This window comes from Sander vitreus, chromosome 1 (assembly GCF_031162955.1).
Source record: "Sander vitreus isolate 19-12246 chromosome 1, sanVit1, whole genome shotgun sequence".
In the NCBI taxonomy this organism is placed as follows: domain Eukaryota; kingdom Metazoa; phylum Chordata; class Actinopteri; order Perciformes; family Percidae; genus Sander; species Sander vitreus.
Window position 1 is genome coordinate 34,839,342 of NC_135855.1, and position 67,900 is coordinate 34,907,241.

At 40.6% G+C, this 67,900-nt stretch overlaps 1 protein-coding gene across 1 annotated transcript; it reads right to left on the bottom strand.

Moving 5' to 3' along the window:
• Positions 1-18,664: 18,664 nt before the first annotated feature.
• Positions 18,665-59,202, bottom strand: LOC144519991 (collagen and calcium-binding EGF domain-containing protein 1-like). Its single transcript, XM_078253557.1, has 12 exons — positions 58,809-59,202; positions 55,253-55,333; positions 28,806-28,858; positions 26,570-26,704; positions 26,172-26,309; positions 25,754-25,887; positions 25,491-25,605; positions 24,251-24,390; positions 23,454-23,489; positions 21,829-21,864; positions 21,041-21,218; positions 18,665-20,946 (listed from the first exon to the last, which is right to left on the bottom strand). The coding sequence occupies exons 1-12, from the start codon at positions 58,919-58,921 to the stop codon at positions 20,921-20,923; spliced, it is 1,185 nt and encodes a 394-aa protein (XP_078109683.1). The 5' UTR covers positions 58,922-59,202; the 3' UTR covers positions 18,665-20,920.
• Between the last annotated feature and the right edge of the window lie 8,698 nt (positions 59,203-67,900).

The window sequence follows — 67,900 nt, forward strand, 5'->3', positions numbered from 1 at the left end:
CGGGGTCAACCAGCCTATCATCTACGGGTTAATCCACAGAGAATGATTTCAGGGAGGAGGTCTCACTCTGACTCATTTTCTCGGGACCATAAGGAATGAGCCATAGTATGGTAGCCAGTAGATTGGAATCAATGGGAAATTTAGCATACTCAGTTGTTGTAGATAACTTATTTTAGAATCATGTTAGGTTTGATTGAATTAGCTCTTTCTTGTGGATGTAAGACTTTAGACTTTAGACATTGGTGAGTTCAACAGTCGGCGTAGGCTATAGGTAACCAATGAGAAACTTGATTTCATTAATTCATTTGATTTATTATTATTATTTTGCCTCAAAGCTGGTTTAATGAACTTGGTGGTTAAAGTAGCTGTATAATAACTTGTGCATTACTCGCACTTTACCTGTGTAACTGTGACCCGAAGCTTTTTGCTTCAAGTCAATTTTATTTTTGTCAAAACAAAACGTTTTCCATTTTCCACATTTCCATGTTGAGAGAACTTTAAAAGGGTGCTTCCTGCTAGGAAAGTATTTTCCTTTTCCTTTATAGAGACGACAACAACGGGGCCAGTTTTTTTTTTGCCTACAGAGTGATGTCGTCCTCAATAGACGATCTACGGGTTAATCATTGTGCATTGCGTGCAGACTGTGTTTGCTTGGGCAGAGCCAAGGGTCGGGAGGTTGTGTACAGAAAGAGCTGAGGGAGGTATCGGTCACCCTTTTCTATCAAAACACTCATCGGCCGTTTTTTTTAGATAGCACGCTAAGTTGTGTAAAAATTATGAATGTGCAGGCCAAGTGCGCATTCGTACTATATCAGCTGTAAAGTTGGTTGTGTCTCCTGCATGTTTCTAAAGATGAGTACCCTCACTTATATAAGCTTTCTTTTTTTTGGGGGGGGAGGGGGATAATTCTAAGGAATACATGAAAACCTCTAACTCTACATATCTAGATCAGCTCATCATATGGTAATGATCTCCAGATCTCATCAAGTTTAGGCAACAAAACCACTTGGTGGAGGAGGTTAAGGATCAATTGTGGACACAGGTAAACAAGCTAACATTGAGGCCAAAACTGGAGAACACAGCCAGGGACAAAGAAAAACAGAACCTCTTTGGTGTGAACTCATGAGTGTCGGTGCTCTTCCATACATGTTAATATCCCAGTTATAAAGCTCTTTTAATGGTGTTGCTGATGTGACCAGCTGATGAGAACAGCTGATAATATGATTGACAGCCCCAGACAGGACTGCAAGGAATAACGAGTGTGCATGCGTGAGAAGACTGAATGTAGATATGCATGAGAAATTAAAATAGGCTACAGGCCTAGACAAGCAAAAGTATCTTGATGACTGAACTTATGCTATAGCTTCATTTAGTAGGAAAAACAAAACAAAAGATGTAATCAGGCGAAGCCAAATCTAACGGTAGAGGTATGGTAGAGCAGTATCATCTTCAATTAAGAAACTCTGGCCTGTTGATATTGGGCTAAGTTGCAAAATAAATAAATGTTTTCTTCTTTGAAAATAACAAGGAAAAGAAGATACCAAAATGTACAGTGACTGGAAAGAAAACCATTGGAGGAAGTTAGTGAATAACATCCTCCCGGTTTCTGAATATCTCAGAAGAGGACATCCACTAGTGTTGGAGAAGTTATAGTCTATATATTGCTCCTGTGCCGCAGGAAATTCCGCCGGATGCATATATTTTCCGTTTCCTTCCGCTTTCTTTGTATTGGAATTTTAAATGCGGTGAATTAATGAGGACTATTTTTGACTGCTCCTCAGATCTCTGCAGGGTAAATTGAGACAGCCAGCTAGAGTTTTCTCTCGCACGACTATTTTGCAGCGGCTCCGTGCGGAGCTTAGCGCCGCCAATGACGATTGTGATTGGTTAAAGAAATGCCATTAAACCAGAGCACGTTTTCCTCCCATCCCCGAATGCTATGTGGAGCCAGACCCTCCTTCAGCGTGCTTTGGAGGAGGGTCTGGCAAAGCGAGACTAGAGAAGTTATAACTGATTCCTTCACTCTGGTGAATGAGAACAAAACTGACAGTGGAGGCAAAGGTCCTCCTTGTCCTTGCACCTTTTCATGCGTATAGCAACACTAACACCATAGCTTCAGGGACAAAAGAAGAACTAGAGAAATATGATGCTTTTAAGCCTTATCTGCCTCCAATTTCTGATTCAGTGGTTGAACTGAGAGATGAAACTCCACACTTAACCCCTGGTTACCTATAGCAAGCCGCAGGGGATTTACCAGGGGCAACAACCCTAAGATTTCCCATACAATGTGCAGCTTTGTGCAGGTGATGATTCACTGTCCAGATGGTCTGGATCAACTGAAGTACATTTCTAGGATAAAGCCCGACACCCGTCCCTCAACTTCCACTCTCCCTTCGCTTCAGGAAACAACAACATACTTTGAGCTAGCAAGCTACACGCTGAAAATGGCAAATTTTGAAGATTTGGATCGTGCAATAAGGCAGGCCTGCTTGGTTCTTTCAGTAAATGATTGTAAAGACTTACAAATAATGTTATACATACACTGGTAAGACCAAATTAAGTTTAACCATGTATCCAGCTAATTCAAATAGCTCACGTTACTGTATTGTGTGAACAGTTAACTTCATTTGATATTGTATGTGGCGTTTTCTTTTGTGGGGGGCAAATGTTCCACCAAAACAAGTTCCTTCCCGAGACCATTTTACAGAGCCACAGTCTCTGCGTCCGGAGCTTAGCGCCGCCCAAGACGATGTTGATTGGTTTAAATAAATGCAGCAACCCAGAGCGTTTTTTTCTCCTATCCTAGAATGTATCTGTAGCCAGACCTTACTCCACAGCGTTTTTTTGGTATTCAGGTACCATGTCTCGCTGGGTGCCAAAATGATACCAGTGCCGGTACCAGCCATGTATGGCCGTTTACATGTATGAAGGCTTTCCATTTTACTTTATTGATTTCTTCATTTACGTAGTGCAATTATGCACTCCAGATCCACTGGTTACCTTGATTACATCTTGCTCAACCATCACCGAGCTCTATTTTATTTTATTTTTTATTTACCTTTACCTTTATTTAACCAGGAAAAGTCCCATTGAGTTACAGTAACTCTTCTCCCAGGGAGTCCTGGCCAAGACAGGCGGCAAAAAGTTTACATACATAAAAGACAGAACAAAGGTTACATACTACACCACAAATCTCTAGACATACTAGAACACAAACAAGACATTACACTTAACTTAAGCTAATACAGACATAAAGGGCACCTAGTTAAAAACAATTACACTGTTCAGTCAGAGTTGACTTTAAAAGGTTTTTAAAAGAGTGATTCTAGATTTAAGGTGTTTTGGAGTTCATTCCAGACATTTGGTGCATATGATGAGAAAGCTGTTTTACCAAGTTCTGTTCTTGTTGATGGAATAATCACTAATAATAGTATTGTTTTTTTTATGACCTCCTGTAAAAACTATTATGGTAAGTAAGGAAATGTAAATACGGTAATACGGTAAAACTGTAATGAAAGAATATGATTTCCTCTGAGGAGAAGCTGGTCTGAACTTTCTTCTCTGTTACCAAACTGTCACCATGCCATGGTGGGGAGAACGCTGGCTTTTTAAGTGGATGAGAGGACACCAAGTGATTGTCAATGATTATTACCAGCCGCTAACAGAATGTATGATAATGAATTCTTTCTAAGCCCACCCCGCTTCCATGTGGCTGCAGGTGTCCCATCCATCTCCAAAACAAAAAACTACCAAAAGTGTGCTGTACTGCACTGTGTTGCTTTTCCCCTTGATTTAACAAAATACATTTCTATTGGTACTCCCTGGTTAGGTCCATAATACTAGTGTACATATTGTGTATAATAGCGCAATGTTATTATTGCTTTAACTACTTTATTGGCAAATAATTTAACACAACTTACTGCACCTCTCCGTGATTTTTCATACCGTCATTGAATTCTAAGGTATCAAACAATCCCACAGAAACACTCAAAAATGTAAATTCATAACAGATCAATACACCTTGTCTGTCTTCTGCATTCCAGAATCTTGGAGTAGAGGGTGTTAGAATCCAAACAGAATGATTGGCAGACATGAATAATTCCCTTGCGTGAGGAAGCTCCAGTTATGCATGTACACGTGTAGCACTGAGGCTATTATGTGCCAAGCTTTATCTCCTTAATCAGTTATCTTTGCCACCAGTTAATCATTTGTGCATGCCAGGGCTCAGACACATTGGATTCATTACACGCAGTGGGAGAACAGGGGCAGGATGATGACACCCCGGCCGATAGTGCTGACTTAGCCATTGGACAGCGGTGTAAATTACACAGCCACCGGCCCTCCTTTTGTACCAGCGAGAATAGATTTAATCCTGCGCATTGTGTAGCACTCCAAATCTCATCCCTCTGTGTCTCGACATGCTTTTTTATGCAACACAGTGAGTGACAAGGAGGCGGATAAGAAATGTACGACGGTTAAATACATCTGGCCACTGGTCTTTTGCATGTATGTGTGTGTGTATGTTATGTGCATATGCATGTGGGTAATTGTGGGTGACAGAGCCGATAGTGACGTGTATTTGTGCAATTTCACATCTTATTTTAAAGTTAAATGCAGCGATGATGTATGTATAAATGCATGTACATATTATGCAATCCAGGCAGATAAAAAGTGGGATAAGAGGTGAGTCAGCAGCGCTGGCTGCTGTGTGCTGTGCTGGCAAGTGTGATAAGTAAAGGCAGTAATCCAACAGCTTGTTGGCTCGCAAGCACTCACACAGCAGGAGATTAAAGATGGTGATCATGACACGGAAATGTTAAAGAGACACGACAGCAAAGCTAAAGGAGCCGCCACACCTGGCATACGTATATGTCGCAATACCTGTGTGCATGTTCACTGCTGTAAGTATGTGTAACAGCTGTAGACAACAGTGTGTGGGAATGACAGAGAGAGGAGTCGAGTTGTTTTTTGCCAATGGGTGTAACCTGGCTTAAATAAATTTCGATCCCTACAGGGTAGCACTGCTTGTCATCCACCCATCTCTGGGATGTGAGCATCTCGTAAACACTACAACAACAATGTGGCTCTCCTCCCGTTCCCATCTCCTTTTCCACGCCTTCACTTCTTCACAGAAACAAAACTCTGCTCCTCTTTTCTGTCCACACTCTGCAGGCCTTCTGCATTCAAACAAGCATGTTTAATAAAAACTGATGAGTGATATGGAAATCACTTTTGATAATGTAGTTTGGATTGTAAAAGAAAAAGACTATCTCACCAGGGGATGCTACTGATCTCAGACACAGGGTTCACACAGTCTGCCCTCCATTGCCACATCAAGTTAAGTTACAAATAGATCTGCCAACAGCCCATTACCCTGCCTGTCAAGTGAAACCTTTTTCTAATTTGATCTCAAGCCAGTTCTCCGCTTCCAAATGTAATTTATGAGCAATCATTATTGTAGCAGATAAAAAAAACAACCTAATGCGTTACTGCTTGGCCACGGGTGGTTGTACTGTAGCTTTTTATTGTCACACTGAGTATCTTTGATGTTTATGAGTTATGCACAGTCCTCCAAGATCATTCTCGATACTTGTAGCATGTTAAGTGGCCTTAAAATTGTATGGTATCTAAACTTGTACATATAGTATTTAGGTTTGTTTAAAGATCATTGGCTGTCAGTTCAATCAGCAAATGATCAAATATTTTATTAGTAAAAAGGATTTATCTTTTTTTTATGTGTCAAACACTAGCCTAAGCAGCTGACCCATTGATGTCAGGAGAGAAGGTGGATACTATAGCTGCTATAATAACTTTTTATTTATATAGCGCCTTTCACGAAACCCAAGAACACTTGACAGAATTACTGGGGCTAAGCTAAGCTAAAGGAGGTTGTAGGCTGTGGTGAAAAGGTGGTGTTTGAGGAGTTTTTGAAACATGTCCAGGTATGTAGCATTGCGGATATCTGCAGGGAGGGGGTTCCAGAGGGATGGGGCTGCAACACTAAAGGCTCTGTCTCCGAGCCTTTAGTGTTCAGAGTCTGGTGTGGAGAATGGAGAGCAATGGGGAATGGAGAGCAGGCCAGCGTCTGAAGACCGCAGGTTTCGGGGTGGGATGTATGGATGGAGGAGGTCGCAGAGTAGGGTTGGGTACCTTTTGGTTCACCATCCATCATGACCCAATACCAGAACTTGAACCATTGTGTAAGAGGTCAACCAATGGGACACTAGATCCCGCTATACAAGGCATTATGCAACAATGTGTGAGTTAAGGTACATGTGTGATACATTGCAATATTCATAGGGCTGCCTGCCATTCAGTGTTTATTTGGCAAAGTTTCACTCAACATTTTGGGAAATACGTTTAATTCCTTTCTTGCCAAGGGTTAGAGGGGAAGATCGATACCACTCTCAGGCATAAGAGCAGTATCAATCTTCTACTCTATCTCAAGAAAGCAAATAAGTGTATTTCCTAAAATGTCGATCTATTCCTTCAAAGAATAATTGTGGTTCTGCCATATTCCCAAATCGTAGCATTTATATTTGGTGAAAACAGTGTAATAAATGATGGCCAAATGATTGCCATAACTAGAAAAATAATAACCCAAGTTGTAATAAACTGGAATATTTGTATCTTGATTACAAATTACAATGTCATAAATGCTTGGGAGATATCCTTAATAGGGTTAGACATCTGTGAAATTAACTTCAAATAAAATATTTGTGATTGCAATACAAACAATAAATGTTGCTTGCAAATTCATGCAGTGTATAAAGCGGGCAGTACATAAAGATGTTGATGCATGGGTGGGGCCCCAACAGTGTCTTCGCTAAGTATACGCCTCAGTTTTTTTGTATGTGCACAAAGGCAAGTAAATGTGCAGGTATGCCACTTTGCATTCCAGTTCCCACAGCTACACTTTCCAGCAGTCAGCATAAATGCCCCAGACTTGCAAATAGTGCTGTAATGTAACAGATACACACTTTTTGTGAAGAAATGTGGAAGTGGCTGCAACAATTTAAAAAAAATCTGTTGAATACAGTATTCATCTTGCTGCTTGCTTGCTACTCCCTCACTCATCTCTGTGTGTCATCTGATAGGTGTCACCATGCATTCTCTGCTCTATGTTCTTAGTCAATGTGTGCATTTTATGTTTGCACCATAGCAGTAGCACTTTTGATTTTGTTGTATGTACTTATAATGACAATGAAGTCAATTCTGATTTTCACTATGATGCATAATAAAGAACACACTGAACAGAAGGATCCACATGTTAACCCAGCTTTGCAGATATCCTTGTTTTTCTATTTGCAAATCAGAGTCATTAAGCTTCGGGCTCAACAGTGAGCACATAAACAATCTTGGAGACACTCCCAGGCACAGATGAATGAAAACTTTTTGTGAATGACAGCAGCTGCTTGACAAAGTGTTCTCTCCTGTCTGTCATTCAAGACCTTTCATACTGAGGACAAGCTGTTTTCTTAGCAACGTGCAAGTTGTAGGGCAGGTACAGGCATGGTATCTGTTTACAATTAGTTTATATTTTAGTTTGCTCAAATATGATGACAATACCTATGAGGTGTTTATATCGGTAATCACTATGTGTCTTCCCGTAAAAAGTCTTCTGGTACTCAGGAAGTGATGTATTGTACATGTCATTGTGCTGTACATGTGACATTACTATTTCATGTGGTACAACCCTTATCACAACCTTCTATGGCTGTAATGAAGGGGTGAGCAGCTGAGATAGCAGGCATTTTACATAAGTAACCATTACACTCTCGGTTATGTTTATTTGGTGTGAATATCAGAAGGCAAAAATATAACGTGCAAAGTAAGGCTATGTTATGCCAGATCAATTTTCACTTCGGGGTTCAGATCTGGAAAACACTGCTGGAAAGCTGACTGAGCCTGACAGAACACAAAGTTTAAAAATCAGAGGCAAATACCCGTGACAGCCCAAAGAATGGTGTAAAGGAGAGAAGTGAATGTTTTGTACAGCCGTATTAAAATCTGTCTGTCCCAAGCAAGCAACTATTGGGCCTTGTCAGACCACAGTCAGCAAAGCCAAAATTGCAGATTGGTGTTGCGCAAAAGGACTCCAATGAGCTACTTTTAATGATAATGGGAGATGTGGCACCCTTGTCAACATGCCCGACTACCCTTGTGAATTTAAATATAGCTCTCTAACTTCCAGCGACCCCTGCATAATCCAGTAAATACTTGTGTGTTTTCCCGAATTACAAAATACGTGTACACCAGATTAGGATATTCACATGACCCGTCAGTTATCTGGTACAAAGCTGGTCCACTGTTGTGCACTAGGGATAATTGCTCCTCCTTAATGTAAGGTTTAACAACCAGTAGTCTGGACTCTCTTACATTTTGGAACAAGATTGCAGCAATTAAAGCTACCTAACAGAATTTCGGGATCAGGGTCACACCTCAACCACGCCTTAACTAACCATCTGCTCTAATTCGCTCTCGCATTCTGCACCCCTCCCTTTCACCCTGTTTCTTTCTTTCTACAATGGATTCCCTCCTGAAGCATCCTTACAACACTGTCTGTCTGTCGGATGACCACAAGCGACTTCAGGCCTTGCACACCAATCATATTTCATTAATAAATAGTTCAAATGCATCTGGTTGATGGTGTGGTCCTTGCTCGTGAATTGGCTGCTTCTTTCCGAAAAAAAAATAAAAATAAAATATCAGCATAACTATTACCCTTCAATAAGCTGTAATAGTCAGCGGCGAGGGTATAAGTGTGTATGAGTCACAGTTATGCAACAGAAGAAAACTCACTGATAGATACATGCTCACACAATATTTAATGTAACCCAAATTACAGTTAGTGAGGGTTGAGTAATTGATTGAGTACAAAACATCATTCCCATTGAGCAATTGAACATTGAGAACAGTGCCAGGGTTAATTACATGCTCTTGTTTTATTAACGACCTTTCATGACACAGCAGACTGCTCTGTTATTACCTTAAGTATTATCAACAGGGCCATGCTGTCTCAAAGAAAGAAAGAAAGAAAGAAAGAAAGAAAGAAAGAAAGAAAGAAAGAAAGAAAGAAAAAAAAACATCAGTCTTGAAACAACCTCTTTGGTGTTGCTGTAACCATCTAACAGGCTGGCAGTACTGATGTCCTTACATTTGCTCCATTTAGTTTCCCAAGTCAAGAATTTTGTAGATCTAAGTGCTGCAGAAATGCCACTGTGCCCTCAGGCTGAATCCATCAAAGAGACACGATGAAACGCCACCACAGCCTGTTGATGTTCTCTGATTTCTATGATGGACTGTAAATCAAATTTCCTTTTTGAACTGTCTGTCAAACATTTTTATAAGTGGGACGTTTCCTGTCTTACTCCTCTACACACCTTGTGATGCACTCACACAGTAGCACCCATGCACCTATACCAGCACATATACTGTACACGTTATGCATTTGCATAAAGAATATTTTTTACCACTACACCTGACAGCTGATCATGGGTTTTTTTGAACATGAAAACACTCAGGCTTTCATCTTGCCGGGTTAAGTGTAGTTGCCCCAGTTGTGTGATGTAGTAAGTAAGTAAGTGTTGTTTCTCTTTTCTTCAGATCAAAAAGTGTTTTTAAAGCCATTTTGGTCCTTTAATCAGTGGAACAGTTGCTTTTACTGCTACCTGGGGAGGCTTTTCTTACTGTAGATGATACATGTTTGATATGTATATATGTCAATTGACAGAAAATCAAGTATTGTTACGAAAAAGCCGTACTTTTCCTGTCTTTTAAGTTTCACCAGCAGAGATCTAATGGTGTTGAACATTTTTAGGTTGACTCCTTATGCCTTAAAAAAACTCAAGTGTGCGCTGTGCGCTGATCTTTTTCTTTTCATGAAAAAAAAAAAACATAAAAAATGTACAGGTGCAAATGCTCATCCTGCACCTGTAAATTCCTATCAAAGCCACATGGGTAAAGTTGAGTTGACTCTGACATGTTTGGTTTTCTTCCCAGTCAACAGATTGTGAAATGATAGGAATACAAAACTTCCCAGTGCTTACAGATATGAAGAGTAAGTACTAGTGTTGATAACAATCTATCTACTCTGGATACCATTTGGGATCTTGATAGGTTAGTGGGTGCTTATAGATTGGGTTGTTTCTTTTACTGTGTTTTAATAATTGTGTCAGTGTGAAAATTTAAACAAGATTAATTCACTAAAGGAGTGCCTGGATCAAGCAGGTATCAAGTCTCTGCAAGTTGGTTTTCACAGGGAAAACCATTGCTTGGAAGGTAAAAAAAACAAAGACATCAAGTAGTCTATTATAACAGTAACCCTTTCTTTATTTTATATGAGAACGGTTCAGCAGTATTCAGCACATGTAAAGGGGAGAAATACAATAATAGAAAGAGCAAATGGCAGAAAAATACAAGCTCCTGTTGTCCAGGCCAAGTCTGTGAATGTCTGCAGCTGTGTATAAATAACAATTGTAAAAAGGGCACTATCTCCATGTCAGTTCCAGGCCGCTGCTGTCTAAGCAAGACTTTTGTTATGTTGGGAGTAATTTTGTAACGCTGCTGGTGTCTGCACAATAATAATTGAATTATCAGCATGTTTAACAAAGAAGGCCATTATCACAGATACTACTATACTGCCAGAACCTTAGTCTACCGGGGCCAAAAACAACAGTTTGTGATGCTGAGCTGAGTGTTTCTGGAACATGTGTATGTTCAAAGGTTGTTTTAATCGTGCAACAGAAAACTCAGATTGGACAGATAGTCTAGCTCGCTGTCTGGATTTACCCTGCAGAGATCTGAGGAGCAGTTAACCATAGTCCTCATAAATCAACCAGAGTTTAAAATTCCAACACAAAGAAAGCCCAAGGTAACGGACATCCGGCCTAAATGAGGAACATCCGGAGGAATTTCCGGTGTCACCGGAACAATCCAGGAAGTGGAACGTCGTGTATATAGACTAGTATGTGTGTGTCTATTTCACCAGTGTCAGCAGGATAAGTGGCTGTGCATGTATCTGTCTTGAAAATCAAAGTGATTTGTACTGGGATAATGAATGCTCTGGGTGTCTTAAACAGATCGTTTGCCAACATGAGTGTTGTTGGTTGATTTAGTGGTTTGTCGGCATACCATCACAGTTAACCAGCTGTGGTTTGAATCAGAATCAGAATCAGAATCAGAAAGGGTTTTATTGATATGTACGTTTTTTAACACATACAAGGAATTTGTTTTGGTGTTGTTGGTGCACGTCACACATTCTCTGGATGGAATATTAAACAATATAAGTATAGGTATAAACAATATAAGTATAAGTATATGTACACAGTATGTATTAAATTAAATTAAAAATAAAGATAGAAATAAAAAAAATTAAATAAATAAAGAGCAAAGAGCATTACAGCAGAGAGAGAACAGTGGCATGAAGAGCCAGGGGTGGAATGTCAGGGTGGTTTCCGGGCCTTGTTAATAAGGCTAGTTGCGGAGGGGAAAAAGCTGTTCATGTGACGTGAGGTTTTGGTCCTGATGGACCTCAGCCTCCTGCCAGAGGGGAGTGAGGGATGGGACGGATCGGCCACAATCTTACCAGCACGCTTCAGAGTCCTGGTGGCGTATAGGTCCTGGAGCGGCGGCAGATTGCAGCCAATCACCTTCTCAGCAGACCGAATGACACGCTGCAGTCTGCCCTTGTCCTTGGCAGTGGCAGCAGCATACCAGATGGTGATGGAGGATGTGAGGATGGACTCAATGATGACTGTGTAGAAGTGCACCATCATTGTCTTTGGCAGGTTGAATTTCTTCAGCTGCCGCAGGAAGTACATCCTCTGTTGTGCTTTCTTGACGAGGGAGCTGATGTTCAGCTCCCACTTGAGGTCCTGGGAGATGATAGTTCCCAGGAAGCGGAAAGACTCCACAATGTCAATTGTGGAGCCACAGAGGGTGATGGGGGCAGGTGGGGCTGGGTTCTTCCTGAAGTCCACAACCATCGCCACTGTCTTTAGAGCGTTGAGCTCTAGATTGTTTTGGTTGCACCACTTCACCAGGTGGTCAGCCTCCCACCTGTAGGCAGACTCGTCTCCATCAGAGATGAGTCTGATGAGGGAGGTGTAGTCCGCAAACTTCAGAAGCTTGACGGACTGGTGACTGGAGGTGCCGCTGTTGGTGTACAGGGAGAAGAGCAAAGGAGAAAGAACGCAGCCCTGAGGGCATCCGGTGCTGATGGTCTGTGAGTCGGAGACATGTTTCCCCAGCTTAGTCAGCTTAGTCAGCCTTAACCTTCTGAGTTTGGCTGTGAACCAGGGTTTGTCATTGTTGTAACTCACCCTGGTGCTTGATGGAACACAGCAGTCCTCACAGAAGCTGATGTATGACGTCACAGCCTCTGTGTACTCATCCAGACTGTTGGTAGCAGTCCTGAACACATCCAAGTCAGTAGAATCCAAACACGACTGGAGATCCTCCACAGCCTCACTGGTCCACTTCCTTGATTGGCCCCAGAATATCAACAGGTAAGTGGGAAGCAGACGTAGGCGATCAACTGCCATTGCAAAACCAAACACTGTTGTCATATGTTACAACTTGCATTTGTTTTGTAGAATGTGAATTTCATTTGATTTGAAGAATGTGAATACAAGTCATTATACCAATGTTATTTTTCTAATTCATTAAACAAGCCCGTGTAAGGTGCTGCTATTATGTTGCCGTCGGGGGAATGATTTACAGGGTGAGATTGTGCAAAGAGTTGCTGGAGTTATTCATGTTATTACCAATGTATTAATCACTGGTATTTGTATATACAGGTGGGGGTGGGTGCCTGAGCCCACGACTGTTTGCATGTTACACAGAGCAAAGGGGAATTGTATTTTGTATGTCTTCAAAGTTCAGAGTGCTAATGTGTAACAGGTAAAGTACTTGCAATAGGTGACCTTCTGATTATGTACCAATCTGTCATCCAAGAGGCCACAATTTAATCTCAGTAGCTAAATTACTACCTACTCAAAGTATGCAATGTTTCAAGTAAAATGTCTGGACTTGTTGATAAAGGTAATGCCAAGAAAGAAAGCGTACTTTTATTAGTTCCTCAAGGGGAATTTTTTTCTACACTCTGTTGTTATTTTACACATTACACACACACACATGCACAAACAGGGAGACTGTCCCCCCCTCAAACGCCCCCCCCCAAAAAAAATTCAATTAGCAATTATGACTCATATTTACCTTTATAATGGCAGTGACCTCTAGTGGCTGTAGTAATTATGACAGGAGCAAAGCAGAAAGTAAGGTTATGAAGTATAAGAGTGCCGCATTCTGCATAAGAAGGGAGGTTTGTGTGGTGGATGGATCAAACTTTCACCCAGGAGAGGGGGGTTTGTGTCCTGTTTGAAAAGAAAAGTAAATGGTGAGGGTTTTGTTTAACTTTACGGAACAAATGGAGCTACGTCACATTTTGTGTCACGAGCGTAATCTGAAGTAGAGTAAGGAAGTAGTTTTGGTGCCTAAACATAACCAAACTGTGACTGTTTCACAACATTAACAACATGTTTTAAACCGCGACCATTATCTTCTGTGATTCAGATATGACGACATAAAACGCCCCCGTGGGTCATATTTCCTGCCAGCGCTAGGGGCGCTAATTTATGAAATGCTCCTGTGGGTCGTATTAGAGGGTAGGTATAAACGACCTATAACGATGTATGGTTTGGAGAACTTTTTGGAGACAAACTTGTCTACTTCCACGACATTCCACTTCTGGGATTGCTCCGTTGCCGGATTTCACTCTTTTCGGCCGGATGTCTGGTTTTATGAGGACTATGGTTAACTGCTCCTCAGATCTCTGCAGGGTAAATCCAGACAGCTAGCTAGACTATCTGTCCAATCTGAGTTTTCTGTTGTGACTAAAACAACTGCCCTATGCTTAGCGCCGCCCATGATGATTGTGATTGGTTTAAAGAAATGCCAATGAACCAGAGCATGTTTTTCTCCCATCCCGGAATGCTGGGTAGACTAGCCAGACCCTCCTCCGCAGCACTGTGGAGGAAGGTCTGGCAAAGCGAGACTAGAGACAAACAGGACCCATAGAGCTTAACAGTGACAGCCCAATTTTGAAGGGCTCTAGGTGAACAATTTAGTGGTATAAGCTCACTAGCCGTTAAAGGAGAATTCTGGCCAATTTTTCCATTAATCTTGATCGCTATAGCTACGCGAGTACTTTCAATAGAAAAAAACCCGACCCGAATCAGTGCAGGTAACACGGAGAAGCTGCAGCTACGTACTACAAGCGTCCCCTGAGCTAAAACGGCAGTGGTCGGGGCAAGTTTTAGGGTGCCTTTGTGCCTCTTATCAGACACAAAATACAATTAATATGTCTGTGCCACATAAACAGGGCCCTTACGTGTCAACAAGATGCGTTTTCAACTCAGACAGTGTTTAAATTCACCTACCCTGGTCCCTGCCTCGATCCTGCTGGTAGCTAGCTTGCCCTGCTAGCTGATAGCCGTTAGCCGTTAGCTGCTAGCTGCCGTCCGATGAGTGTATTCAGACAGGCTTCTGTGATAATCATCCCAGTAACGATCAGCTAACAGCTATCTGCTAGCAGGGCAAGCTAGCTACCGGCAGGATTGAGACAGGGACCAGGGTAGGTGAATTTAAACAATGTCTGAGTTGAAAACGCATCTTGTTGACACGTAAGGGCCCTGTTCATGTGGCACAGACATATTAGTTGCATTTTGTGTCTGTTAAGAGGCGCAAAGGCACTCTAAAACTTGCCCCAACAACTGCCGTTTTAGCTCAGGGGACGCTTGTACATGTAGCTACAGCTCCTCCGTGTTACCTGCACTGATTCGGGTCGGGGTTTTTTCTGTCGAAAGTACTCTCATAGCTATAGCGATCAAGATTAATGTAAAAATTGGCCGGAATTCTCCTTTAAGTGCGGTAAACATTTTCATGGTAACAGTGAGCTCCGCCAATTAAAGACGTCGCTGTTACACTTGTCAGTAGTGTAGCACTTCTCCATGACATCGCAAATTAAACCAGATTAATATTATACGGGCTTCTACAGAAGCATAAACCATCGTTTCCCAATCTCATAGTTCGTGGTAAGTCTACCTTATGTTGAGCTTAAAACATTATGGCTAATAATCAAAATCCTGATTTAGAATGCTTCTCAAAGCTTCATTGTGACATTACTTCTGAACAGGTAGAGTATAGTGGATTTATCAGAGCCTTTTCGCTTATAACAACTGCCTGGCCTGCTGCATCTGGAGACAACACTGACTAGAGCGTCGAAAGTGAATCAAACAGTAAAGTAGTGGGCCGTTACCTGCCATTGTTAATATAATATTAAATACATTATTAGTGCACTTTTAAGGACACTGGGTTCATGGGTTCTAATTTTTTTGATAGCTAATATCTGCAATACTACATAAACATTAAGGTCTTTTATAGAACCTAATTTATTTCAACAGCCTCTTTCCCAGGACTTAAGTTTTTTTTAACGAGATTTTCACAAAGTCCAGGTACTGGCTACATCTACTAGCACTGGAGGTTTTATTTCTTGTGTTGCTGATCACTGTGCAGAGATGTGTCGCTCATGGTAAGATGCTCCAAATAGTCAGTCAGAGGCATACATATATGTTCATATGTTTACGCCTGTCTGAATTGAGAATTTGTATTCCTCTAAGGATGTAAAAAGAAAAAAGAAAAAAAAGTTGTAAAATTACCGCTGCCACAGGCCAGGTCAGGAGGTCGGTAGGACTAAAGACTAAAGATCAAGCTGTTGGCCTCACGCGAGGCAACTCTGCAACCAGAGGCAACGCTCTTTTTTCTCCTAAAAGACAAGAGAGACAAGAGAGCTGTGAACTTGCCCATCCAGTTTTTCACACTCTTGGCTCTGCTGTGTGCATGCGAACAGCTTGTAAATGACAGAGGAAGCCAAGGTGTGTGGAGACTGAGTGCCTCAGGCTAGGGGAGTTTACACAACGTGTTGCCATTAATCCGCCCTCTCAGATTTTTCTATTCAATTCTGCCATAACAATGTCAATCAAGTGCAACTTTCCTGTAAAGCTGAGCAAAAGTGCTTTGCAACTTTTTGATGTGCATTCTTGACAGATGGGATATTGTATATGTGTAAAGTCTTCCAAGAGGCACTACTGTGGACAATCAGATCATGCGTGTGTCATGTATAGTAGGCCTACATGGAAATAAATCAGGCTGTTTCAACTGTGAGAAAGAATATGTGGAAATCTATTGCTCTTGAAGGCATGGCTATATGCATTTTGACATTAAACCATTTTGTGTTTCAACCATTGATTTGTTGCCTATACTGAGCTTCACTGTGGTAGCATGTGTGCTTTAGAGGGATCTGTACAGAAAGAAAATCTCAAACACGCTAAAACCAATACAGTGTGTACAGCAGACAACTTCCTCTGAAAGAAATGTCAGATTAACCACTGTTGTCAGGGATCGGTGTCTCTGAAAGAGCATCATGCAGAGGCTTCTTAAACAGACACCTGCAGGACAACAAGTAATACATACTGATCATGGGATTGGTGGCATGCTTTTGACACAGCTAATATGTTCATTACTCATCAGACAATTTCCAATTCTCAGGCCTCTTAGCAGTTCCATTATGAACAGAATGACAGAAGTCGGCCTACAATCGGAAGAGGGTGTGCCCAGAGACAAGGAATGGAAGAGGAACAGGCTTCAGAGAGTAAACTAGGGTGCTTAGTACTTAGCCTAGGGCACGTAACTCAGATTTAAGAATGAGTTAGCGTGTCAAGATAGCGTGTCTTGCAGCAGACCACGCCTGCACCTGTCAGGTGTTCTGTGGCATGCCTGTGTTCAGGAGATCATGTGTGCGTGCATAGCTGCATGTTAGATAGTGAGACAGGTGCGTGTGTTCTCCCTCTTATTCATGCACGCAGCTGCATACCCTAGTGATGATGGACACGTGCGCTTTACCTAACCTCTGCATTAGCTATTCGGATCCCTGGAAACGTCTAAATGCTGATCAAGGATTGCAGCGGTTGCTGGGCCAAGCAACTTCCCTGCACTTTTGCTGACAAATTTAATCTGGTTACATAAACCTGCAACTATCCCAAATACCTGTGTGTTTGAATCACAGACTCTGACAGAAGCCTTTTCCAACCTGTGTTGTGATTGAGCAATGTTAAATATTTGTAATCACTACATAATACATTTGTAAAAGCAAAAATCAATCCTGTAGGTGACATCTATAGGTACCTGCATGTCACAACTGCAAGTGACCCCTGACATGCAGGTAATGAAGCCTACTGTTGAAAAGCTTCTTCTTGTCAAGCTGAAACATTTCATTCTTTCTATTAAAAAATGCAGAAAAAAAGGCAGCATAAACTTATAAAGTTGTTATAGCTTAAGGAATAGGTTTCAAGAATTCCATATACAAATAATATGTTGCTGATGTCATTGTGAGTATTTCAACATTAGGAGAACCAAACTCAATATTGAAGAATAATGTTTGTTATACCCCCAGAAGCTGATGGTCTGGCTGTCCCTTGACCTCGGTTTTATACACAGAATCATATCTGAAACTTGGCCTCTACAAGCTTCTACAAAAATGGCAAAATCCAGATTCTTCTTTTGTTGCACTGTGGAAACTGATCTGCCCTGTGAATTCCTTAATCATTGCCTGTAGAGGATTCAGTAGCTTCCTTGGCCATCAATCCCATCTTCATAGTGTTGTTTATCTGCTGACAGATACTTTCATATGTGGATTAGACAAATGAGTGTATGCATATGTTAGCCCTTTTACTGCAAATTACACACAGTTTACATTATAATTAACATTCAACAAAGCATCATATTTTATCCACACTGCTCGGTCCCAACATAAGATTGTATTTCTTTTATATAAACCCATCAGACGACAGTAAAGAGAAGAAGGGGAACGACATGTAACAAAGGTTCCTGGCAGGTTGCCAACGGGCACATTGCAGGTCATAGTTGGCACCTTTTTATATATATATTTTTTACCTTTATTTATTCAGGGAAAGTTCACTGAGAGGAAGCCTCTATTTGGCAGGAAGACCCTGATCACATTCACACAGTTACACATTCATACCTGGAAGCTGCCCAGTACAACCACAGTCTGATCTGCTGGCCACTGAGCAACTCCACTGGAGCAGTTGGGGTTGAGGGCCTGAGGGCACCTCAGTGGTGGTAATGAGGGAGGGATCTATTACTTTCCCCACCCAGATTTTATCCTGTCGGTCTGGGCATTGAACCGACGACCACCCGGTCACAAGCTCGCTTATTTGGCCATGAGACCACCAGGTTACATTAGGTTTTGACCACCTTCAAGGCTAAGAGTGGAAGGTAGGGAAATCAACTTCCAAAGGCTTGAGACAGGTAAAGATTGCATACGGCTCATTTGAAATAAACAAAAATGAAAATACCTTGCCATGATAGCATGATTTTAAATGACATTCACTGTGATGGATTATCTATCAACATTTTCAAAGACGTTTCTAGTTTTATGCATGTTGATTTTAAACTGCGTTGTAATAAGCAGAAGTCAATGACTGTCTGGAATGTATAAAATCAATCCCAAAAATGTATCATTGTTTAAAAACACTGTTATGGTCCTTTGATAGCAATTTGGGCATAGATAGTTTGAGACCGTCTGTGACCCTTTCTGACCTGTTTATTCATCCTTGAGTTAAACACTGGATAATTAATCACTGAGTCTGACCTCTGACCCTGGCCTGAAGGCAGCCAAACACAGATCCACACAGGAAAACATAATCACACTCAAATACACATATTTGCATTTCCAAAACCACAGTATGTGCTTGCCTAACACGCAACCCCACTAACAAACATGTACACAGGTCACTCTCATAAGCTACTTTACGCATGCACGCACGCACGCACGCACGCACGCACGCACACACACACACACACACACACACACACACACACACACACACACACAGTTTGAAGTGACAGCCCTGTCATGCAAGAGGTGTATTTATCAATGGCCATAGTGTGCCAGTGAGGAAATTCCTCACATACTAGGAAACATCTGGCCAAATTTGATGTATTCTTTATATAGCAAATAGTAACTCTCCTCACAGTTCGAGTTTGGCATCCCAATGGCTAGATAGTCAGAGATATGATGATTTTCATAACTAGAGATACAGTATATTAAAAAAAGTCTGTGATAAAAAATGATGTCACTCAATTTCATAAGGTGCCATTTATGAATTAAGATAAAAGTTGTAAATGTAAGACAATTAAACGTTTGCCTTACTTAAAGTCAGACGTCTCTTCTCCTTTTGCTGATTTCATTATGACGGAGATGACAGATCTATCGTCTAAGGGGGTAAGTGAACTTTTTGCTTCGACGTGGCCTCCTCTCTGCTGTCCCCTACAGGCTCAGAGGAAAGCCACCAGTTGCATGACAAGTGGTGAAGGAAATGAGATAATCTCTTTCACTCTCTTACTGACATGGTTCTTAAATTGTTTCATGTTGTTTTTCCTGATCCTGGTTGCCCCGGCAACGACTCTACTGTGAGCAGTGCCTGCACGGCAGGGGCCGGAGCTGTTAGGTGAGAAGCCTGTCAAGTAACACCACACCACACACACACACACACACACACACACACACACACACACACACGCACGATTTACTGAGATCTGTTCTTCAGGATAAAAGCATCACACACAGCAAAAGGCCAGACAGAGTGAGCTTTAAACACAACAGATCAAACACACAGTGTTATTTTTCAAACTTCTCTTCGGTGGTGGGTACGAGCCCAGACAGGCCCCGTCTGACAGCCTGTGGTATATAATCATCCCCCCAGCTGTTTATACCCAGGCATTTGACCTCTAACCTCTGATACTTACACCTTTCATAATGACATTCAGCCACGCTACAGTTCAATGGCATGTGAACAGGATAATGGCATGCGCCTCACAGATGAATTCAAGGATGATTTATTTGTTTTACATAACTTGCGTGTTTGGGACATGAATGAATTATGGGAATTATGAATATTTTTGGATGGTAATTATACATGTAATGCTGTGAAAACTGTGACTTTGGTTGTCTCACCTGGTTGGTATTCAGAGTGATAGAGTGGTGAGGCCCAACTTTCAGGGGTATAACCTGGGACTTAGCACCCTCTGCCGGTGGAGAGGCTTTACTTCAGGTAGCAGGAGTGCAATTCAAAATGTTATTTTGTAGCATGTTATTTCTCTTTCTAAACAGATACCAGCCTTTCTACTTATTTAAAATGTATAGTCAAAAGATTGAATGTCTTAAATATTTAGCGTCTCTCTGAGATTATCTATGAACATATTTTGCGGTAAATATTTTTTTGTTTATCATACTTGACGTTGTTTAATTGTACATTTTCAAAAATACATCAGACTGTTTTTGTCCAACAGTTGGCAACATGATTGTAATACCCATGAATCTCATGAATTAGTTTCTGAAGATGCCTCAGAGTAGAGAGAATAGCTGCAGAGCTCAGACTTGATACTGCAGGCGGGTGCAGGGGAGGCTCGCAGAGCTGCGGGTCCTGGGTCTTTGTACCAACGCCCTGCAGGCAAAACTGTCTGTCTGACAGCAGAGCTTCCATTGGCAGACTCAGGAACAGGAAGAGATGTAGACGATAAAGTTCATCGTTTGAAGTGGTTCAGCTCAGACTCAGACATAAAGGCACTGCATCGTTCTCCCTCTATGTCCTGCACACACCCCTCACTCACACCACAGCATATGAAAAGCAGCCAGACAGTGCTTGCAGTGGTTAAGAGAGGCTGTGGTCCAATTTCCGTTTTTTACAATCCGTATATCTCTCCGTCTTACTGTCTGTGGCAGTGTCGAGAATGCAATCAAGGCTCCTTGCCCAGTCCATCCCAGCTGTGGGGTTTGGTATTATTTACACGTTGGCCACCAGCGTCCTTTATCAACAAAGAAATAAAGAGTTAAGTTTGGTGTTTGTTTTGCTGGGTTTGAGAGAATGTTACTGTGTGTGGGATGTCAAAGGTCAGGTACTGAGCCGGAGATCTCCTTGTCCAGAGCCCCACTCTACAAAATCCATTTCCCCGCTGGAATGAGGACTGTCCATAGAGATGCCCCGCCGCTCCCCAAACACTTTCTCCTGCAGTTCAATTATGTCATTGCGGATGTCAGCCATCATTAGCAGAAGGAAGTCGAAGGAGCCTGGTGGTCCCTGGGGACAGAAGGCAAAGTGAGGAATTGATTAAGATGCTCTGCGTGTCATCTGTCACTGGGTTTGACAATCAGTAAAACAAATAGTTTCCTTTTGGGAGGTGTGAGGCCCAATAGCCCCTTTTCACAGAGGACATGTAGGCATGTAATAACATGGAAACTGTTAAACATTAAAAATGATATTCCAGTTTGGTGAGCTAGTTCCAGGGTCCTTGTATTGTGCTCACTGTCATGGCTTACTAGGACACTTGATGTCCATGGACACTGTTAACACAATTTGTTTCACCTTTGCGTTTCCTGCTATGACAAGTCAAAATGTCTGTTACACTGTTACAAAATAATACAAAATACATATCATGCACCACCCTCTTGTATGAATCAGGCTGGCCTATAAAAGCTACAGTCCCTCACTGATTACACCAATTACTACATCCACTTCAAACATGAAAATAAAACAATTACATTACAATTAGAATACTTTATAGAATTGGGGGCAAAATGTAGATGAAGGAGGCAGGTTCAAGATGGAAAAATGATGTTTTAAGAGCGTGTTTATGAGTAGATTTATACAGGAGTTTTACAAATGATGCTTTAGTTCTAAATTAACTTACAGGTGGACCTCTGGGACCTGGAGCTCCTCTGTCACCCTGTAGAGGAGAAACAGCACCAATTAAACCCATTTCAACCGACACAGCTTTTTAAGAGCTGTAAAAACTGCAGAGCAGCAAATTGATTCAGATACATTAACATTTTGTTCTATTTAGTGAGTAACAACTCGCTAAAATGTCCTGAAAAACATTCAATTGAATGTCGAACAGGTAAAAACTGTAATGATTATTACTGGAATAACAGTGTGTGTAGTGTATAATATATCAGACACCAGACACAAAGCAGAGCTAGCTGTTCAGAACTGCATGAACTGCCATTTTATTTTATCCAGAGGTGTCAAGTAACAAAGTACAAATACTTTGTTACCTTACTTAAGTAGAAATTTTGGGTATCTATACTTTACTGGAGTAATTATTTTACAGCAGACTTTTTACTTCTACTCCTTACATTTTCACGCAATTATCTGTACTTTCTACTCCTTACATTTTAAAAATAGCCTTGTTACTCCTATTTCAGTTCGGCTTGTTTTCATTCCGGCTTGTCATCATTCAAAAAAACACACAAAAAAATACCTATCCAGATAAATCGCGCCATCCGGATAGAGTGAATATGATTGTGGTTGGATGAGAAGTATAAACATATACCATTCCGACCATTCCCTATTGGTTTGTACGCATCGCACCTGCACAGACCTAATACGGCACCGGTGCCTTAACGACCGCTATCTACCGGACCGAATAGAACGCGGATTTCGGTGCCTTATTAGGTGCAACTTACATGCCTGCGCTTCTCTCTGATGCTCCGAAAACGGACGTTAGAGGGAACTGAAACATCGCCGCACGGGACACTAGTCAACACTACAGTTGGCAGCAGGTAACGTTAGCCTACCGCTAGCTAGTAGCTGGATTAAACACGGTTAAAATGCTGACAGCTAAACGGTGCAAAAGTGTCTGTATTTCACTGTAGAGGATTGTAACACCAGACTGTAGCTGCCATTGTCTGAAAAAAATAAGTTATTGTTATAAGTTATTGTTATTACATTTTTAATAAATCATTTAATTTTGACCCTGTGGCCTTAGCAATACACAAGCCGTTTTTTAATGTCGCCTTGTGCTCCTTTTTTTTTTTAAGATCAACTTTTTATTGTTTTATATTTTTGAACATACAGAACAGACAAATACAATTGAACAAGGTGCTCCTTTTTTTGTGGAGGTGGGGTAGTGCACTATAGGCCTCTGTGGGGGCTAAGCTTTTGTCCTTAATGGCATTTTTTCCCCCTTACATTACTTTTACTTTTATACTTTAAGTAGTTTTGAAACCAGTACTTTTACACTTTTACTTGAGTAAAAAGCTTGAGTTGATACTTCAACTTTTACAGAAGTCTTTTCAAACCCTAGTATCTATACTTCTACTTGAGTAATGAATGTGAATACTTTTGACACCTCTGATTTGATCACTCCATGTAACCCAGTTACAGCAGCCAATGTGACAGTGACAGGTGTCTAAAGACAATATAGACACTAGCTGGCTAGTGTAGGTCCACACATGCAGATACAGTACACACACAGACACACATAGAGACGTGAATTTAAAGCACAAATGAGGAAAACGAAGATATAATAATGACCTTTAGTCCATCTCTTCCTGTTGCCCCAGGGGGTCCCTGTATGAAAGATAAGACACATGTATTAGCACTTGTCAAGCTAATTCTATGAGGGGAAACATTCATTTACTGTATGTTGTTACAACTGTAGAGAAGCAGGCTTCCTTTCAATCAGAGTAACGGTGTCCTGCTGAAGAGATTATCATACATCAGGTGGTCAACTTATTTGGGGACCTCTGACATCTCGCACCAGGAAAAGCACAGGTGTAATTAATAACACTCTGGGCTGCGGCCCAAAGTGTTACAGGCCCCAGGTATCATGTATACTGCCTCACTGTCACCACATTTCAGTGTGACAGAGCCATCGTACAGCTGTGCTTTAGTCTGTTTAAAGCAGTAATGACAAGAAGTTGCAGCGGCGCTAAAGATACATCTTGAGTCACTATGGTTTGGCAGTTTTTCTCAGACATTACATGAAGAAATTACCACCACAGAAATTCCACCATACAGGTTTAAACTAATACTGACAAATTCCTCTCTACCTTTACTTCCTCCTTCGTCATGGTATATGAAGGTGATGGACAGTGGCTGACTGTGCCGTCTCATGTGGATTGATATACTTGGTTGTTCACGTAACACCAGTGGCACCAAACTTATATTCATATGACTTGCTGACACTTTGGATCATTAGACACCGTGAAGGTGTGATCTCCAGGTTTTGAGACACTACTTTGATGTTCTGAGGTAGAGGCTCCAGAAGGAAATTAACTGAAAAACAGATGTGGTAACCCCTACGTTATGAAACAGTTTTTTTTTCTTACCACTGGCCCCCTACGGCCTCTTTTCATGTGCTTTAGGTCTGGCTCTGGACCCATGGGTCCCATGTCTCCCCGTGGCCCCCGAGGGCCAGGCGGGCCCCCTTCCCCTGGGTCCCCTCTCTTTCCTGGTTCTCCTGGGTGTCCTGAGGACAGATGGATACAGCGATAAACAGAGCTATTTCAAATCAGATAGTCATTAGCATCAGAGTGACAAACTGCAATATCATTCAAGGAAAAAGAGTATTTCTTGCTACTACTGTATCTCCTTAGACAGGCCATCTAAAACCCTACTTGTTTGCTCTTTACCCTCTTCCTTTTTGTTATTCTAACAACAAAGCAACATTAATTTAGTTGCAGTTGCTTACTGCATTAATCACAAACTTTTCTAACCTTACACTACTGTTCCAAAGTTTGGAATCACATATATTTACATATATTAATGCATTTCTTCTTTCCTTCATTAATGGCTATTTTAACAAAAACAGTATAATTTAGACACCAAATGTGTTATTTATATTTGAAAAGGTTTGGGCCTGAATAAAGAAGGATTAACAGAATCAAACTTCCATTTAGTCGATGTCCCCACATTGTTGCATGACAGAGGAGAATACTGTTGGAACTTGGATTTGTTTTCAGGTCCAGAAAAGCGTAAGTGACCCTTGATCATTATTGAATCACAACGGGGAAATTGGGCTCTTAATATTGATTTTTCTTTGGGCCCTCTGCAGTGTGCTCAATGGTTAGATTATAGAGGTTGATGTTGTATGTAGTATGTACGTATGTATGTTCTGCTGATATTCCTATAGTGCTAACCCTAGACTAACCTTCTATTTCTATTGTGAAGTTTGAAGAATAGCTTTGCTAAAGCAACACGTCTGTTAATTCCATCATGTTATAGGCTGTATTATTGTGCACTTGACACTGAAACAGGAACGTCTTCTTATTTAAATTTGCACACATTTTGATACTGTAGCTTACAGTTTATGTTACTGATTTCTTCTATTCTTATTAAAGTGTTGCTCAGAGGTATCTTTGTCTCTTCGTGGCCTTTCAATTGCCAGTCTGGTTGAACCACAGTACAGCGTTTGTTCTCCATGAAACATTACTTCTTTTTTGCAAACCCTTCACACAAAACAACATCTATTTGTAAAGAGGACTTTCTGGTCTTCTCAGCCATCTCACTGCACCCAATCATGTGGCAGGCGATTCCAAACCTTTAAATGGTAGTGTGTATCTACATTACCTGGGACCCCAGGAGCTCCTGGAGGACCGGGTAAACCAGGAAGACAAGGGCTATCGGGACTTTTTCCTGCCCTCCCCAGAGACGGCTTGTCACTGCTGTTGGCCAGGCCAGGTACCTACAAACACAAAGAGAAACGACTCAGTAGGATAAACAGAGAAAAGGTGGGGTGTGTAGATGACAACATTTTAGATGAGCATGAACATTTAATTCTAGACATCTTTTATCTCGGGTGGTTTAGTTTTAGGTTACCTCTCTAAAGTTACCTGGTTGGGTGACTGTGTGTTGCCCAGCCTCAGTTTTAGCTGCAGCAGACTGTTTTTCATGTTCATAAAATCCTGACAGGTGAACGAGCAGGTACCAGCACTCATCAGGGTGTCTGACTTCCCCGATGAACTCACTGCAAAACAAAACATACATTTAAAGAAATGTCTGGCATTTCTGTCGTGGGTGTTTGGCTACACTGGGAATCAAACCAATCAATCAAAAAGCATTCCAATTACTGGTGTCACACTGTGCTGAACAATACACAGTCAAATCACACTTAATCACAATTAAAGTTCACTTAATTCCCAGAGTGTAAAATAGTAAAACAATTACAGTACAAGCACGGACATGGACAATGATTTTGAGTTTTCTACTGAATTTTCATCCAAACGCAGCTCAGTTGTGACATAAACTCACAGTTGTGTACAGGGATGCAGGAGCGTTGGTCCGGTGCGAGTATGTAGCCACTGCGACATCGACACAGGAAGCTGCCCACTGTGTTCACACACTCGTGGTCACACATGCTGCTGTCTGGATGCTCACACTCATCAATGTCTTTATGTAAAAGTGTGTGTGTGTGTGTGGGGGGGGGGGAGAGAAAAAAAGTACATTATCACAAACAAAAAAAAATCTTTTAAAAAAAATCTCATTTTAAGTGCTGTTTGAAGAAGCATTAAGGAAGTTATTTATTTGAGGAACCTCAAATAAATAACTTTTATATAATTGCTGTCATGGAGAAAAACTCCATGACAGCAATAGACATCATAGTCAAAAGTATTTCACAGCACGGGCAGATGAGAAGGGAGTGTACTGACCCAGACAGTAAGGAGATTTGTGGTTGCGGTGTCTCTCTCGGTCGAAGCGATAGCCGGGGTAACATGTGCAGACAACTCGTCCAAAGTTATCAGTACACTGCTGCTCACAGGGCGACGCTGCACACACATCCACGCCTACGCAGAGAGGGAGGAGGCAGAGAGTACGCAGACTGAGCACGTTATTCAGGATCACTGATACCAACATTACTGTAATCACTAGTGAAGCTTAGTGAGGCATTTTCTTTCATTTTTTAAGCCCAATAGATGGCGCTCTGTGTTCAACAAAGGATTGAAAGCAGACTAAATTGCCATTCCTTGAGCATTTGTGTGCCATCTAGTTGGGTCAACAAATACAACTAATTGTTCATGAAGCTTCATTGGACATCACTATTAGCCTTTATCACCACCTTCTTACATTCTTACTGTTCCAAATCCACAACTGGAAACTAATACAGGTTCTACTGTCAGCCCACAGACAGCCCCTTAGGCTCTAATAATAACATGAATGAATGCTGAATTCCATTTAGCTGCTTCAGTTTTAGGGTCCTGGCACACTGTCACGGCTTACTGTGACACTTGAGTAGAACGGAGCCACCGGCAATGTTACACTACTACTCCCTACTCAGTAGCTGCTCTATAGTGAGCAGTAAATTGAGATTTTGGGCACTTATGAATCAGCTTTATTTTTGCATCATTACTGACAGAAGCAGCGTTGCATAACTGGATTGTTAGCAGAAAGTAGTCCACACCCATGGACATTACTTTTTTCGTTCCACTGTGGGAATATTTTAGGGTAACTATAGTCTGTAAGTTTCACACAGAATTAGGACACCCAAATACAATTGGACATTGGGTTAATATAATGCACCATACAATAATATGTAGTCAAAGTGTCTGCTGTGAAATATATATATATATATATCAGACTTGGCCGAAGGTTCACCTTCCAACAAGACAATGACCCTAAGCACACAGCTAAAATAACAAAGGAGTGGCTTCGGAACAACTCTGTGACCATTCTTGACTGGCCCAGCCAAAGCCCTGACCTAAACCCAATTGAGCATCTCTGGAGAGACCTGAAAATGGCTGTCCACCAACGTTCACCATCCAACCTGACGGAACTGGAGAGGATCTGCAAGGAAGAATGGCAGAGGATCCCCAAATCCAGGTGTGAAAAACTTGTTGCATCATTCCCAAGACTCATGGCTGTACTAGCTCAAAAGGGTGCTTCTACTCAATACTGAGCAAAGGGTCTGAATACTTATGACCATGTGATATTTCAGTTTTTCTTTTTTAATAAATTTGCAAAAATTTCTACATTTCTGTTTTTTTTCTGTCAAGATGGGGTGCTGAGTGATTAATGAGAAATAAAATGAACTTTTTTTGATTTTAGCAAATGGCTGCAATGAAACAAAGAGTGAAAAATGTAAAGGGGTCTGAATACTTTCCGTACCCACTGTATATATATATATATATATATATATATGCTATGTGGCTCGACAGTGTTTATATTATACCTTGTTGCATGAAATGTACTTTAGATAAAAGTTTGACATAATTATGGATAGATTACAGAAAGCACCGCTGCTGTAAATATCAAGTAAAACTGTCGGTGAAAAAAATACACGCATCAAGTAAGTCATCGGTCTCAAGACATAGTGGAACATCAGACTTTGTACTAATCTGGTGTGGTCCACATTTGAGTAACTCTAGCTTAAACTTTAAAATGTTAGTAGAGCCATATGCCCAACATATATTGATATGGTATATGCACACATCATGTGTAATATATTTTCAGGCACATCCATCCTTGAAAGGCTGTTGTGTTCATGGAGGAACAGTGTCCCCTAGTGGCCGATGTGACTCACTGTAATTCTATGGAGGCATACCTCAGTATATAGTCAAAGTTTTGATGCTATAGACAGTAAACCTGTTTTTTATATGAATGACCACAGCACAATAGGGCAGTTCTCTGTGCCAAACCTGTGGGCAGTTTCTTTTTTGGTTGGCTGATTTTGTTTGTTCCAGTGCAGTACACACACATAATTACTCCAAAATTACAAAAGTCGACTATAGTATGTGGATTATCTGGTCTTCTGTGGAGGTCCATATAGACAAATGTGGTTTTAATCTAGAAACTGCTGTAGTTGAGAAATGGTATCAGATTTGGAGCATGTGAATCAGATGTGAGAGTTCTCGAGCCAATTTTAGAGGATAGTGTGAATGGTTTACCTACTTTCAGGTATGCACTGGCCCATCACAAACCTGAATCCGTCACAGCATTTCCTCCTGAAAAAAAAAAAAAAGTAATCAGATGTGTGTATTTCTATCACCGTTTTCATATCAGCAGGGCCAGCCTTTCACCTTATCATCATTAAAGGAATAGTTTGACATGTTGCACTCTGTGTGTGGTACAACCAGCAACCGGTTATCTTAGCTCAGCATAAGCTAAACTTTTACTTTAGGGACCGTTCGGTATTTATGGAATGGACCACCGGAGGAAAATAGGGGAGGGCCATGTCTTTTTATTCTTTGTTGAGGGGAGGGTCACCCAACATTTTTTAGTCTGGGGGGGGGGGTCACCCAACTTTTCTATTCATGAAAACAGCAACATTTCAAAGTGGCTTGTTTGGTGCATATTTCTTCATGTAGCTTTTAGTCTCGGCCCTCCTTCGCTACCAGATGGGTCTGACCCATGAGTTTGCTGGAGGGGGGAGGGGCAGGGGGAGCACTGAAACAGGTAATTGCATTGTTTAAAAAAATTAGTGGAATAATTACATCTGGCATGACCAGATATTTTATAAATATCTTAAATAACAAAACAACTAAATGGTGATAGGTAATACATCAGATTTCATATAGTGTTTTAGTAAAAACAATATTACCTGGCTGACGATGGGAGCAGCAGGACGCAAAAAAACGACTGAAATTACTGTTGCACTAGTCTGGACATCTTGCCGTGCCAACCTTGCAATAAAGGTTTCCTAAATGCCATGTATATAAATGTGATGTCAGCTTACTAATTGATTGCAGGTTTTGTGTAGATTTGGACTTTTATACGTTTATTCCACTTTGTTTAAACGGCGAAGTGGAGAGGCCTCGTTCACCTGTTTGGAGCTGACTGGTGAATGTGACGCTCGTATAGGCCTTACTGGATACACCGTGACCCTTTCTGTGGATCTACTGATCGCTGTGGATTACCTTTTGTTTTCCGTGTCATTGGATTATGGCAAAATACGGATCTTTTTTCTCAACGTGTCTTAACGTTTTATGGTGTGACTGCGCTTCGTTTCTGTGTTTGGAGAGACATCTCAACAGAATGTAGGTCCAACACTGATTGTTCACCGTTACATTTTAGTAGAATTTAAGAATTCCACCACCGTCTGTCTATTGTGTTCCAAGACAGCCGTGCTGTGATTGGATTTCATAAGGGCGAATTGTCAAATTGTTACAATGTAATTTACAATCTGCTTTAAAAATAAACATATATGTTTTGGAATATAATGTTCAGCTTTGGCAGCTTTACCTATGTGCTAAAATATACAATGACTGAGGAAGCCTAGTGACAAGTCCATAGCAACCAGTGTTGAATTTGTTATATCCTAGTGTCCTTTGTTGAATGGTCTCAATGTTTTATTGTTTTATTTCATCTGAATACTAGTTTACTAGAGTAGTAACTTAGTATTTGAAGTAATGCAGTAATGTAGGAAGTGTGCATTTAGTTTCCATGCTTACTGTGTTTCCACAACAATGTTAGTGAGTAAATCTACTGAAATGGCCACCACACCATAACAGAGGAGTGGGATGTGTAAGATGAGAAAGCAGAGGTTAACTCATGTATGTCATGGCTGTAAAAAAAAAAAAAAAAAATGACATCTGTACATCTTTGCTAAGTGCAAACTAGCACATAAGAGGAGGGTCATGCCATTATTACTGGTGAGGGGAGGGTTGACTCTTTTTAGCCTAAAGGTCCAAAACTTCTGGTGTTTAACTCCTTTATAGTTTCTGCTTTTGTGATTTAAGCTCGTAACAGTTCAGTAAGTGCAGTATTTTTTAAATAAAGTATTGTGCAATGAATATTGGGAAACAATTTCTCCCATAATTGATTTATGGTGTTTGGCAATGACACTTGTCCAGCAATCCCGTAACAATCCACCACATGTTACAGACATTACAGTTGGAAAAACAGAGAGGAAATGGCTCAGAAACTGGAGCAGCACAGCCACGCAACAAATTACTCTCACACACATATACATACACACACACACACACACACACACACACACACACACACACACACACACACACACACACACACACACACACACACACAAAGTGGGGAAGAATGCACGACTCCTGTCCTAAAAACTGCATGCTGTTACTGGAGGGGAGTTAGTGTGCTGCCTCATTCACGGCCCCCTCATGACAACAAGTTGCTTTTATTCTCCTCCAGCCTCCATGCAGTGTAACCTTAAATCACTCTGAGATCCCCCCTCCTTCTCCTGAATGAAAAATAACCTATAAAATGGCGAGACTGGCCTAAAGTGATGAGATCCAGATGAGAGCAGCTTTAATCTGCAGCCTGTAGCTGGAAGTGTTGAGAGGGATGGATAAGTCCGGGCATTGAGCTGAGGTGGAGACAGGAGAGTGAATGCTAAGATGTCATTCAGTCAGTCAATTAGTCAATACATCCATCAATCAATCAATTAGGTCAGTCAGTCAGTCAGTCATCTCAGTTGGGTTAATGCATTGCAGATGCAAGCCACTAAAACGTTTATTTCAAGTCAATCTGGTCCTCATTTGACCCAAAAAGTCACAATTTCAAATATATTGACACTGTCAACATCTTTATTCAAGTGTTTTCAAGCAGCAGAAATCAATTCCTATGCAGTACCAATATAAATTTATTGCAGATGAGTATTTGCAGTACTGATAAATGTTACGAAATGCAGCATTTCAGCAATGGGATCAAGCAATATTTAAATAATAAAATGCAATCTGTTTTCTCAGTTTAACTGTTAGATTGTTATTCATTTATTTTACTGATCCAAAAAGATTGCTGGGGTGTGTGGAAGTAACGCAAGTACCAAAGAGTAGACTTTTTTTTATATTACTGATAAGTTTAAAAGAGGAGATGCATTCAATAATCTGTACAGTTAGATCGTATATATCAAACAAACAGTCTTTCACTGCCAGCTCCCTAGTACAAAGTCTGTGTACTGTAATGTGTGAGAATTCACAGTGTGCGAGTGGGAGTTGCTGTCGGCTTGGGCGAAACTGGAAGAAAACAAACATCTGAGCATGAAGATGAAAGTTGATTTACACGAAGGCGGAAGCGAAAATGTCTTACTGTAGAGACAACGAGATTCAGAAATTTCACTCGGTAAGGGCCGACGCCTGAATCGTCAGACAAATTCAGGGAACGGCAAGAGACTCCAAGTGGGAATACATCTAAGTGGGAACACAGACAATCTCTTGTTGTGTACTACATGTGTGAAAGGGAAACTTCGGACTATGTCGAGACCTGATTCAATGGACACTGTTCAGAGTTCAATTTATGTGAAAACAGACTAAGAGTCTTCAGCCATGCTAGCTGCTCTGTGAGGCTGTAGCCCACTCAGGCACAGCAGTTATTTGAGCTAAATGTTAACATCAGCATGCTAAAACAATCCAAGTTTGTAATTGCGTTTTGTGTAGACTTATGTGATCTGTGTGTGTGTGTGTGTGTGTGTGTGTGTGTGTGTGTGTGTGTGTGTGTGTGAGAGAGAGAGTGTGTGAACTTTGCTCCTTGACACCATCTTTGCAGGACTACAGATAAAGTAGAGTTATCTCAGAGTCTTGTGCTCCCTCTCATCGCCTTCGTTTCCCTCTGGATTTATCAGACTAACCTCTAATGCGGTAATTCTCAACTCTCACCTCAACTCTGGATCCTTCATGGTCTCTGCACATGCTCTTACAGCTACTAACCTTCCCCCACACACTCACACACATCCGTACATACTGGCATTCTAATGTTAGTGGTAAAGCATCTCACATTTGCACATTGGTCAAATGTGAAGCAAGCCATAACAGACCAACTGAAAGCTCCACAAGAAACTTAGAGTAAACAGTGAAGATAAAGACATGACAACCAGAGACCAGAACCAAGATGGTGGCAAATTACAGAAAAAAACAACTTGTATAAATGATCCACAGAGCGGTGAAGCCAGCTGATCTGACTACAACACATTACAAGTGCATATAGATCGACAGGCTGTCTGTCAGCCAGAAATGCAGCAACCTCAGCAGCTCTCCCCTGGGTGTTTGTGATGGACAGGACAGGAAGACCCGGGGCCTCTGGACAAGCAGAAGAGGGCGGAGAGAGAGGTGACCCGTGTGTTTTTGTTTTGGAATGTGAAAGCATGTTGGTCAGACAGGCAACAGGCATGACACGGCCTTTAAAACACAGACCATTACACTCACTGGAATCAGACTTACTGTATGTGTTTGTAGATGTTTGTCTGGTAGGAATACAGGTATGCTTCTTTTATCAGTATATATACTGTACATTGTAGTAGTATTATTCTGTCCTAAAAAAATCCACCTACCTTCCTACCTTGTGTGTGTGTGTGTGTGTGTGTGTGTGTGTGTGTGTGTGTGTGTGTGTGTGTGTGTGTGTGTGTGTGTGTGTGTGTGTGTGTGTGTGTGTGTGTGTGTGAGTCTGTGTAAGGGCTCGGATGCCATCCAGTAATTGGGTACATCCTTTTAATGTCAGTCATTCTCTCTTCTTTTTCATGTCCTCTCTGTGTACTTTACTTCACTCGCGCTACATCGAGTCTGTGATTTGAAACACACCGATTTATATTCCGGCCACTCTATCAGACTCTTGTTTCACAGTGAACTCCACTGGTTCACCAGCTGTTTACATAATCGCTGTCTCTTTCTCTCTCTTCTCTTCAGACTGACATGTTATTGGCCTCTGTCCATTAAAACCTGATGAGCTGTCTGCCTTTTCCATCTTTATTTCATTCAGAGGAATATTTTTCTTTCCTCACAAGACTTGCTCAGGCCAGGAGCCTTTAACAGCCACTTTTAAACTACAGCACTAAACAAAAAAATGTTTTTTACAAATGGTTACACACATTTTTAAAAACTCCTTAACCAGTTTTCTTTACTAGCATGCAGCTCCTAAATGCACAAATGCAACCAAAACACTTGAGATGCACATCTCAGGATCAACTGAGAGCTTCCTCTATTGTCGTCAATGTAAACACATCCATACACAGTCCTTCCAATAGTTTGTATTACTCTAACACTATTCCACTGACATATAGGTGGCAGTACTGTGCCAAGATACACAGCAATGTGCAAAAAAGGCAGGGAAGCAGAAGACTGCTTTATGAACATGGAGGTAAACACAAATATACAGCCATTTGATGTCGATTTCAAGATTTTTCGGTTTTGTCATCTCTTGATGCCTTTTACCTTATTACATTTACATTTACATACATTTACATTTACATACATTATATATTTGTTTTGTACATTTCAGTCTTTTACACATGTACACATGTTCACATCTTATGCACATTTAGAGATTTGTGTACTTGGGTACACACATACAAAAAGAGATAAAGTGTCACAACTCTCCACACACATTTGCAAATAATACTGCTATTGTTATTGTTGCTATTGAGTATTGGCCCTATACTGACACATTTCAAGTGTTTTCTCAACTGCATATATTGTGTAATAAAACAAAAACAGCCAGACATGGCATGACATGACATAAACAAGAAATCAACTAAGCTTAACAACCACAGCACTGCAGTGTTCAGTGGATTGTGACCCAAATAAATGAGTAGTGATTAGTAGATTATTGTAATGAATTGTAGCCTTGTACTAAATGATAGACACGAAGCAGGATATTGTTACTAATGAAGCGCTTTTGGTAGTTTATCTGTTGTTGAATTGTACTTGTGTCAGATTATCGCTCAGCCTGTAGCAGGTAGTATCTTCTACCTTCTTTAGGCTGACCAGCAGTATTGACTAATTTGGCTGTGTAAGCCCGCATTCAAATTCATATGTGTTGTAATTAGTAGCAATTTGCGTATGTTTCACAGCGGATATGCTCTGTATTAAGAAAAAACATGGATGATAGATAGATAGGTTTGGAGAGGATTTGGATAGCCTCTCTTGGCTTTTGCTAACACTGACTGCTGGCTGCTGTTTTTGACAGCTTGTGTAGAGCGCAATACATTACAATAAACAAAGAACTGGCAATAGATTGGACATTAGCTCCTACAATCCATTAAAACAAAATTATTGAGTGCTCTAATACAGATCATGCACAGGGAAAAGATCTGTAGCAAGTAGTGAAATGATTATTGCTGTTTCTTCTGAGCAAGATAAAAAAAAAATATTAGTCAACCTTGACAGGCCTCTGACATGGCCTGCTGGTGTGTCTTAAGGATGTCTGATGGTGTCTACATGCAACCTCAAGCATGTGATTACTATTCCATGCTGAGTCTGCATGCCACACTGACCTGATCCCATTTAAAGGACAATTCCGGCGCAAAACGAACCTAGGGGTTAAAAACAGATGTGTACCCACTCGATCGCTCTCTGGGACATGTTTTCATGCTAATTGAATGTGTTTGTAGCTTGAAACAAGCTAGCACGGACCGCTGATTAGCTTACAATGCTAGAATTCGGAGCACAGGGAATGTAAAAACAAATCACTTATTATACCACTAAAAAGGCTCAAAATATCACCACACTTCAACAGTAGGATAATGAGGGTCCCTAAATGATAACCGAAGCATTGAGAACATTGTAAGTGTACAGACAGTTTATTAAATTATTATTTATTCGCATTCATATACAGGCGGCCGCCGTCTTGGCAGCTACTGTCTTTCTAAACTATCTTTTTAATAAACTGTCTGTACACTTACAATGTTCTCAATGCTTCGGTTAACATGTAGGGACCCTCATCCTAAACTCCATCCCTGTCCATCCTCCTCTCTAGTCTTTGGGTACCAACTTTCACTAGTCCCTTGTAGCTAGCTGCCCAGCGAGAGGTGCAGTCGGGCCAATGGACGACCCCTGTCTGCTACGGCAGCTGCTGCCAAAATCAGCACGGCAGCACTGGAAGAAACACTGAGACAGGATCCAGAGGCAGGCCTGGGCCTGGATCACTTTACACTTAAGATTATGTATTTTAGCAAGGGGTCTCCTTCCAGGGGGTGGGGGTTCCCATCCAGAGTAACTGTGATTTATTTGCGCATTTGCAGGCAGGAATGCGCTACAAAGACAGTGATATTCATTATAGCACCCCAAGAAAACCCCACTACCTCCCCAAGTCCTCAGCCTAGACAGTCCTGAGAGCAAGGCACAGTATGGATGATGCTTTCCATTGACGATGCTGTCACTACTTATTATGAGTCCCACTCGCATTACAGAATGTGGTTCTCCTAGTTTGTAGGTAGAGTTTCTACATGTGAGGGAGATTATAAGAGGCTTCAATATCCCTCTCTTCTGATATCCTTTGAAATAAATCACCTGTGTATCGCCTCAGATTGCAGAAATGTGGGATTAACTGAGGGGGGGGTGTTAAAATGAGATGAGGGGGATGAAATGGAAAGAAAGGAGGGAGGACGAGGATGGTTAAAAGACAGGGATGAAAGTTGTTGTCAGCTTAGAGTTTCCCTCTTGGGACTGGTGGGAGGAACACAGGAAGTGGAGCTCAGTGGAGGTCAATGGCCTCTTGACACGCCAGGACAGGAGACTGGCCATGTATGTGTATATGTGTGTGTGTGTATGACTTGTCAGTTTGATGGATGCTTCTTACTGATGTGGCGTATACATGTTACAATTACAGCATGTTGTATTCATCAACCGTGCTGTAATTGATTTATTTGCTCAGCAACACACACAGTTGCAAGCAGTTCAAAAACTTGGCTAGTCTGGTTGTGTCTGATGGTGTGATGATGGATTATGCTGAAACCCATTAGCATGATGAGACTAACATTGAAACACATTTTTGGAGGGCTGCCATGTTTCTTTATATATATTCTTTTGGGAGTCAGTATCGTTCATTCCTGATGTGGAGCTTTTTTGGTTTTTGTCTTTTCAATGTGTCTCTAACTGCTGGGATGAGCTTTTTCTTATTAAGGTGTTTTGTACATAAACCTTTTGTGTGTTTTTAAATCCCAGTAAAAGCATATTTATTCTACTTTATAAGAAGGCTAAACTAATTTGTATTTTTCCACTCATTTGTCTCAAATCTTTATATTCCAAATGTCTTAAACTCCAAAAAAAATCCTCTCTTGATCTTGGAGGTTTGGTCTCCACAAATTAAACAAAACAAGCCTCTACGTCACCTTCCTCCTAGAGGTGTGAAGGTGTTGCGCACAGCCGCATGCACAGCTCTTTTACTGTTAGCGTATAACTGTGTGTGTGTATTCTTTTTAAACTCTTGTGAGTATACATATGCGAAGGTGTTAGTGTGGCGAGCGTGAGCACCTCCTCTCTGTTTATTTGCTCTGCCAGCCCACTTCCAGGACCCAGGCCTCAGGGGAAACATCAGAGCTCTGGCCTAACAGAGGAAGCTTTGACTGGGAGCACAGGAGGTCTGAACCACTTCCACCAGAATACAGGCTGACCTGCACTTCTCCTCCCCTCTGTTATGTCTCACCTCTCCCCACTCGCCTCATCTTTCCATCATTTCTCCTGCCATTCTCCCATCCCGCCCCCCTCTTTAAAAACACCCTTTAACCTTTCGTGGATTTCCCCTCTGTCTACTGTTGTAAATTAACTATGGGCAAGAAAGTGAGTATGTGTATTTCCTGAAATGTCAACTTCAAGAAAGTAATTTTTATGAAAATCAGTAGGTTTGTCAAAAAAACTAAAAAAAACCTTAATCCTCATGATCCTGTGTTACATCTCAAAATTGTATTTAAAACTTTAAGAATATAACATGAGTGTGAGTTTGCCCATTTTCCAATTACCCCCAACATAATGAACCATGTCTTTAAAAGCCAGTCAAATCCTTAAGATATGATGAATAGCAAGGAAAATAAGTGGAATCATATAACTGTTAGAGCTGTTACACACCAATCAGGCGGCCGACCGTCCAAAAAAATGCCTCAAAACACACTGAGGCGACGCCGACTTGAGCGTACGTGAAACGAAACGTAATACGTCTCCATAGCAGCAGGCGGCGCTTCTCTGTATTGTTTCCCAGAAAATGAAAACCGGCAGCTGATAGGACGAACGCGTCACGTGGGTCTTTTTTCTCCGGAAATTCACAGCCAGACTGTCATGGCGGCTTGTTCAGAATACGATCTCATATTGTACTAAAATAGTTCACTGAAACGTGTTTCTGAAAACATTTTAAGTGAGAAATAGGCCATACAGTTGCTGAATCTGTCTTCATTTCAGATCGACAAAGGTCAGTTTAAAAGATTTTCGTCAGATTTCTCATCCGCTCGCCATTTCCGGGTGAGTCCCGACTGCCCTGTCTCCGACTGAGCATGTCGGGTCGGCCAAAATAAAGGCTGACAGCTCCTCCAACGGATGACGGCACAGAACACACTGAACAGAATCGAGTCACTGACCTCGCCAGACTGTCCGACGGCCGATAATCTGGTTGGTGTGTCAGCGCCCTTAGGGTTACTTAAAGTGTTTGTGTGAGACCAGACCCCTTTCTTCCTGTCTGTTCGTTCCATTAAACACAAAACCTCAGATACCACAGACCAGATTTCCTGATGATTGAGAATGATGCAGAATTTCACCACTTCATTGTGACATTTTATAAATTACCCTACATTCTTCATGAAGGGTTTTCCACAAACCACTGACCAGATTTTAATGAAACATGGGCGAATGATTCATTTTCACACTTGATGCCAGATTTTCAATCAGCTCATTAGTACTTTGGTTTGTTATGTAAGTGCTCTGCCATCAATATACTGAAACATTTATGAGGCAACACGTTTATTGTTGCCTGACTTTCACATGTTTAAAGGAAGGATTTCATGATTGTGATGACGATGTCTTAAACTCTTCCAGTTGTCTCTGGCCTCTGAGACCTCGTCCAGGCTCAGTATCACTGCAGGAATGTGGCTTTTCAGACACTCTCAACTGTGACAGATACACACAGTATCCTCCTGTACTTGACAGCAAAGAGTGGTCGGCGTCTAGAACATGTGATGGAGGACATGAAGGGGGATTCACAGACATGCTATGTTCCCAGCTATATTTCTACAAATGGAAGTAAATGTTTAAAATGCTCATATTATGCTTTTTGGCTTTTTCCCTTTCCTTTATTGTGTTATATATCTTTTTTGTGCACATTATAGGTTTACAAAGTGAAAAAGACCAAAGTCCACCCCAAAGGCACTTACCATCTCCAACAGAAAACACTGTTCACAAACTGCTCCAAACAGCTCTGTTGTAGTCCAGCCTTTACTTCCGTGATAAACGTTTGTCACTTTGTAACACACGTTATAATGCTCGCCTAGCTGCTAGCATGGCACGCCCTCATACTCTGCAAATGTCTAGCTAGCAGTCCTTACCTAGCTACTGCACATGTGCGACTCCCAACAAAGATGGAATAGAAGTGTGATGCCTCACTCTGTAGCTAGCAGCAATGTGTAGTACAACAAAAATATGGTGTTTTTTTGAAAATTAAACCATGTAAACCTATTCTGGTACAACCTCAAAATACAATTATGAACCTGAAAATGAGCATAATATGAGCACTTTAAAATGTTGGCAGAAATAAAAAAGGTAAATTAGGCTAGTTTCCATGCGCATGACTGAAGTGAATCACGGCCCTCAGTCCTGACTAATCAGAAAACACACACGCGCACGCACATGACACGCACACACACATCGTAGTTTCATGCAAGTTTTTGTATTGATTAGTATTGATCTTACGTCAGCTTTACACTTTTGGATGGACAAATATTTAACAGATGGCATTTTAATGTATGTAACAGCTGCAATGTTTTAAGCCAAAAATACTTTGATTTACTCACTGACCCAGTGATACCAGATGTTAATGCCTCCTGCCCGCATTGTGAACGTATCTGGGAAGCTGCAGGAAATATTAAAATATTGCTATTTAGCAGAACAATGCGTTTCCATCGTTATTCACTGAATCATTTTTGGCATAAAAATAAGTAGATGAAAACCCAGCTGTGGACTGGTAGAAAGAACCACGTCAGTCTTCAGATGTGTGTGCGAAAAAGAGAGAAGCTCTCAAAAATAACACTTATTTTTACTTGGATGCTGCTTGAATAATGTTTTTTTTTTCTCCAATGAAACACACTTTAACTGAACGAGGGAAACAGTGACCAAAGTGTGATGGGTAAGCACAAGATAAGTGTGAATGAGATCAGCGCTGAGGACAAGCTAACGACAGACCGCTCATAATGAAGTGTCTGGTTGAGTTTTCATGCCATGACAGTAAAGCTGTTTTAAAGGAGGACCTTTTAGTAAATGTCCCACTAGAGACTGTAACTGAGGCTCAAATGAATGGACTGATAAGACCAAGAAGGGCCTCTAAGTCTTCTAAATGGCCCTGTGACTGCCTTGATGTTGAAAAAACATGGAGGTATTGAGAGAGTTATAACCGGTGTCACTTGTAACTCCCCACGTGTTACACTCACCTCCTCTATTCTCCGTTTTCAATTTTGTTACATGAGACAAAGCTCCTTGCATTCAGGAACATGCAAACCCGCTGGGCAACAATGTTGTTCCAACCTGTTATTAATTGGCCGGTAATTTGTTGTGTTGAGGTATTGACAGTGACAGTGCAGCAATAAAGGGAGTGAAAAGAGCTAATGTAGATCAGATTGTACGCAAAACAGAAAACAAAAAACAGCCATTGTGCTTGTCCAGAGGGACGTTCAGGTGCACACTAATCAGAAAAAGATGTAAAATGATGACTGGAGTTTTTTGGGAGGTCTGACTCTGGTCTGCAGCTCTACGAAGACAATTATACCTCCATTAAACACAGGAAGCGTAACTCAAAGGCCTTGTAAAAGTTTTTCTGTGAAAATGAAGACAGAGGACGACGTTAAGTGCTTCTCAGTGTAATGAAACAGCAAAACTCAAGGCGGTACAGGTTTGCTGAAAAACTCTTATGTGAGAAAAAATTGACCAGGTTGCTGTTCCCACAGCTTGGGATTTGTTGATTACCATCCAAAGTATACAGAGAGAAAACGCCAAAGGGAGAGAAGAGAGCGATAGTTTGAATAAGATGTCCCTGTGGACTTCTGATGCAGTGCAAACAATCCGTAAGCGGATCGTGTTCAGTCCGAATGTGTTGCCATCATGTGCGAGTCGACTATTTGTTTCCACTTGACGAGAGCAGAGATTTTGACAGAGTATTTTAATATTTAGCTGAAGGCAAAAAACTTCACTTCATCCATTGTGTTAATGATGAGGACTGAGCTGAAGACAGAGCTGTCAGTGCCTTCCTAAAATCCTCTGGATAATAAACAGACTGCTGCTAGAGGGAATTTAATCACCAGAACAAACACACAGACACAGACACAGACACAGACACACACACACACACACACACACACACACACACACACACACACACACACACACACACAAACACACATATTTGCAGTTTATCAATACCACCAGACATCTACAAAATAAGACTGCATCCCCTCTTGTGTGCACGTTTACAAGCCTAAAGGATGATCTCATTTATGTGCACACACACAAACACACAAATATCAAATGTCGTAATATTCAATCCAGACATCTACAAAGTACAACAACCTGCACATGCATACGTGCACAAACATATTCACATACACATAAACACACAATGATGCAGGCATCTGGTCCTTGTTACCTGTTTAAAACCTAAATCAAATCACCTCCTTCCATTCTTCACTCGGGGGTGGGGGCGGGGTGTGTGTGTGTGTGGGGGGGGTTTCCTGCTGTTTGACATAACAGGTTTCAGCACCTAATTTCACTGTTTAATGTCCATTTTGGTGTTGATCCTATCACTGCGAGACAAGCCACTGGGGCTGCTGGTGAAATGTAAATTGTGTGAGTTTTATTGAGCGATAACATGTACAAACAGCACATCTCTTAGAAAAGAAGAGGAAAATACGGATGCATGTTTTCCAATTTACATCAGAAAAATTACAACATCATACTTGCAGTTGGATGTTTTTTTTTTTTTTGCAGTGACAGCAGCAACGTAATAGCTTGTTTCATGACTTGTAAGAGGGGGACCTCTGACTGCAGATCCCAGCAGGCCCTGAATGTACAGCGTACAGTTGGAGACACACACCAACATTCAGCACGCAGAGGAGAGAACATGTGGTGTCACACACACACACACACACACACACACACACACACAAACAAGTCTGCTTCTCATCATCTGCTATAGAAAGCAGCCCTCTGTCTGTACAACCAGATACAGATGAATTTCAATGATGTGATACATTTTTTCCTCATTTCTCTCTGCATCTGTCTCTCAGACACAATGGGAGAAAGAGGTACTATCAGTTTGCAGTCCACATAATTGACATAAATATTAGGTACTGTAAGTACAACTGAACAAAAATGACCTAGGTTTTTTGTCTTTGACAATGAGCCCATCATTCTGTGAGCAAAAATAAACAATTGTGCTCATTTGACCAACAGTCAAAAGAGTGTTCATCTTGACTAATGTTACATGCTAATGTTAGCTTGCATAGGTTGCTCTCCGTCTGCATTCAGTACTCATTGGGTAGTGTAGCCAGGCTAACAGTGTATTGTTGCTTACGTTTCGCTCTGTAGGTTCCTACTCGCTGCCTACAGAAGAACACAGGCAGAGCGCAAAGATATTTTGACATGTCGCAATAGGAAAAGCACAGATGTAAAAAAGAAAATAAACGATGGCTACACTTCAGTTATCTGCTTCAGTATCAGGATCCTGTTATTGTGCATACTAGTTTATTATCACACTTTGATGGCTGACTGGACACTTGGATGCGCTGCAATCTACCATGGTGAGTTCAGGCGCTGTGGGAGAGGAGAAATCCCTGTTCCTGTGCACTGTGTACATGCACAGTTATATCAGACTACACACAAGGAAGCTAGACTAAACAGCATTGTTACATATGCGGAAAGTTTGTGTGCGTTTGGAGCAGGTGCTCTCCATTTCATGCTTCCTGGGACCAATTGACCAGGAAACATTCCAAATCCTGTTATACTTCTGTGCTTTACTACAAATTACTGATGTTTCTTATACAAAGAGGAAAACAAAGAGGACGAGGATGCAAGAGTAATAGAAGACAGAGAAACACACAAGGAAGAGTGAATGTGAGTCACAGAGCAACAGAAAGAGAAACTGGTAAAAGCAGAATAAAAGAAAAAACCGACAGCAGAAAGAAAGGGAGAAAGAGATACTTAGAACAAAATAGAGTGACAGAAATGGATACAAAATGACAAGAATGGGGAAAAAAGAAGTTGACAGGGAATCCAAGAGCGAGCATAAAATGACTATTATGTCGATGTCTACTGAGCGGAGCTGCTGTTTTCCTGCTGAGCGTCTGAACCACTGACAGCCGAGCATCAGTCAACATCCTAACACATGTCCTCATCGAGGTGGGAAGCCACTTACAGAAGAGAGAGAAAAACACTCAGCAGCTTCCCTCCCTGCATCTGATTTCCCCTTCTTGCTCTTTTTTTACGTGGTTTTCCAGGCAAGTCCCCCACTGAGCAGTGCGCTCAGCCTGCCAGGGTGCAGCTATATTGCGTTTGGATCAAACAAATACCTCTGCTTCCAAAGCCCCCCCCCCCCTTCCTCTTTTACTTTACTTTTTTCCCTTTTCTACATCTGCCACCTTTCTGCACTGTAGTTTACCCAGCTACATTTTTTTGCATTTCTTTTATTATGTTTCTGTATTACTATCCTCCCTACACTGTGTGTTAGTGGCCTAGGAGCTGCCAACAAACTTTTAAATTATAATTTAATAAATGCTCAATGATCCTTGTTAGCACTGATCAGACCAAGTATACCTGATTCATTTAGTACAGGGGTCCTCAATGTTTTTTAAGCCAAGGACCCCTTAACTGAAAGAGAGATGGAGCAGGGACCCCCTACTACATATACTGTATGAAATGAAGTTGCATAATAAACTGGGCCTACAATAACGTGAAGGGCAGCCTAAAGCCTTTAATCAGCCACAAGTACACAGGGGTGTGGAAAAAGGGGAAAGCATACAGTCTTTTTACCAACTCCTACATTAGGCCAATGAGGTGGGATCAGGGAAGAACTTGCTTGGGTTTCCTCCTTAAGAAGTGTTAGGTAGTTTGCTTGTGGGGTTAGTACTGTAGTAGCGTTCTTTTTCCCTCAAAGGGGCATTGTTATGCTATGAGTAGCGGGCAAGGCAAATCTCACATTAGCGCCTAGTTTTGCTAAGACACCAAAAACAAGGAAGTGGCAGTACCAGTAGGTGAGTGACTGCCGTGGTGTGGATTTCTGTTTGCGTGTAAGGTAAATATCCACATAAAGTTCGGTAAAATATGAAAATGGTTATCAGTGTTAGCAGATGAGATAATGGTTAATTTAGAACACTTGAGGTTGATGAATGAAGATTTTGTATTCCTGACGGTTTTTGTAGATCTGTAAATGAGTTTTGTGTACGTATCGCCGCCACGCTGAGGGCAACACTGAACAGCGGGATTAGCGTGAGTAATGCCAAAGTACATGTATAAGCAGAATTATCTCATAACAATGTATGCTGAATGTTAAAAGAAGCTATGTCCATTTGTATGTTTTCTGCTTAATCTAGAGGGGAGATATATGTGTGTTGAAATCCAGGTGTGTGTGTCTTGGAGCACAGGCTGCACACTGGAGTAACAGTGAGTTAATTATATTCTTCTGAAAATTGTTTCTGAATTGTAAGAATGTATTTTTATATTTCTTATGGAATCAAAGTATTTTATTTGGAAGTGACTATGAGTTTTGTAAGTGTGGCTTTACAAATGTGCTTAACAAATGTTTTTTTTTATTTTCTTTATTTAGAGAGGTGCCACTACTAGAGTTAGCTTACGTCTGAGGTTCAGTTTAATGAAGTTGAGCAATATGAGTTTGAGCCTGGGTACTGTTGCTGTGGGTAGCCCCCACCAGTGTTCATCAAGTGCTAAGGAGAACTGTTAAAGCTGACGGTTTTGTCAGACAAGGAAGTAGGGAAAAGTTATTCTGTTTGGTTGTATCTATAATCGTCCTAAATCCTCAAATATAAAAAAATCTGTATTAACGCTGTTCTTTATTAAGCTCAGTCGGGGAATAAAAACCCACAACAAAAATAATTTTATTTGTGTTCGGTCTCATCATTCTTGAAAAGGCCACACATTGTTTTATAAATCATGTTTTAATGTTAAAACATACATGTGGCAAAGTGAATCCTTAGGATTACATGTATCTGTGGATAGTGACCACCTAGGCCAGTAAGCAGTGGGGATTTATATTTGCTTACAATATGTTGGATTCATGTTAAGACTTTTTAATTTCTGAAAAAAACAATAATTTGGAGGCCCCCCCTGCATTGACTCTGATGACCCCCTAGGGGTCCCGGACCCCCTGTTGAAGATCCCTGATTTAGAAGACTGTTGACTGCATGAAAGTCACCATGATGTCAGAGAGTGTCGAATAGGGTTGGGCATTGTTTAGATTTTAATGATTCTGATTCCAGTTCCGATTCTTCCTTTCGATTCCGGTTCTTATCGATTCTCGATTCCGATTCTTTGATGGGTGGAGTAGAAACGGGTCACATGCTTATTTCACAAATAAGAGGAAAGTTTTATTTTGATTCAATGGTGGGTTGCAGTTTTACTGGGCTTTTTCAATGTAAAATAAAGCCCCACTAGAGCGCTGCTTACTGGGCTCCATGGCTGCAACACAACGAGCACCTGGCCGCTTCGGAAACCAAAACTTGCGCATTTAAAATTTGGAACCAATAATCAGATTTGAAACCAAATCCTCCAAACTATTCCAAACGATTCCAAGTAGGAATCGGTTCTCGATGCCCAATCCTAGAGTAGTCGAACTCCTTACAGCAGCATAATAAATGATGTTTTCCCTCATTCACTGGGGACGCTGTGTCTCTAATGTGGCTTTCATGTCTTTATCTGTCCTGTTTACGCTGCATGTGTCAGTTGTCGTTGTTAGTCGCAATAGCTGTCATGTCAGTGTCTGGTTAGCTGGATGACTCCGTTTATTTTATATCTAATCTGGTGTGCTGTTGCTTTTTTTTCCTGAATTGCTGATGGCTCTTTTGTTTACGCAATTTATTTTAAATGAGTCCTGCTTTTAGTTGGCTTGTTTGGCAATTTAGTGATGCCATAAATCGAGAAGGAAACAAAGGAGATGAGAGGGATCTCAAGACTCTGAGATAATGCTTAATCTCAAATCCTACAATGAAGGTGTCAAGGAGCAAAGGTCGCACACACTCACAGACACATGCGTCACATACAAAATACACCACACAAGCTTGGATCTCAGCCAACAGCTGTCAGTATGTTAATCAATCATCCCAGCAAATCAATCAGTCAGTCAGCAAATTGGTCAGTTAAGCGTTCAATCAGGATATCATTCACCCTGTAAGCAGACTCTGTGTCTGCCTTCTCAGTGTTATTTTAACAGCTGAAACTCTACACATCCTCATCTCTCAGAGGGACAATGACACCAGAGATGCTCCCCTGTGGCCTCATCCTACCCCTTATCCAAAGACACCACTGTTTCGAAGGGGTGGAATGGAATTAACAGGACACAAGTAGAGGATGCTGGTGCTCAGATGAAATAGCAAATCAAGCCAGACTATAGTGTTTCCTATCATATTTTTAGACATGATAATGTTTGACAAGGACAATGACAGGATCAATGTCTGACCTCACTGACCTTATCTGGTTAGCAATAAAGCTCTGGCACCCGTCAGTAGGTTCAAGTTCTGTAATTATGCGCACCTCAATACAACAATGTACAAAACGTATTGTTTATTTCATTTGACCTGACCTCAACCCCAGCGTTAATACTCAGGCTACTAGACGGAGGCCTGGCTTCTGTCTCTCTGGAGCAAAACAGAGAATCTAAGTCCAACAAGAAAGAGAGAAGCTGTAGAGTGGAGATGGAGTCCAGGCCTGGACCGGAGTCAGGCTCAGTCGGGTCTCATTATGGACACTTTAAATGTTTCTGGGTGACACCCAGGGCAACTGTGGGTGGGGGGGTTTGGACTTGGACTTGGTGCTTGGGAAGAAAATGTACGCCTCTTGTAGACCACTTTCAGAGTTTCCAAACATGTTAACAAGGTCTTTCACATTTCCACCCTGTCCTTTCTGATCAAAAAACAAAAAACAAAACCAAAGTAACATGCTGAACTTTTGTTTGGCAGGATGTTCAAATGATGTTATAAACATAAACTGTGGCATGACCTTCAAAACCACTGGTATCCACTCTCCAGGCATCGTGTGACCGTCCTTCATGCCCGAGACCAAAAATGATTACATGAGCTGCCATGGCCTGTATAATGAGCAAAGACTTTTAGCTCTCTCTTAGTAAAGAGAGGGAATGACTGATGTGTAGAGATCAGCAAACAAATACTTAACCTTCAACAACCCCTTTTAGGAAGTCATAAGGATTGCATAAAACATCAAGCAAAACCTGAAGCTCCAGCCCACTAACTCAGCCCAACAAAGACACACTATGTGGTTCACTTCACACACAGCGAAACAAGCAAACGGTGCAGTTCAACAACTAAAACCAGCAAAGATTTGAACTCACTGAGTCAAGCCAACAACAATGTTCACTGGCTAAAAGCAACCAAGTACTCATGTGGGGCCTAATGTGGCGTATGCACAAAAGAAGACGTACGCCGCTCTCTACACAATAATTGGGATTTATAAAAAGCAAACATGAAGGGAAAACGGACAGACACGCTGACCCAGGCGTACGCACAGAAACAGGTGAAATGAGAAACGGCGACACCGACGGGAGATGAAACACGTGAAACACGTGAAACTGAGACCGTTGTGTAAAATAAATCAAAATATTGCCTCTCATTGCTGATATGAAGAATTCACAAAGCCATTCTTAAAATTAATATCCTACACAAACACCTGTTTGATCCATCTGCGGTGAAAAACAGACAAAATAAAACAAGATACTATCGTAAATTCAAATGAAGATATATTTGCGAAAAAAAACTCAAACACTCTGTAATTATATTGGCCTGTTATGGAATTTATTCTCATGAATAATACGATAAACAGGACAAATAATGTTTACACTGATGCTGTTTTCGATGCCTCCCTCTGGCAGAGCACATCATTTTAATATGGTCATTATATATATATATATATATATATATATATAGTGTATAGTATCATATTGTTTTCTACAGTGTTTATTTTAATGGCTTTAGATCATTTTATTTTTGTTTTAAATGTTGGTTTTTATTGTAGGTCTAAAGCATGTTTTAACCATTGTGAAAGGTACAATAGAAAGTTTTACTAATTACATGCTCGTTGCGCAGAACTATATTTACAATTAGATTGATTCCGACACCTTTAGCTTTTTAGGTACAATCAAATGAATTGGTAGAAAAAGGCATGCCATGCGTAATGACGCACAATGGCTGGCTATGCACTGTTGGGAGATGTGGCAAAGTGAGACCGACGGCAAGAAGACTTTCTGGCAAACGAGGACGAGTGGCCTCAAAACCGGTTCTGACTGCCTCGAGCTGTCCTGTTGGATCTCTGTGCTGTTTTGGGCCCAGCGTTACAGAGAGCACTCGGAGAAACACTTGACGTCTTATTTTGTGCGTATGCCACATTTATAAATGAGGCCCCTGGCCAAACTAACAGCATCATGTTAATGTATTGAGTCAGTTCTCTCTTTGGTTATAGAACTATAAAAAATGACTGAAGGCTAAAAGTCTAGGGCAATAGCAGCTCTGTGACGTGGTTCTTAAGCACAGCAGCGTTTTGAACTAAAGTCTAATGTTAGCATGCTAATATACAGATGTTTAGTGTGTACCATGTACGCCAGTGGTGTCAAACATACGGCCCGTGGGCCAGAACCGGCCCGCCAAAGGGTCCAATCAGGCTCACTGGATGACTTCAAAGTGTAAAAATTGCAGAGAAGTAATTCATTTCAATTCCATATTTACCACTTTAATCTCAGAGAATATCCAAGTTCTTTTTCCGTAAATTTGTGACTTTAATTTTAGAAATTCTGGGTTTTTTTCTCGGAATATTACCCCTCTTTCCCGGGTCCGTAACATTATTTTTTTTCCTACAATGGCCTTGTCGTAGCAGAAGCAACTTGCGTTTGCCAACATCAAGCTGACAAGAAACTCTGTTGGACACCCCTGATGTACACCATCTTAGTTTAGCAGGTTTATAGTGTGGTAACATTCGCTTCTTAGCACAAAACAAAAATATAGCTGGGACTAATGGGAAGATCATTAGTTGGCCAATAGTCGTGAAGAAATTTCACTCAAAACTACAAATTTCTACCTAATGGTTTTGCAAGAGGAAAAGTCAGGGGCTCATCAAAGTTGGTAGGTTCCCTCTATAGGGGCGATGAATGTCCTTACAAATATCATAGCAATCCAACCAACAGGATGGCTAAAATTAGGATAAAAATTGCAGCATTTTCATTTTGTTTTCACATTTTTTGCAATAAAATTAGATACATGTTAAAATTTGTAAGGCTGACACGAAATAACTTTTTTAGGGGTGACACACAGTCTGGGAGTGAAGGTTTGCCTGAGAAGACCTCTTAAATTGCACAGAAAGTTGGATAATTCTCATTGAATTGTGGTTTGTTCTGCTTTGGCTAACAATGGTTCTGATTTGGATTGCTTTCTGTGGGAAAAAACATAGGACACATTTTTCCAGTTAGCTCGTTTGTTGCATAAATATTAAAAGGATTGGGTTTGAGATAAAAATCTTGAAAATGGGTGCAGGGATTAGTTAATTTTGTGTTAATTCCTGGAAGGACTAAAAGAGTTTTTAAAACGCACAGCTACACAATAAACATTCATCCACATTCCACTATGAAACACAGGGAAAAACAACTTGGATAGAACAATACTTTCATGAAAGGGATTTTCAGGATCCATGTGTATCGTTTTAAAGGCTGGAAATCACAAGATTACACTCGCTCAAACTGTAGCTTGGCAACAGAAAGGGGAAAGGGAATGCAGCTACAGTATATCTTATGAGACGCATGTGAATGCCAGTTGTAAAGAGGCCTTCCTGCCTCCAACAGTCAGCATGCAATCACATATAGGCAAACCCTGCATGAATGGTATAATGAGTCAAGACAGGAAGTGGTTGTGGTTAAAATCTTATGTCTAATGTCTAGTGATGCTGATAAACATGTAGTCACATCCCGCATGGCTGTATGTGTGCACTGTGTGTGTGGAAAGCAAGTGAGTGAACACCCCATCCTTAACAGATGAATGGTGAATTTGAAAGCAAAAATGTGCGTAAGAAGCCAAGTGAAATGATACCAGAGACCCCCACAAAGACACTTCAGAGGCGAAAACTCTGCCAAAATGACCAAGGCCTGTGTGACTCAGCCTTGAGTTATTTCGGGAGGCAAAGTCCAGAAACACTGATTGTAAGCATTCCTTTTTTGTTCTAACCTAGTTTTTTTGTTTGCTTTTTTTCTCTCTCTCTCTAATACAGCACTGTTTTCATCCAACCACATGCTCTGCACTTGGTTGTACTGTGGATATGTGTTTGTGAAGGAAGGTGAGACAGAGAAAGTAAAATAGGAGAAGTCGGAAGAATATGGAGGCATGATCCTCATTCAGTTACTACCTTCACTCGGTCAGATCCTCTCGCTTGATGCATGACAGTATTACTGTATTATGAGACCTGCATAAGCATATTTTCTATGTGTACAGTATTTGCACAGATCATGTACTGTAGTGCAAACAGCCCAAACATTGCCCAAACAATCAACTTGCAGCTGCAGTTATGTTCATCAACAATTCATTTGCTGATAATCGATTTGCATAATCGATGAATCTGCTGTTTATAAAATTCATGATAAGAGCCAATCATAATTTGCTAAAACCCATGGGGACATTTTCAAATTACTAGGTTTGTCTGACCATCAGTCTAAAACCCAAAGATAGTTAGTTTACTATCATCTAAGACCAAGAAAAGCAGCAAATCCTGTGTTGGACAGTTCAGGACTACTACAGGTGTGCATTTGGAGGATTTTTCACCATTAAACTTTAGCATAAACCTTTCATGTGTGGCTTGTATATAAAACATTCAAACTTGACTTAGCTTGGCACTGGTACAGTACGTGATGCTGCTAATCTCAGTAAGTGCTGATCCGTTCAGGTGCTGGAAACATCCCGCTTGTTGTGATGTACAAAATACGTTTCAGCTCCAGCTAGCCATTTCTAATTTCAGTTTCTTCTACATATATAACACTCAAGTGTATTCTGTTGAAATGGAATCAGACAAAGGTCACTTTTCTCAAAACGCTAGCAGAAATAATTACATTAAGATACCCTTCCCTCTGTGCGATGATGCTGCAGAAACAAATGATCTCTGCTTATGAACTCTCTAACTCTGAACTCTCTTCACTCTGAAGATACCATGGAATACAAAACTATAATGATCCCACTGGGGGAGCTTGATCATTGTAACAACGAGAGAAGTATAGAGTATGGAAACAATAAAAATCAATCATGCCTCTATGACTTTTATCATCATCCTTACTTAATCTGAGTAAGGGCCTGAGCTCCCATAGTGTAGCGTGATATTATGGGTGTTATCTGCTGCAGTAATGAGCCATGCAGGGTATTTAAACCAAAACGACATGCCAATCAACTGAAAGGATGATTTACAGTTTAGTGGAGCTCATCAGTGCTGTCACAGTTGGACTCCACAGCTGAGAGTGTTTAGAGAGAGAAGGTTCAGAAAGCAGCAGAAAATGAACTCTCATCATCATAAACCTGCAGTAACTTCCAGCACAGACAATACAGAGACATGCATAAACATGCATGCTCACACACATTGATATTTCTCAGAATCTGGGTTCGAACCATGTATATTTGGATTGGCACGGCTGAAATCTGACCTCCAGTGAAGACAGAAAGAGAACATGAAACGGCCAGAACAATAGAAATGTAGAAATCGAGCTGATTCACCCTCATCGCTGTGAAAGCCACAGCGGAGGAGGAGGAGACCTGCGGCCGGCAAGGTCTTTGTTTAGATGGTGAGAGCAGTGAGGGTTTACTTCTGCACAACACCACAAAACCCTCTGAGACAGAGACATTACATTCACATTTTAGGCATGTAGCCTAAAAATAATTCCACAGAAGAAGACAACGTAAAGACCGGGAAGACCAACATTTTCAGCAACCAAGTGCAAGAAGTAGAAAGAGTCAAAGTGCACGACAGCAGGTTGGACAAATTTAATACAGGCAGTTTCTATTGGGACAAATAAATAATCGTAAGAAATTGTTCTATATTTCTTAAATATCTCTGTTAGACTTTTTTAATAAAATCTCATGCATCATGTTAAGTGCCGCCATTATTTAAGTACCATAAGTACCATCATTTGCTTCACTGTTTTGATAGCAACTTAGCCCACTTTCTTTGGAAAGGTGTGAATTTTTTCCAAATGGTTAACATGTCATCTTCAATCAACTCTTGAAATATAACCGTTTCCCAGATTGTTTGAATGTGAGAGAGTAGTGCCAGGTGAAGAAATAAGAGAAGAAAACCAGAAATGATTGGAAAATGTCCAGCCTGTCTGAACACGGCAGAGCTGTTGGTAAAGATTAGTCTGTTAGACTGACCAGGTCCGGGTCAAATACAGTTTAAAAACGTCAATTGTCCAATCAAAGCTTAGCAACCGTAACTAAGCACGGCAGGCCTGTCAAGCTTAGGATTTCTCCGCATGCATTGCAGTTGCTCTAGTAGTATCGCCTCTCCAAAACCAAAAACACAAGAGCAAAAGTAGGGTATAAGAAATAGGCCTACAGCTAACTACATTACTACCAACAGTGCTAACCAAGTGTTACTTCCAAGGCCAAAAAGCACATAATTAATTATTTGTAAGAGGAGTTAAGTTACGTTAAAATAAGCCCCGTTCCCGACAAGCACATACACTGTGTAGTGTAGGAGAGACTTCAGACATTTGGTCCAAAGTATACTGAAGCACACAGACTTCCGGCTACAAACTTTAGGGTGCATCTTCATACACTGTGTAGTATTTCCCCACTGAGGACGCAGGCCATGGATGAGTTCGGAGTTCATGCTAACGTTAGATAGCCATCAATTGCATATTTAAAACCTTTCTTTCTTTTGATACGACGTAGCTGTAAACATTAAAACATTTGGCTGGAGACAACATTTTCAAACTGACTCATTAAGCTCACGCCAGTGTAATTTGCTAGCTAGCGGGGTCATCACTATGTTTCTATGGTCCTATTCTCCAATAACCTGAAATGCCAGATGATTTCATACACAGAAACATCTAAGAAGCTGTCATTGTAAACAGTTTGGGCACTTTCAAAAAATAGCAGGTGATTGGATGACTGTCACGTCCGCCATTGTTGTTTTGAACGAACAGTCGTGGCCGTCACGCACACATAGACCACGCACTTAGCAGCCAGTAGCTCCTGATTGATTGGAAGACGGATTTTCGTCTGATATGTGATCCCGCGATTCTCACGTGATGGTATCGCGAGAATCCTGCTGGCGTGCTCACAGGGTCCTACATAAAGTTTCAAATTTTGGGTTGAAAGCGGAGACTCACACGATCACGGTAAATTGAACCTTGTGAAATTACGTCATACCATTCCAGAGCCATACGTCCTCCCAAAGTTGTTCTGTTGCTTTTCTTCATTGTTGAGTTGGTCCAGTCTAGTGTTGAGTTTGGAGCATGTATGTCTCTTGATATAAACTAACATTGTAAGAGATTGGTAAGCGCTACTGTATCTTCGCAATAGATCCGCTCCCCTAGCTAGCTACACCAGCTTAAAACTTCCATCAAGATTTGGCACATTTGGTTAAAATGACAAATGTCAATCCTGCTTTTGTCTGACTAAGTTATTTAGATAGTGGTGGTTATTTAGAAACTGGTCTCAGACCTATATTACATCCAGCCAGACAAACTACAACTTAAACTTTCAGTCTGTCCAAACAGATTGAAATATGTGATAGCCGCTTCATCAGCTCTGTCTGTACAACATACTGCTCTCATTGAAACAACATTGAAAGTAATATTTATGGACAGACACAATGGATCAATCTGGTCGTTCCTTAAGTCATTTGCAAAAATCAATTTGATCTGGACTGCCTTGGGAAACATGGCAAGGAAAATACAACCTCATCTAATCCGCCTTCTCCTGCAGCACACATCTCTTGTAGAGCCGGAAATTAAACAAGACACAGAGCCTGTTACAGTCTAACCTTGACAGTAAACAGATCAGATTGTCTGGCCTCACACCAGACCTGGTGCCTCATTTATTAAAGGATCCTCTTACAACCAAATCCAAGCCAAAGTTTGGTTTCACAATAGATCTAAACGTCAAAATGAGGGATTAACATTTATTTTCTCCTGTTGTGTACGATGTATCATGAGCTAAAGGTCTTACAACCTGACACAGCATCTTTGCATTGCATTTATTTATTTCCTTCAACCTTTGTTTCAAGATGCTCATAAAATATGATATCAAAGGGATTTTTAAAAAGATAGAAGTGCAAGAAAGGAACCAATTTCATACCATTTAAAAACTGCCCCATATTCCTCTCATTTATCATCTTTGTTGCATTCGCCCATTACAAAAACACTGATGATTCAATAGTTAAACCAAATTTGGTGTTTATAATCAATGTACGCAGTCTGTAGTCCATGTCTTCCTGTAGATAGATACAGTGCAATAGAAATAATAAAAATAGCTTATCACATTCTCTTCTGCCAGACTACTTGTACTTTTTAGGTTATAATGCAGGCCTAACTCCCTGAGGGGGATGCCTTCCCTAAATGTTTTAGCTCTGGACCCAAGCCGAAGAAGTTTAAATACAAATTATGTTTTACAAGCAAGGTTGGTGGAAGTTAGTTCAGTGCAGAGGAAAACTGCAGAACAAGGAAAGAAATAAAAAGTTTCAAAACTGACATTAGTCCCTTCTATTTTCCAAAAATAACAAACTACAACATGAAGTTAGAAAAAAGTATGGTATGACATTTTAGACAGTGAGGAATACAAGCTATGTACCAAAAAAAGAAAAGAAAAAAAGATTCTTAACTTTTAAAGGGACGCTGCTGATGGATGATGAATTTCAACACTGCATCTTCAGTGAAGATCATCATTCAGTCTCTGAGTGATGATCTTCAGGAAATTATTATTATTTTTCTCTCCCAAATGGATATATAGTTTCCAAAGGGGGGATATACAGTGTGGAGTTCTGGTAATGACACAGTTGGGTGGTTTAGTGGTTACAGAAACCATAGCCCCAGAAAGTTTCTGGATCAATCCTTCTTACAGGCATCAGCACTTGTCCTGTCAAAGTGTCCTTGAGCAAATCACTGTTCTGGGAAAGGCAGTCAGCTGAATACCAAAATATAAATGTATAATGTAACTCCCTGTTGTTTCACTCAGCTGTGAACCAAGGGACAGTTGGGAGTCTTACCTGAAACAAGTTCTGTTCTTCCCCCCAGCTCTGACACAGGGATACTCCATGGTCAAGATCTTACTAGCTGGACACTCCGTTCTGAGAAAAGAAAGATGCATTGGAAACAAATGTGATCATCTGGTACTTTATTTTATTAAAGCGACAAAGGTCCAGGACTGGAAGTAAACAAGGGACATTGCTATTCATGGTCGGCCCCTTAAACCCCAAGGCAGGGGGTAAAACCTCAAAAGTACTTTGAGATAAATGGCTACATTATACAGTACATACATGGCATTAGAGTCTGACCGATACTGGAGTTTTGAGGCCGATAGCGACGTAGATATTTGAAAACTCAGGTAACAATACATTGGCTAATATATTGATTTGCTGCTTTTCTTTGTTTTCTATTTCCATAAATCACCAAAATCATCATAAAATAAATATGGGTTTTAGCTGGTTTGTTTTGATTACTTCACCATGGCCTCTGCAAAACCTGGCTGTGACAGGCATTTTTCACTATTTCAACATTGTCTGGGCCAAAAGGTAAATAAATAAAACAAGCATAATCATGAACATAATCCAGATCAATCGATAACGAAAACAACTGTTACAGTAGTTGCAGCCCTATTTTCCATGAGGATCCCATAAATATAGGTTTTCGGCTGTTTGTGTGTTTGATGACTTCATCGTGGTGTCTGCAAAACTGTGACAGGCATCCTTCAAAAAAATGTGATGGGCCAAACATTTAATCTGATAATCGAAAAAAAAAAATTGGCAGAACAATCAATTTTAAAAACAATTGTTAGTTGAAGCCGTAAAACACATAAACAAACCGTTTCCACTTGGTTATTAAAGAATCGTGGCCAAGATATACTGAGTGGGACATTTTAGAGTTGACACATTTGTCCTAACATGTCAGTGCTCTCTGCTGGAAAAACTCAAACTTTGTTTGGCATCTCTGTACTCTGTTACTCATCTGCCGACATATATGCGGATACTAGGGCTGTAACGATATGCGATATGAAACCGAAATCGCAACACACCCCTTCCAACTCCCAGAGTTATCCTTTCCGTCCAGATCCAATGCTACCACATCTTTAAATTACTATTAGTATTAGTCGTTTTGGTGCCTTATCCCCCTTTTGTCGGGTTGGGGGCACTGGTAACGCTAACGGAGGTGTATCGTTACGAATGGCCGCTGTTCTGACTCTGTTGCCTGGGTCTGTTTCCCGATGGTTCAGTAAACTGCTGTTAGTGTCCTTAGCACCGGAGTTAAGTGCTGACCGGGGTTGGATTACTGTAATGATAGTGGCTGGCTGCTAGCTGGCTAGGGGCTGACTGTGGATGTGTGCTAGCTGGCTAAATTACCATTAGATTAGTCGTCTATCTATAATACAGTTAACCCTTACTGATGAATTTGTGGGTTAGCCCAGAGTTGTTAACCGTGGTCAAAACAATCATACTAAAAATAACTGAGCGTGTTGAACGATGTCGTAATCTTATGTTACCCACCAAGAATTAGCTAACGTTATAGACCAAGCATTAGCATTAGCTACCTGTCAACCAGCACCTTTACAGTAGGCACCAAAGCACTTTTTTTCGGTTCCCCTACAGGTTGGAAGAGGAATTGTCCATTACTGTTACCATTACTATTATTCTTATGTCTCATTCGAATGAGTTAATGAACCACTGAAACGATTTTGGAAACATTATTTTAAGGTACAAAAGAATATTTTGTGTTGGATCGATCAATATTGAAATCAATCAATAAATAAGGTCTCTGTTGTATTACTGTGTTGCAAAGTGGCATGTAATCAATGACAAAATGACGCCATGTGGCAGATAAAAGGTTGTATTACGTTTACTGAGTATAACTCTCCTCCAATATACGAACCGAATCGTAGGTTTGGTGTATCGTTACAGCCCTAGCCGATACCGTCTGAGATAAGTTGCAATTGGCCGATATATATAGCAAGAAATATCTTGAAAATAAATGAAATATATTGTGAATGTCAAGATGTAAAGAAAATTAACAACATATATATAATAGTAATAGTCAGTGGTGGGAGAAGTATTCAGATCCTTTACTTAAGTAAAAGTGCTAATACCACACTGTAAATATACTCTGTTACAAGAAAAAGTCCTGCATTGAAAATGTTACTTGAGTAAAAGTATGTAAGTATCATCAGGAAATTTTGCTTAAAATATTAAAAGTAAAAGTACTCAATGCAGAAAAATCATCATTTTTTAGAAACTGGAAACGATCCAAACAGTCAATCAATCAACCAAGTGTTTAATCGGCTAATCATTTTACCTGAACTTGTAGGCCGTTATATTGTTGGGTAGTTTCATTTATAATGAAACATCGTATTTAATACACTTCATGTGTTTTGTGTGCAAAAATCTTATGTAATGTAACTAGTAACTAAAGCTGTCAGATGAATGTAGTGGAGTAAAAAGTACAATATTTCCCACTGAAATGTAGTGGAGTAGAAGTAGAAAGTGGCATGGAAAGAAAAGACTCAAGTAAAGTATAAGTACCTTAAATGTGTACTTAAGTACAGTACTTGAGTTAATGTACTTAGTTACATTCAACCACCGGTAATAGTAGGTTTTATTCAGGTACATTTTACAGCCAGGAACACAATATACACAGTCTATAGTATACTTGGTTTCAACTAAAGACTCCAATGAATATGTAAAGTATGAGGTACATCAATCTCAGTTTATACATGTGAGTTTACACTGAACCTTTAAAGCATAAATCGTAAGGCTCTATATGCGTTCCCTTGTCATTTTAAACAAGATGGAGAGAATGTATATAGGCTACATAAAAACCCAGCTAATAAAGTTGTCTTATTATGGGATTTAACCTGCTGCTCAGCAGTTTACTTGTCAGTGCTTTTCTCTTCTCCTCAGTGCTCCACTCACATCCTCTCCTCACCTCCTGACCTGCTGTGTCCGGGCACCTTATCTGTCATGTTATGTCTGAGCACAAGTAACATTTGGCTCTCTTCACCGCGACCGATTCCAACCATTTGGAGTTTCCTCTTTGCCTTTTGCATTTCCTTGAAAATCACATTAGATTGGACGCGCTACAGCGGTTCATCCAGGGGTCTCCTCTTTGACAGCCTGCTCTCACAGTATGTCGTAAAGAGCAGTAACCAATAAAACGCAGACCAAACTTTATTATGGCTGTTGTCACTGTGTGCTAATCTGACAGGGAAATACTGGTTTTGAGTTTAAATAACAGAAGAAGAAAAAAACGAAACAATGCGCGGTAGCTGTTCCCAAGGCGTTTACAGAACTTTAATCTCACATTCATCTTTAAAAAGACACATCAGTAAACTCTTATTCAGATGGTGTGGTTCAAGTTGAAAAAACATACAAATGAATGTCTTGTCGAGGCTTTTCGTGGAGTTTTGCGTCATGATGGAAACCCCGACATTTGTAAACCACATGCCTGATTAAACGTAATATGGATGAGGCTGACATGGCTTCATCATACTGCCGTTCATTCACAAAAGACAGAGATATTTTTTTAGGATCCTCTAATCAGGTCCATGAGACTTACCTCGAGGTGTCCACTGCAAGCGTCGTCCTGATAGAGCTGGCCCCAGATCCCCACAGGAAAACAACACAGATAGCGCCAAATGGTAAAAGAGTCGCACCATAAAGTTGACCCATGTCCCCTCTGCGCTCCGGGACAGATGATGTGTTCAAGGATAAAACGCCTTCACATCAGCACAACGCTAATGTTTTCATCCGTCAGTGACCTGCGCGGGTAGTAGTATCAAAATATCAGAAATCCTTGTAAAGTATCCCGCAGAGGTGACGCACATGGAGCCTGAGGGATAATAAGTGCTGCGCGGTGCGTCCGGAGCACCGTCCTTAACTTTACGCACTGAGGCAGAGACCCCTTGGAGAGCTACTGAAGGGTTTACAGCCCAGTGTGTTCTCACTAATCCCTCTGGATTTACATTCCTGCCTTTAAAGAAGAGACAAGTATCCCCGAACTGCTCATTGGTGGTGATGACGTATAGTACTACTAATAATAATACAAGTATACATCATCAAATAACTTGAACAGCGCCCTTAATCCCAAAATGTAAATTTATAGTGCTGAAGTCAACACATGTTTTAATTTTTGAAATAAACAAGATCCCAACACACTTATCTGTTAAGTTTGGTTTGGAAAATAGGCTAAGGTTGAATGGAGGAGGACTAAAAAATAAAAGAAAGATTTTAAAAATAGCCTCCATGTAGAGGTCAATTTTCTATGCATAATCATCTGCTCATTATTTCTGTTTTTTTAATCATATTTGCAATCACAGCCTGATTACTTGAGCTGTAAGCTTAAAGTTGGCCTGCATGTACACTGCTATTTGATTAACCCAGCACACAATATACATAATTAGTTTTTTGTTCACATGATTATGATGAATTGCAATATCCACATTAACATCTCAACACTAATGAACTCATGCGAGCCCTGTTGCTTGTACATGTTTGTTTCTTTTTATAGGCGCTGAAAAGAATATTCTTCATTACTTTCACATGTCTTTCTTATTACTGTGAAATAAATAATGTCTGTGCTGGCCAGCTAAGAAGGTGCTGTGTCTTTATTCATCTGCTTGACATATGGTTAATATAAAATGACATTAATACAAATTAGAGCCTATCCTGAATGAGTAATTGAATGAAATCAGAGCCAAATTGTACAGTATTGCTTAACCTTTTCTGCCTACAGAACATGTTCAGAAAAAAAAACTATAGTAATCCTGTAATACATTTTAGTAGCATATTACACATACATCCCTGCAAAACTGTTAGTGCATTCAGTAATGTATATACTAACACTTTCATATAAGATTGAAGAAATGGCAGATAGTAGAATAAGGTATCATCAGTTCACACAGAGTATCACACACAGCACAAGTCCCTTTCTGAATAAAAACACTTTGTTGTCCCTGAATATGATATTTTATTCAGAGTGATTTGGTTGCCAGTTGCATTACTTGAGTTCCTGATGATTCCTCAGAAGAAATAAAGGGTTATTCCATTGTTGTGAGATCAGATCTGACCAATAATCACCTCAGTAGAAAGCACGGCGCAGTGGTCAGTGGATGGTCAGGCGATGTTAGGTAACTCTGTACTCAATGGTCTCTTACGCCGCCTATTCCCTGTGGTGCATGGGGTTCTTGGCCACCGTTCAATAGAAACAGCTGGTTTTATTCACCACAAATGAATCATGTTAAAAATACACATGCACTCACTTACACACATACTGTATACATGCATGCACATGGTAACTTGGTCTTCTAGCACATCAAATTAAACTGCATGGTCTCCTTTGGCTCCATTCCCTCTAGAATCAAATGAATTCATAAAATATATAAAGCAACATTATAAAAGAACCGCAGCAAAAGGCAGCTGTTGAAATGGCAGTCTCTGCTTCATTATTACGACCACACAGGTCACAGTTTCTCTTGTTCCCACGAAGGAGAGTCTCCTTTCTTGGTTTACTTTGGTTGTGGTTTTTATTTGGTGTTTGTCTATCTGCTTATAAGCAGACTGAAATAAATGTGTTTTTCATTGAGGGCTGGGGCCACCTTCTGCCTAGCGACCAACTTCATGTCATACATGGATAAAACTGCCAAATTGTGGAACACATAAAAGCCAGTACCTTTAGAGGAGATTGTAAACTTGTGGCATAAAATGGGCACAGCTTTGTTGCTCATCACCTTAAGCCACCGTGAATATGGTGCATTTACCACTTAGTACAACTTACTACTAATCAGCTAACATAACAACTAAAGTTCCCAGTGGACTACTTAAAGGCATGCACTGTTTGTACTGATCTGATGAAGACACTGAGCAAATTGCGCTAATTGCAATTGGGAATTTTGTTATGATTTGACAGTTGAAACAAAGCCATTTTCTAGACCACGTGTCAAACTCAAGGCCCGCGGGCCAAATTCCGCCCTTGGCACGTTTTGATCCGACCCGCATATATCACTTTAGCTTCACAATAAATTTTGGCCCTCCTAGTTGTGCGCCAAAACAAAAAAGATGGAAAACCGTTTTTTAAAACTGTATTTACGTGACACTCAAAGCAGAATTTGTCAGATTTGTCGACTTTGAGACTCAGAAATTTCCCACAGAAGCAGAGAGTTTGCATATTCAGGCTGAGAAACAGGTTGCTGTGACTCAGCTGTGCGGTAGCCTACTTTGAAAAATGTAATCAGAATGATTGCTTTGCTTGATTTTTGCAGAGTTTTTAAGGGCTTTATGTTGACCAAACTGTAAGTGAAACTATATGGGACATGCCATCATACAGTCAAAATTTTTTTTTACTTTTTCAATTAAATAAAAGCATGTCAATAAACTATACATTTCTGGCCATAGATGTGATTCTCATAGCGTGGCCCTTAGTGAAATTGACACCCCTGTTCTACACCATTCAGTTCAGACCAGTTTCTTCTACCTCCTGGGACTCCTGGGAAAAGTGTGCATTAAATGAAAATAATAATAATCTTTTTAGCCATTTAACACCCACTTGTCTACTAAAAGACACACTAAATCATAACTGTCTTTTTGCGGTTTTTTTCTGCTATAATCTAGAACTTTCAAGTACTTTCATTGCAGGACCCAATGAGTTTTTAGCAACAATACACCGTCAACAAAACTCAAATGACATCAGGAATACTTCAAGGATGTGTGTGGTTTCCATTCTTATTTCTGCCCTACATTAGCTTCAGGAGCACAGGCCTTGATGATAATATCTCTGTTGAGTATGTGAAAGACATTAGCCTCTCTAGAAGCGTTATCTTTTTAAGTCTCTTCTTTCAGACAAGTCCATGCAAGTGGAGGCATTTGCACGTGTGAAATGGTATGACCCTGAATGGCTCATGGAGGTAAGAGTTACAAATTCCTTGAATGTAATACATGTTGTTGTTGTATCTGGTTGGAGAGTTTATGGCTCCAATTGCTCACGTGGTGAAGAGGCATCAAAGCTCCTTCATCAGTTCAAAGTACTGACCCGCGCAAGTATGTCAGTTGATGACCTACTGCTGGTTTTGGTTCAAGTTTAGATCATCAAACAAGGCACTGCCCCAAATCGCTGCAATCTCGCAGCTCAAGGATGTGATGAATCCATCCCTGCCACTACATGGCCTTCACTCGTACAAAACTGGAAAAGTATTCCCTCCACCAGGACACAGCATGTCCAGCTGTCTTTACACACTGCAGTCTTTAAAGGAAAATGCCGACTTATTGGGACTTTTGCTTATTAACCGTATCCCCCAGAGTTAGATAAGTCCATACATACCCTTCTCATCTCCGTGTGTGTTGTAACTCTGTCTGACGCACCCACCGCTAGCCTAGTTTAGCACAGATCCTGGAGGTAAACAGCTCCATCTAGCCTACTGCTCCCAATAAGTGACAAAATAATGGCAACATTTTCCTATTTACATGTTGTGATTTGTATAGTCACAGCATGTACAAATTAACAAGGTCACATGAGACACAGTCATCTTCTAAACGTATACATACTGGGAACTATATTCTCAGAAGGCGAAGCATTGCTACTTGGGCGGAGTGATTAGCGCAACACCTGAAAAGCACCGTTGTTACTCGCTGCACCTCACCACAGGGCTTCTCAGGTGCTGCGAGCAAATCACTCCGCCCAAGTAGCAGAAGTAGCAGTGCTTCGCCTTCTGAGAATATAGTTCCCAGTATGTACAGTTAGAAGATGGCTGTGTCTCATGTGACCTTGATATTCGTACATGCTGTGACTATACAAATCACAAAATGTAAATAGGAAAATGTGTAAAAAAGTGTTCCTTTATCTTCAACTTTGACTCTGATAAGCGTGACGCCTTTCTACTCTTTTTCAAAGAAATTGTATGGTTTAATCATTTCTTTACCTTTGAATAGACTCCATTTCTCAAACCATTTCTCAAATCATTTCTCAAACCATCTCTCAAACGCTCCTTCAAACAAACATCACTTCTTTCAATGTTGTGCTGTCAGTCTTTTTTAAGCGCCGGTGTCCCCTTTCTGAAAGTAAGAAGAAAAACTGTCTTATACATTGCGGACATTACACAATGTTAAGAGAGAGGATACTGCACTTACTTTTGTAGTTTTTGGCATTCATTGATATTTAATCCAGTCAAACGCCTGCACAACAGAGACATATTTGTAATCTTACAAATCAAAGATCAAAATTAGAAAATGACTATGACTAATTCTATTTTCTCTATTCTATTTTCTCATTATGCTTTTTGTCCTTACAGTTTTTGTTATATTATTAACATCTCCCTTGCTTGATAAACGTAACCCAAGTGTCATAAACGCTTGTCACAGAGCTGCACAGAGACAACTTATTTTTGCAAGTGTGCTCAGAGGACATCACACAGACATCATCTGTGTGAGTTATTCATAATTAATAGTCTTTTATTGCCATTAGCAACACCCCCATCGAACGCTGCTTGTCAATAAAATACTGACAGGGAGAGCAAACCTGGCCAAAGTTTTCATGTCTTCCAAGTTGATATGTTGCTGCAATTCCGTTTCTATTGTAATGTAGTTCTGTTGCTTGGAAACGGAGGGAGATACAGAAATATGAGTGCTGCATGCCTTTCTTATAAGCTAGTAAACACCTAACTGTTCAAGCCAAATAACACAGAAGTGATCCATCAGTGTCATAACTGATCATGTGGAAGGAAAACCTCTTTTGTAATACGACATACATTGCACAACTGAAACGTTTTGGTGTCGGTTTATGTTTAGCAGACACAAAAGTTAATAAATTGACATTTGGCTGACCTTTGGACACATGCTTTGACTTGCTTTTTTGTTTCTTTATGTCATCTTTTTTGGACAATTTGTTGGTTTTATTACAACAGACAGCAATAGATTTAGCAGAGCCTGTTCCACAGACTACTCCTTATTGTTACATTTTCGGCAGGAGTTGAGGTCAAGGTGTCATGTAGTACAGTATTTATTCTCACACTAACACGGACCTGGGGCCTTTGCTCCACCGGGGCCATGTATGAACTTGAACGCAGCAGCATCACTTCTTATTGTTTCATGAAATTCAAACTGGAAAAAGTACATTTCTTTCCTGGTTATAAAAAGCTCTAGAGATGTGGCTGATTGAACAGATTATTTTTTGGTGTACTTTAAAAGTCCTCCCACCTTCCAACTGCTGTTCAACATCTGACTTTCCGCTTGAGAACCAGCTCTCTTTTGGTTATTTTTGATACAGGTTCGCTGTGTTGACTAAGGGTAAAATTCATGTACAATCAAATCATTTATACAAATTTCCTAGAACTGTCAAACTACTAAAATCTCTTAGTTTCCCATTTTTCTGCAGTACTTCACTGTAAACCATAAAATCCTGTCTCCTGCATTTCGTCTACAGAGACGGGTTTCCGAGCAACATTATTGGGAGATGTGCACACACACAACGGGTAGTAAACAAATCAGAATGACTCACAGCTCATAGTGAACATGAAAAGTTGAAAAGTTGTATGCCTTAAAGGTCCCATATCATGCTCATTTTCAGGTTCATACTTGTGTTTTGGGTTTCTACTAGAACATGTTTGCATACTTTTATGTTAAAAAAACCCCACATAATTTATCTCATAACGTCTGTCTGAATATACCTGTACTCATCCTCTGTCTGAAACACTCTGTAGGAGCACCTGTCTCTTTAAGCCCCCCCTTCCCAAAGAAGCCCAGTCTGCTCTGATTGGACAGCGTTTCTGGGTCTTTCGCATCTGTATACTCTGCGTATCTGCACCGTCATTGCAGCCTGGGAATGACTGTAACGGCACTGTAGCGGCACTCTATACCTATATATAATGTAGTTGTGACATCACAACCATACAGACGTCCTGACGGCTCGTGAAGACACCATTTCTGAATATGGGCTGTGGACATTTCTCTTTGGATTGAGCATTTTGATACGTTCACAGTATTTATGTAGATTTATAATCAAAAAATACATGGAAGTCTCACTTTTCACAATATGGGACCTTTAAAAGTGTATGAATAGACATGACACAGAGGCAACATGTTTTCTACCCTTCTGATTAGCACACTTTCTCAGTTGTTTAAGAAAATTCATTGTGAAATACAATCCTAGCCAAAGCAATTTATGAAATGTTCATGTATGACATAATGGTGGAGATAAATTGCCATAATCAAAAGCTGGCTTCTGGCTAAAAGTTTTCTCAGCAGCTCACACCATTACTCCCATGTGAATTCACGCTGCAATTGTGCCCCCTTTAAATCCTACACCTACTGTACCTGCACAAGCTCCTATGATTTATAATTTGAGGAACGCTTTCAAAGGGAGAGTTTCTTTTACTCTCACAGGTGCACCCAGCAGTCAGCAGCTGAAAACACAACCACTTTAAAAGCAAGTCTGGCTTCGACATAACTCAGACCTCACTGTGCAGCACTTCAGCCATGTGCTGAACCTCTGTCAACTGTGATGGATTTGGCTCACCGCGGCGGATGATGACGTGATAAAGTAGAAAAAAGAACAACAAAAGTAAAGGAAGATTCTGTGGACAAATTATGAAACATCAGTTTCAAAGCCTGAGCATTGTGTTATCACAGGTGAGATGCTTCTAGACATCAGGCTGCGATGTAATGGGGGACAAAAACGTTACAATGTTGGAACCGGTTCATTCAAACTATAATTTGATAATTTGCTGCTCTTAATGTGTCCGTCACATTATGTCCTCTGGCACCAAAATACTTTTTCAATGAGGGATCAATTTAAATTAAAAAAGTTATTTTCAGACAGAGACAGGCTAGCTTTTTCCACTCTTTGTGCCCTAAGCTAACCGGTGTGGGTTGTAGCTTTTTATTCAGTGTCCATGGAAGAGAGCTATCAATCTTCACATCTAAAAAGAAAGACAAGAAATTGAATATGCCAATTTAACAAAACGTTGAAATATTTCTTTCTTTATAACACATTTCAGCAACAGGGCAATTCAAAGTGCTTTACAAAAAACATTAAAGAGGAGTTAAAAACTATTTAAAATATAAAATAAAAGTTACAGTGCAGTATAGGAAATGAGCAATTATTTAAAGAAAGGCAGCATCAAAACGATTTAAGCCTTGATTTAAAAGAACTGAGTGTTGCAGCGGACCTGCAGTTTTCTGGGAGTTTGTTCCAGATATGTGGAGCATAAAAACTGAACGCTGCCTCCCCCTGTTTAGTTCTGACTCTGGGGACAACAAGCAGACCTGTCCCAGAAGACCTGAGAGGTCTGGATGGTTCATAGTGTAGCAGCAGGTCAGAAATGTATTTTGGCCCCAAACCGTTTAGTGCTTTATAAACCAACAGAAGTATTTGGAAATCAACTCGTTCTGAATTCAAGACTTCAGAACTGGAGTGATGTGATCTTCTTTCTTGGTCTTAGTGAGGACTCGAGCAGCAGCGTTCTGAATCAGCTGCAGCTGTCGGATTAATTTTAAAGTGAGACCTGTAAAGACACCATTACAGTAGTCAAGTCTACTAAAGACCAAATCCTGCTGAGACATACAGTAAGTCCTTTAACCCTTGATATATTTTTAAGGTGACAATAGGCTGACTTTGTAATTGTCTTAATGTGGCTATTGAAATTCAGGTCTGAGTCCATGACTACAGCACGATTTTTGGCTTTGTCCGTTGTCTTTAACATTGTCGATTGAAGCTGAGCGCTCACTTTTAATTGTTCCTCTTTTGCTCCAAAAACAAACCACCTCAGTTTTTTGTTCATCACCTCCAACATGAGCAATAGCAATATCTAGCTTGCATGATTGAATAAACAAAAAGAGCACTACCTGTAGAAACTCAGTCCTTATCAATGCAATATTTTAGGTAAAACATGTCACAATGTTTTTTACAAGAGGTACAGTGTAGATAAGAAATACCACGGCAATGAGATATCACTAAAGTCAGACAACAAGGAACTAAAAGATGACAATTTGAATTTACTGAGAGAAGCGCAAAAGACTGTTACCAAGGAAGTTCAAGTTGTAGATACAACTTTGAGTTATTGGGCTGAACCACCTGCAGCAATTGTTGTAATAGTACAATTACTCCCTAATGGTTTACTTACAGTAGGTTAGTTTATCTTTTGAAATTGGGAGGGAATTTATCTTTCACACACTAAAAACAAATTCCTGTCCCATGTGTGACCTCCATCAGTCACGGTAGTGGTACTTACACTAAGTGCAAGGGTTTATACTGGCTTAGTGGGAGGGTGTGTTTTGATGAATGAAAAGCTGTGTAAACTGATTCAGGTGGGTAACCCTCAACTACATGCTAATCAGTCAGGCCAGAAGGGGATCCCACTGCAGTAGCACCGTGACCCGGGCGAAGAAAGCTCACACTTTGTGTGTGTTCAGTGATCGGTTTAATGGGGTAGAAACGGTGGCTATGTCTGGAATGCCTCCCAACACGGCCATGACCTCCTCGGACGGGAGGGATTACAAGCTGTGGGAGAGGACGGACCGTCTTTTTTTCCACACATATCCTGCGGTCAAACCTGCAGATCAGCAACATCACAAGGCCACAAAGGAAGTCTGTGACTTTTAGGTGCTGCCCTCGACAATTTTTCTGCACATTCAGGTTTACAAGGTTTAAAAGACCCCCTGACT

Coding starts and splice junctions, on each gene's coding strand:
- LOC144519991 (XM_078253557.1), bottom strand. CDS start 58,921: ATGGGTCAACTTTATGGTGCGACTCTTTTACCATTTGGCGCTATCTGT. Junction 28,859..55,252: donor AAGAACAGAACTTGTTTCAG/GTAAGACTCCCA, acceptor TTTTTTTTTCAG/GAGGAAATGCTGTGACGGAT. Junction 25,888..26,171: donor CTGCATCCCTGTACACAACT/GTGAGTTTATGT, acceptor TTTGTTTTGCAG/TGAGTTCATCGGGGAAGTCA.